The sequence below is a fragment of the Vipera ursinii genome (assembly GCF_947247035.1).
Source record: "Vipera ursinii genome assembly, chromosome: Z".
Classification (NCBI taxonomy): domain Eukaryota; kingdom Metazoa; phylum Chordata; class Lepidosauria; order Squamata; family Viperidae; genus Vipera; species Vipera ursinii.
This window is the reverse complement of record NC_139517.1, coordinates 43,589,593-43,661,681: the sequence shown is the minus strand read 5'-3', so window position 1 is coordinate 43,661,681 and position 72,089 is coordinate 43,589,593. Positions and strand designations below refer to the sequence as shown.

General features: G+C 41.3%; 1 protein-coding gene across 1 annotated transcript; it reads left to right on the top strand.

Annotated features, from left to right (window-relative positions):
- Window positions 1–26,075: 26,075 nt before the first annotated feature.
- Window positions 26,076–55,234, top strand: LOC310649274 (uncharacterized protein; the record flags this gene model as incomplete). Its single annotated transcript, XM_083377575.1, has 8 exons — window positions 26,076–26,106; window positions 26,734–26,803; window positions 27,521–27,559; window positions 33,745–33,897; window positions 34,663–34,707; window positions 34,848–34,892; window positions 51,794–51,844; window positions 55,186–55,234. Exons 4-8 carry the CDS (start codon window positions 33,752–33,754, stop codon window positions 55,232–55,234), a joined length of 336 nt encoding a protein of 111 aa, XP_083233701.1. The 5' UTR covers window positions 26,076–26,106; window positions 26,734–26,803; window positions 27,521–27,559; window positions 33,745–33,751.
- Window positions 55,235–72,089: the final 16,855 nt, after the last annotated feature.

Genomic DNA, 72,089 nt, shown 5'->3' with positions numbered 1-72,089 from the left:
TCTCAGAAGTGAGCCTTCACCTGTGGCTGTGCCTACCTTATGGAATACTCTAGTGGTGGGATTCAGCTGATTTGTACCCATTCGGCAGAACCGGTAGCTACTTTTTTGTTGCCCAGGCCCAGAATGGACTTCTAGAAGCAGCATCCACACAGAGAAACGGTTGTTCACACATTTGAATCCCACCACTGGAATACTCACCCCCCAAATGATTCAGCAAGCACTCACTCTTTTAACCTTTTGAAGGCTGTCAATACCTGGGCTTTTACCTACCGTATTTTTTGGCGTATAAGATGACTTTTTAACCCATGAAAATCTTCTCAAAAGTCAGAGGTCATCTTATACGCCGGGTGCTGAAACTTTAGGGACAGGGCTGGCTGGAAAACCTGGAGCAGATCTCCCATTTGCTCTGCACAGGGAAAGCGGGACCAATTGGAGAAGAAGCTGCAGTCTGTGATTTTTTACAGGCTGGGGTCTGGGCGTCTTTCCTTCTAAAGTTGAAGAGCAGCTGCAGTCTATCCCAACTTGAAAGGCAGGTGGGGAATGCAGCAGCCAGAGCAGCTGCTTAGCTCTAAGGACACATTTGACTCAGGAACTGGGCGGGCTGGCTGGAAAACCTGGAGCGGATCTCCCATTTGGTCTGCGCAGGGAAAGCTTTAGAGTGAATTAGGAAAAGTTTAATCCACTTGCACTGTTTTATGTTTACATGTTTGATGACAAACAGCCTTATGTTTATAAATGACAGTTTTCCTACTAAGTACCTGCATGTCATAAGCATTTGAATTAAAATTACCATATTAAAATCAAATCTGATGTTTTTAAATTTTTATTTGGTGTGTGTTGGAAGAGGGGTAGTCTTATACAGCGAGTATAGCCCAAATCCTATAATTTAACAGGAAATGTAGGGGGTCGTCTTATACGCCCAGTCATCTTATACCCTAAAAAATATGGTAAACTCTGAAATAATACAATGGGGGGAAAGATAAGTTTGTGTACAACAAAAGGCAAATTTCCATGGGCTTATTTTAACTGAACATTTAAAACAATTTTAAAAATGTAAATCAGGACACTTACTTGTTGAAAGCAGTAATCTTGAAGTTAACTCATGGAAAACTTTTTGTTCCACTAAGCTCCCTTCCCAATTATATTTATCAGTGCTTTTTTCTCAAAAAAGGTGCTGGAACTCTCATCTTGGAGGCAGGGGTGGGTGGGGTGGGGTGACGCTGCTGTGGTCACGGGTGTGAGGGGTGTTGGTGGCAGGATCACCCCCGGGGACAGAGCTGACACAGTTTTTGCTGTGGGAGCAACAGGGCCCGCTCTGTTATCAGTTTTGGGAAGTGGGGGAGGGGGGCCTAAGGGGCCGTTGGGGATGGGATAATATTGTAACCTTTTATAAAACTTTTCAATAAAAAAACAAGAGACTGGACAGCCATTTGTCTGAAATGGTATAGGGTTTCCCCCCTGAGCAGGGGGTTGGACTAGATGACCTCCAAGGTCCCTTTCAACTTATTATTATTAAACCTCACGATGTGGATTGCATACAAATATTATATAATTGGTAAATAAAGGTAGAACATATGTTAAATATACATCAAATGATAATATGCTTCCCTACAAAGTCAATTCTTGCTCAATGACAGACCAAGGAGTTAACTCGCAAAGGCAAGAGGAAAATCTAGAACAGATCTGTGCAACTTGTAGAAGGGAAAGGCCCAGACTGATAAATTAAAAAATCTTTGTGGTCTGCAAAGGAATGCTGCTGGGCTAATCAATGATTTGGTGACTAGAGGAGCATCTACAGTGTTGGAGCTTGTGGCCATGGTAAGCCATGGAGGCACTAGGCAACATGACTTTCAGGGCAGTGGTGGTGATTTTATTATTATTTTTTAAAGTCTGTGCTCTGTCCATGGGTGCTTGGTAGGCTGCATGTACCAGCCTGGTCTAGAATTTGGAGCATTCAACTATCAAGAACAGGCACGTCAAACCCATTTTGTTTGAGGCAACTTCTTATAAAAGAATTGCCGTTAATTTGTTTTAATAAAATAATTTAAATTAATTTTTCACTTGATTTCAAATTAAATGAATTATATTGGTTGACAATGAGAATTTTTCAGTACAATTGCCAAATGCAATAAACTGGTTTTAGGTATATGTTACTGGAAGGAAAAAGCAATCCCTGCTGCATTACTGATCCCAGAGAAGCATTTGCACGTATGCAGGTATCCTTAGGGTGCCATAGTTTTGGATGAGAAATATTGGTTGCAAAGTTGGCATTTCTGGATGTAATACAGATATTTTGGACTTATTTTTGTTTCTTTGCAAGGACTTCAACTCCCAGAATTCCTAAGCCAGCATGGCTCAGCTTGGAAACCTCTCCCTTTCCCCTCAGCGTAGCTGGCTCAGGATTTCTGGGAGTTGAAGTCCATGAGTCATAAAAAAGAGCCAAGATTGCTAGCCCTGCAATAGGCTTAGGAAAGCCAATAATAGAACTGCGGGGGGGGGGTTCCTGCAAAAAAGGGGGCGGAATGCTGTTCTGAGTGTTCTATGAGAATAAAAGCCCTATCCATATCTATGGCACCCTAAGGATACCTGCATACATGCAAATGCTTCTCTGGGATCAGTAATGCAGCAGGGATTGCTTTTTCCTTCCAATAACAGATTGCTGGGAAATGCCAAACATGGCCTTAAGAATTCCAATGTTTGTTACAAATTTTTCTGGATGTGGTTGGAAAGAGGCCTAGAAATGCTAGCACAAATACATCACGCTTGTTGAACATGTACATGCAACTAATTACAATCTTCAATTATATGTGATATATGAGATGTCTCAACTGCAACTTGCAAACTGTTAAGTTTTGTGGCAAAACAATCCAGGACAAGCTGATCAGCAGAGCTAAGAGATGACTCATTAACACAATTTCTGGGAAGGAAAGAAACAGAAGGACAGTTTAATATCTTCCAGTTGATTTTATGTTATGTAACATCTTCTGGGAGTTGAAGTCTACGAGTCATAAAAGAGCCAAGGTTGCCTACGCCTGGCCTACTGGCTTGCTGCTGAGTGTGCCAAAAGACCTGGCCAACAAACGTTGCACAGGCAAGTTGTCTGCAGCGAAGGCAGAAACATTGCATGCCTCCCTGCTGCCCAACTACACCATCTTAACTAGGTAAGTAAGAGAGGACAAGGAGTGGGAATTTACTCCATAGTACTTCTCTATTTACCATATCAAATGCTGCTGTAAGGTCTATGAAAGCAGCAAACAGTGGTCTCCTCTTATAGGCATATTTGGCAATTAGACAAAGCAGTTATCAATAGTAGATCTGTTTTGTCTAAAACCTGCTTGTTCTTCTGTGAGGATGTTGTTTTCCTCTACCCAGATTCAAATTCTGTTCAAAAGGTACCTAGCATATATTTTTGCTACAATGTCAATCAGGCTGATGGGCCTGTAATTACTAGGATCTTTTTATTCCCTTTTTATATATATGGGGACAACTATTGCCATCTTCCACCCATCTGGTATATGACAGGTGTTATTTATGTGTGTAAAAAGACCTGCTAATACAGGGCCCCACCAATTGGTTAATTTCTTAAATAATTCTGCTGGTAAAAAATCCTCACCTGGGGCTTTATTGCTCTTTAAGCTTTTAATGATGGACTGTATCTTCTTTTCTGAGACTGGTGGCCAGGGGGGGGAGTTCTAGGGTTTGCTAAATCACTATTTAAAAATAGTTTCTTTACTGGTTTGGTGGGAGCAAACAAGCACTGATAATAATTCTCCCAGTCCGCAGCAGAGATTGGTATGTTGAATGCAAATCTCCGTTCCTTCAGGATACCTGCTACAGAGTGCCAAAATAATACTGAGTTATGACTTCTGGCAGCCAATTCGAGTTCTGACCAGATTGAAATGGCAAAACTTTTTTTCTTTAATGTTATAGGGGTTTTTTATTTTCCCTTGTGTGCAGCATTTTAGCTTGTATATGGGCAGTAGGATTCCTCTGGGCAAGGCTCATGGCTGCCCTCAATTTCTTTTTCAGTTGCTGGCAATCAGGCTCAAACCAGACAGGTCTACCCACTCAGGCTCTTTTTGTAGCAGGTTTAGCTGTTAGGTGTTTCTTCAGTATGTTACAAAGATTGGAGAATGAATTGAAGGCTGACATCCAGACAGTAGTAGATGACTGGATTGTTCTAGCCCACTTAGTAGCATTCTCTTTTTTAAGGCATTCTAATATTGCCTTAGTATCAACTTTGGCCCAAATTAACCTTTTATTTTGGGTCTCCTCTACCTTTTTGGTGAGCCATCTGTCAGCCATGTTATATGGTCTTAAATCTGAGTGGCCTCGCAATGTCACACTTACAGGCTGATGGTCGCTATTGTCATTAAGGTGTACTGTGACCTCCGAAAAGAGAACAGCCTTATCTCTAGACACACACTACTTGAATTGGCTGAGTGGTATGTATAAGGGTATGTGTAATTCCTATCCTTACCTCCCAAAATTTGGAGATTACCCTTAAAAATTAAGGAAACTAGGAGCAGTCCAGCGGCATTACTTTCACAGTCTCTCGAGAGCCACTGAGGATGAGTATCAAAGAACTCCCCTGGGATTCCCTTCTTCTCGGCAAGCTCATACAGAGAGGAACCCAGCCTAGCATTCAGATCTCCTAGTAATACCATTATGGACTGAGGGTACAGTACAGATATATCTTCTAGGATAACTTCCAAGCCCATCCAGTATTCGGAATTATAGTGCTGGGATATGCTTGGAGGAATATACACATTTACCAATATTAACTCAAGCTGGTCATATTCAAATTTGATAGCTAGGAAGTACGGATACTTATCTTCGTTATATAATTTCTCCCCCTGCCATTGCAACTCTTGCTTTATAAGAATGCATAGCCCACTAGAGGGTCTCCATTTGTTCTTTGTTTTTTGGGCCTGGGAGGCCCATCCCTGAAAGCCTGGCAGTTGTACTGGTTCATCCACTTTGGTTAGCCAGGTCTCTTGAAAGGCTATTACATCAAATCTAGAGAGAAAGCTCATTAGTCCACTATCAAACATTCATTTCCAACCAGCTATGTTCCAGGTCATCAACTGTATGGGGTTCTCAGTAGCAAGGTGGTCTAGCTTGGTTGATTGGTTAGATCAGGCATGTCAAACTCATGATGTCACATGACATTGCGTTATGTATCGGAGCTTTTTCCCCATTGCCAGCAATGGGGTGGGTGCGGTTTCATTGTGACGCATCCGGCCCATGGGCCGGCAGTTTGACACCCCTGGGTTAGATGGTGAAAATGCCAGATGTCAACTTCACATTGGAGCCGGGTTGATATCATCTATGCTTCCCATATAAACAAAGTTGTTGTGAGGTTCGATATTTCTCCTTGTGGGTTGCAGAACTTGTTGTTGCTCCTCTATATCTTGGTTGCCAGTGTGCTCCTGCTCTTGCTCCAAGAATGATTTTTTTTCCAATGGGCAGGTACTCCAGCTTAAGTCTACAAATGTAGATTTCTGTCCATTTTTGGAGGGGCATAGCTGAGGATTCATCTTGTGAAAAGATGTTGTGGCAACTTCTAAATCAAATGAGGATGGAAGCTGGATTATATCCTTAGTGTTTGTCAGCTTAGGGGGCACTGTATGATGAAGCCCTTTCTCTTTCAGTTGTTTGCCCTCTAGTTGGGTTTGTAAGTCCCATTCCAACAAGTCACATAAATTAAATTTATCTGATAAGGTACCTGCGAATAAGTTACTTACTGGAACAGACTGTCTGTTTGCAATATAATCTTCCATTTTCTGCTGCTTCAATGGCTTGGATAAACTCTCTGCTGCAGAGTGCTGTCTCTTCCTCCTTTTCCCCATTCAGGTTTGTTAAAACAGGTTTAAAAATAAGTTTAAAACTAGATTTAAATAGGTTAAAATGGGTTAAAAATGAGTTTTAAAAGGTTTTAAAAGGTTAAAATAAATTTAAAAGGGTAGGTTAAAAATACAATATTAAAAGAGGTTAAAAAGTTAAAATAAAAATAAAGTAAAATAAAATAAAGCTTTTGCTTTTGGAGGAGCTCTTTACATCCTTTGCTGCCTGTCCACCATCTTGGCTCCTCCCCCCTCTATATAGTAGAACACACATCTATTTGCCATGGAAAAACGGACTTCCCAAGATGCTTTGAAGGAAGTCATGGCAGATGAGGCTGACAGAGGAGCAATGAAGGTTCTCTGGCCACCAAAAACACACACCAGTCCCACGACGATCCATCACAAGACCACAGATGGACCGGGGAAGACTGATGAAGTTGATGAGATTGATCGGTTGCAAAGAGAGCCACTCAGACGGCAGTGCTCAACAGAGCAAACGACATCTCCACAAAACTGCACTAGCTGCAGGAGACAGCATAAAAGATCAAAGGGCAGATTTCATACAGCTGTTTGCTGCACCTGTGGGAAGCAAGGCCACATTGCCAGAGTCTGTAGAGGTCGCCAACAAAAAACGTGAAGTGCAGCTCCACAGCAGAAAGGTAAATAGGCCCCAGGGCAGAACAGGGTTGGATACTGCTCAGGGAGGTGAAGTATCTAATGAACAAGAGCCCAACGCCCGCTCAAGGAGAAGTTAAAACTCGAAATTAGACTTCAAGGGGTCCTATGCTCCATGAAGCTAGACACTGGTCAGCTCTATCAATTATCTCATACAAGACTTTTCATTACATTTGCAGACAAGGCAAAGGGTGAGTTCTGCTCAAGCCATCAAGCCTCATACTAATGAACTTGGTGGTGTTTCCATAGGAGGGGAAGCCACCATTAGGTTTAGGTTCAAGGAGTTTGAGGGTCCCCTCAGCGTTCTGGTTGTAGATGGACAGCACACCAGCCTCATTGGACTGGACTGGATTGAAGCCCTGGACATCAATGTGATGGGCATCCATCACACACAAACAGCTGATCTGACAGCAGTATGCCAACAATATGCTGATGTCTTCAGCACAGAGTTGGGACAATACAGAGGGGTGCCCATTTTGCTCAATCTTGATTCAGCAGTCACTCCAGTCAGAATGAAACCGCGCAGAGTGCTCTTCACACTAAAGCCAAAGATTGACTCGGAACCTGACAAACCGGTGTAGCAGGGAGTGCTCCAACCTGTGGACAGTAGCCTGTGGGAGACTCCCATAATGACCCTGTGAAGCCAAATGGGGATGTTCGCATCTGTGCAGACTATAAGTGCACAATAAACAAGGCACTATAGAGCTTCCGGTGGCGGCGCGGCGCCGGAGACAGCGTTTTCGGGCTGCCCGCTGCTCAGCTGTGTTGTTTTCACCCGAAACAGCGCCGATCAGCTGTTCGGGTGAATTTGAAGCCCCCTCCTCGGGAGAAGAGGAGGGGGAGAGGCCCCAGGTAGGGGTTGAGTTCTCTGGGGCCGCCTGAGCTTAAAGCTTGGGCGGCTGAAGGATTGAACTCCCCCGTAGCCTGGGTTGCTCCCAGCTGTTCAGCGTCTCTGCTCCGGAATTTTTGGAGCAGAACCAGGCGTTTGCGACCACCCCTGCCAGAAGGAAAGACCCTGGAATAAAAAGGAGCAGGCAGAGCGGTACAGGAGGACAAGGTGAAGAGGACTTTTATTTTTACTCTCTAGCTTAATGGACTTTTTAAACTTAAAGTGAAAGTGTGCAACAAGTGAAAGTAAAAAGATGGCGGCTAAACCTCCCTCAAAAACTCTTCGGAGTGCTGGAACTTCCCCGGTGCAACAGACATCGTTGCAAGCTTTGCTTCCTCCTGCTGCATTGACATCAAAGGATTTACAAGATGCTCTTGAAAAACAAGCCCAGGTAATCTTAGAAACACTGGGTGATAAGTTGGCAAAGGTGGAGGAGAAATTGGAGAAACTGGAGGAGAGGATAGAAGAGAGGATGGAAGAGAAATTCAGTGCGATGAGGGTAGACATTTTGTCTACAGTGGAAAGTGTGGCTGAATGTGTGCAAGGTTTGGATGAAAAAGTGGAAGATCTGACTCAAAAGAATGCTATATTAGAAGTAAAGGTATTGGAGAATGAAGATTTAAGAGACAAAATGGACAGAGAATTGAGTCTTGTTCAGTATCATCAGATGCAGTATGCTGTTAGAATCAGAGGCTTAAAAGAAAATATTAAAGAAGACCTAAAGCAGCTGATTTCTGAGGCTCTGGAAGCAGTATTGGGTCAGCCAGCATCTGAAATAAAGGGATGCATGGATAAAGTCTTTCGTGTAAATTCATGGATTGCTAGACAGAGAAAGCTACCTAGAGATGTGGTGGTTTATTTTGCAAAGAGAGAAACTAGAGATGAAGTTATTCAAGCCGTCTATGATACTAAAGTAGTGGTTGCTGACCAAGAAGTTTTGGTTTTAAAGGAAATTCCTCCAAAGATTTTAAGGAGAAGGAAGGACTTTGCATTTCTTGTGCAGGAACTTAAGCAACGTGATATAAGGTTCAGATGGGAGATTCCAGTTGGATTGGTGGCGATGCATGAAGGTAAAAGATACCGTCTGGTTACTGTGACACAGGCGCGTGATTTCTACAATAATGTTTTAAAAGCAACCCCACTATCACTTCTGGAAGCTGCAAAGGGATCTGGAGAAGGAAAACCTCAAGAGGCCGAAGATGGACAGACAGAGGAGAATGGTGCTGGAGGGGATCAAACTATAACTTCGTTGGCTGATGCTGGAGAGCAGAGGGTGACGCGTGCTGCTTTAAAAAGAGCAAAACAAATAAAAGAACAAGACCAGCAGAAGTTTATGGAACTTTCAAAGCGTACTTACAGCGAGGCAGTGGGAGGAGCGTGGCCCAAAGGAGACAGAGGGGCTATTAAAGATGTGCTCCAACAACTTCGGGATGACAAGCATGGCGACTAAATTTCTAACCTGGAACGTTAATGGACTAAATTCGCCTCAGAAGAGAAAGTTTTTCAATATTTAAAACAATTTAAGATTGATGTTATATGCTTGCAAGAAATGCATATTAGGGCTATGGACCAAAAGTTTTTATTGAACTCAAGGTTGGGCACGCAATTTGTCGCCTCTGCAATGAATAAGAAAAACGGAGTGGTTGTCTATGTTAAAAGTGCTTTAACAGCGGACTTAATTGAAGCAGATAAGCATGGAAGATACGTTATGATAGATTTGTTGCTAGAAGGCAAAAAAACGCTTTTAGTTGGACTGTATGCTCCTAATCAACAACAACAACAAGCTGACTTTTTTAGTTTACTTCATACAAAGCTTACTCAGTTGGATTACAAATCGTTTATTTTTATGGGGGACTGGAATGGTGTTTTGGATGTACAGATGGATAAGGCTGGTTTTTTTAAGTGTGTTCCGTGTCATGCCAGATTGCCTAAATCTTTTTTTGAAATGAAGGATGATTTGGAACTGCGAGACATTTGGCGTGACACACACCCGCAGGAAAAGGATTATACTTTTTTTTCTGATAGACATCAATCTTTTTCCAGGATTGACTTCATTTTGTTGACTAACGATTTTTTTTCTAGGATTAAGAAGGTAAAGATCTGTGCAAGAGCTATTTCTGACCATAGTCCAGTATGGTTAGAGATCAATAAGGACAATAGAGATAGGCGCTCGTGGCGCGTAAATGAGAACTTGTTTAGGAATGAGAAAAATGTGGAAGAATGTAAACAGCGGATGAAGGATTTTTTTGAAATTAACATGAATAAGGATACTTCTATGGACATGGTTTGGGATGCTAGCAAGGCCTATATGAGAGGGGTGTTGATATATATGAATAATAAACACAGACGTACTTTGGAAGCTAGAAGGAAAGAATTGGAGAATGAAATTAAGGAAAAAGAGAAGGCCTTGATTCTGAATCCATTGGATGTGAAGACTAAGGAGGTTATTAAGCTATTAAGAGGACAATTTGATAAATTAATGGCTGACCAGGTGGCAACCAATTTGCGGTTTGCCAGGCATAATACTTTTTGCAATGCTAATAAGCCAGGTAGATGGCTAGCTTACAGACTAAGGAAAAAGCAAAGGGCTTCTAATATAGACAAAATTGAACATAAGGGAAAGGTTGTGTTTCAACAGGATCTTATTAAGGAAGCTTTTGTGGATTTTTATTCTAAATTATATGCTAAGGAGAAGATAAATGAAAAAGACATTGATGTATATTTGGAGAATGCTAGCATCCCGGTTCTTACGCAAGTACAAAAAGAGGAGATTAATCAATTGATTACAGAAGAAGAAATTCTTATAGCAATTAAGGAGTTGAAGGTGGATAAAGCGCCAGGTACGGATGGTCTGACTGCGGCTTACTACAAAAATTTACAATTAGAGTTGATAAAACCGTTAAAGGAACTGTTCCAGATAATCCAGAGAGGGGGAAAGGTGCCTCCGTCTTGGAGAACTGCTTTTATTTCTTTGATTCCGAAGGAAGACCAAGATGTTACTCAAGTAAAAAACTACAGACCGATATCACTTTTAAATACAGATTACAAGATATTTGCTAAGGTGTTAGCTAATAGATTGATGAGGGTTCTGCAACAGGTGATTCATGGGGATCAAACTGGGTTTATTAGTGGTAGGCAAATGAAAAATAACGTGAGGCATATAGTTGATGTGTTGGAATTTTTGGAAAGGAACAACCAGATCCCTGCGGCGCTAATTTTTTTAGATGCTGAGAAAGCCTTTGATCAATTGAACTGGCAATTTTTGATGAAAGTTTTAGATAAAATGAATTTTGGGGATAAATTTTTGCAACCAATTAGGACATTATATCAAAAACAAACAGCCCAAATAATAGTTAATAATAGTTTGACAGAAGCATGTAATATTGAGAAGGGTACAAGGCAAGGGTGCCCGTTATCGCCTTTGTTATTTGTGTTAACATTGGAGATATTATTGGTTAAAATACGGAACTTGGAAAGAATTAAGGGTATACAAATTAGAGATCAGGATTATAGATTGAGAGCGTTCACAGACGATCTGGTTGTTACAGTGACCCAGCCGGAGAGCTCTGTTGTGGACCTGATGGAGATAATAATGCAATATGGGAAGGTTTCTGGATTTAAAGTTAATGTACAAAAAACTAAAATTTTGGCTAAAAACATGACAGCATCGCAAAAGGCCCTTTTAGAAGGGTTAACTGGATTTGAGATTGTTAAAAGGGTCAAATATTTGGGGGTGCTTTTGTCGCCCTCTAATACAAAATTATATAAAAATAATTATGAAAAATTATGGGGAAAAATTCAAAAAGAAATGGAGAGTTGGGAAAAACTGCAATTGTCTTTGTTGGGGCGAATCGCAGCAGTGAAAATGAATGTCCTGCCTAAATTTTTATTTTTATTTCAAATGATACCGGTTCTTAAAAAAGATTCTAATTTGGAGGAATGGCAGCGAGGTATCAATAAATTTGTCTGGGCAGGGAAAAGGCCACGAGTTAAACTTAAGATTATGCAGGATACTCGTGAAAGAGGTGGTCTTAAAATGCCTAATCTTAAATTATATTATGAAGCTGCTGCGTTAGCAGGTATAAGTGATTGGATTAATTTGACACAAGAGAGATTATTAAATCTTGAGGGCCACGATTTGCTGTTTGGCTGGCATGCATATTTGTTGTATGATAAGAAGGTAGATAATGTGTTTAGAGTGCATATTTTAAGACAGGCATTGCTGAGAGTTTGGAGGAAGTATAGACATAAGTTGGACTGTAAGATACCTTTATGGGCAATTCCAAAACATGCAATAGAAAATATAAATGTTGGTTTTAAACATGATGTGACTACGTATAAGGAGATTTTAAGCTTGGAAAGAAATGTCTGGTGTCTGAAACCATACAGCCTCTTGCGAGATGAGAAGATTGTTCAAACTTGGTTTCAATATATTCAGCTACGGGCCAGGTGGAAAGAAGACCAGAAAACTGGTTTTACACTGACTGATGAAAATCTGATAAAGCAAATTAGAAATCAGGGACCAGCACATATTAAACGGATATATCTTGCATTGATAGAGATTGATTCAGAAACAGAACTTGTTAAGGACTGTATGATAAAATGGGCCCAAAACATCCAAGAAGTTATTACAATGGACACGTGGGAAAAGATTTGGGTGAGGAAAGTAAAATTTACACAAGCTCAAAATCTAAGAGAGAACTTTTATAAAATGTTTTATAGATGGCATTTAGATCCTAAAAAGCTTGCAAGTATGTACCCGAATTATCAGCCAAAATGCTGGAGGTGTGGCGATGAAGATTCAACATATTTTCACATATGGTGGACTTGCAAAAAGGTTAAGGCCTTTTGGATAAAAATTTGGTGGAATATGCAGAAGATTTTCAAGCAAAGGATAAAGTTTTGTCCGCAACTTTTTTTGTTGGGAATAATTACAGATGTTACGGTTGTGGACACTAAGCTGATGTTGAATTTAATTACGGCAGCAAGACTCTTAATAGGTCAGTATTGGAAGAAGGAGGAACTGCCGACCTTAGAAGAATGGACTTTAAAGGTTTCTGACCTGGCAGAGATGGCAAAGATTTCGGCTTATTTGAAAGATCACTCGCAAGAACGTTATATTATGGAATGGAGAAAATGGATTGAGTATATACAGAACAAATATAGGACTAAAAAGTTTCATGTAGCATTTGAATAAGTCTTCCTTTTCTTTTCTTTTTTTCCCCTTTTTTATATATATATTTAATATTAATAGTGTTTGTATTATCCTATATGAGCCAGAGAGTGATAGATTTTAGAGTTTATGGTTGTTAGCATATGGATGTTTATGATTGTTTTTTTTTTGTTTTTATACCTTGTACTTAGCTCTGGGAAGTCGGGGGGGGAGGGGGAGAGGGCTAGGGAGGGAGGGAGAAGGGAGGGGGAGGGGGGACTGTTAAAGATAAAATGTATATTAAAACTTTTCAATAAAAAAAAAATAAACAAGGCATGCTTTCCCAGTTCCAGCGGTAAGCCACATACTCGCCTCGCTTCAAGGAGGCCGAATCTTTGCTAAATTAGACCTTGCCCAGGTATACGGACAGCTGCCAGTCAATGACTCAACTGCCGAGGCACAAACCATCATCACACACAGAGGGGCATTCTGAGTGTGCCGCCTGCAGTTTGGGGTAAGCGTAGTCCCAGGTTGTTCCAAAGCATCATGGAACAGACACGTAAAAACATACCCAGCGTCTGTCCATACCTTGATGATGTCCTGATTGCAGGGGAATTGGTGGCAGTCCTGGCCATTCCTGGAAAATGCCTCACCCCACATCTTAGTTCCCAGGTATACCTTTTTACCCCTTCATGGTTTACTGTCTTGTGGTTAAGGGGCTTGTGTAATTCAATGAAGCTATGAGCTATGCTGTGCAGGGCCACCCAAGACGGAAAGGTCATAGCACAGAGTTCTGACAAAACGTGATCCACTGGAGAAGGAAATGGCAACCCACTCCAGTATCTTTGCCATGAAAACCCTATGGACAGTACCAAAAGGCAAAACGATATGACGCTGGAAGATGAGCCCCTCAGGTCAGAAGGTGTCCAACATGCTACTGGGGAAGAGCAGAGGGCTAGTACTAGTCATGCCAGAAAGAATGAAGCGACTGGGCCAAAGCCAATAGGACGCTCAGCTGTGGATGTGTCTGGTGGTGAAAGGAAAGTCCGATGCTGTAAAGATTTTTTCTCCATAGGAACCTGGAATGTAAGATCCATGAATCAAGGCAAGCTGGACGTGGTCAAACAAGAGATGACAAGACTGAACATTGACATCTTAGGTATCAGCGAACTAAAATGGACAGGAATGGGTGAATTTAATTCAGATGACCATCAGGTATCCTACTGTGGGCAAGAATCCCTCAGAAGAAATGGAGTAGCCTTCATAGTCAATAAAAGAGTAAAAAAAGCAATACTGGGATACAATCCTCAAAATGACAGAATGATCTCAGTTCGAATCCAAGACAAACTATTCAATATCACAGTAGTCCAAGTCTATGCCCCAACCACCAGTGCTGAAGAGGATGAAATTGACTGGTTCTATAAAGCCAAAGAGGCAGAGGAACTAGAGATCAAATTGCGAACATATGCTGGATCATGGAGAAAGCTAGAGAGTTCCAGAAAAACATCTACTTCTGCTTCATTGGCTATGCTAAAGCCTTTGCTTGTGTGGATCATAACAAACTGTGGCCAGTCCTTAAAGAGATGGGTGTACCAGACCATCTTATTTGTCTCTTGAGAAACCTATATGCAGGCCAAGAAGCAACAGTGAGAACTGGACACAGAACCACTGATTGGTTCAAAATTGGGAAAGGAGTCCGGCAAGGCTGTATACTGTCACCCTGCCTATTTAACTTATATGCAGAGCACATCATGAGAAAGGCAGGGCTAGATGAATCAAAAGTTGGAATTAAGATTGCCAGGAGAAATATCAAACACCTAGGATACTGTATGCAGATGATACCACTCTAATGGCAGAAAGTAAAGAGGAACTAAAGAGCCTCTTGTTGTGAGTGAAGAAGGAGATGCAAAACATGGGTTGAAATTAAACATTAAGAAAACCAAGATCATGGCATCTGGCCCTCTCAATTCCTGGCAAATAGATGGGGAAGAAATGGAGGTAGTGACAGATTTTATTTTCCTGGGCTCCAAGATCACTGCAGATGGGGACTGTAGACAAGAAATTAAAAGACGCTTGCTCCTCGGGAGGAAAGTCATGGCAAATCTAGACAGCACACTAAAAAGCAGAGACATCACCCTGTCAACAAAAGTGCATATAGTTAAGGCTATGGTCTTCCCAGTTGCAATATATGGCAGTGAAAGCTGGACCATAAAAAAGGCTGAGTGCCAAAGAATTGAGGCCTTTGAATTATGTTGCTGGAGAACACTCCTGTGATTCCCTTGGACTGCAAGGCGATCAAACCATTCAGTCCTAGAGGAGATCAACCTTGACTGCTCTGTAGAAGACCACATCCTGAAGCTAAAACTCAAAAACTTTGGCCACCTAACGAGAAGGAAGGACTCACTGGAGAAGAGCATAATGCTTGGAAAGATTGAGGGCAATAGAAGAAGGGGATGACAGAGAATGAGGTGGCTGGATGGAGTCACTGAAGCAGTAGGCACGAACCTAAATGGACTCCAGAAGATGGTAGAGGACAGGAAGGCCTGGAGGAATGTTGTCCATAGGGTTGCGATGGGTCAGACATGACTTCACAACTAACAACAACAATGCATTGTTAAGTGGAGCGGGATGCTCTCCTCCCGAGCAATTGAGCCTGCCTCTGTTGTTCTTTAATTCTCTCTGCTCTCCTTGGTCTAGGATTGGGGGGGCTTGCTCCTCACCTGCACTATGACTTTCCTGTTCCGAACCTGAAGGGCCCTGGCCTGCCTCAGCCTGTTCTTCCGTACAGTCCTCCAAAACCACAGAAACCCCCTCCTGGGCCTCAACGAAGCACTCCATATCTTCCTCAGAGTCAGGCTCAGATGGAGGCATGACAGCCAAATTCCAATCTTTCCTAAACACCAACATCATATGGCCGCAACCTCTGCTCCCTCCCATCCCGCTCCCAACCATTAGGCCAAGTGAATGGTGAGGTCCACCAAGGAATCACTCAAGTGGATGACAATGGGAGATTGGAATCACCACCTTGCAAATTTTCTCCTGTGCCAGCACACGACTCCTAGCACTGCAATGGGTCGCATCCCTACAGAACTAAGGTGGGGCCGCAGGCTCACAATGAAGCTTGAACAATTCTACCCAAACAGGACAGCAGCAGAAACAGCTCAACCAAAGCTTCCCAGGAACCTAGGACCTAGAGTGACTAAAGTAACGGGGCCATTGTCTTACGAGGTAGCTCTGGAAAATGGTCACGTGGTCAGATGCCACATTGACCAGTTATGGCATCATCAGGCTGGGCCAATCCTGGGAGGGAGGAATTCAGACACACTGAGTGACTATGTTTTTCTGAATCTGCCCACATTTGCCAGGGCCGGCTCCGCAGAAACAGAGGCACCACAGGTTGGAGAACCACCTCTTCTATCAGATGACCAAAATGGCTATCACATCATGGGTCAATTAGAGACGGATGATCATACAGTAGAACAGGACTCCCAAATGACATTACAGCAGTCCGTCCAAATCCGCAGTCCCCCTGTCTACCTTAAGGACGATGTGCACTTATCGTTTTTTTAAAATAAATCTTTATTTACATTTCGTGTTGAAAACACACCATACACCAACAAAGACCAAAATAACCCCATTTACAATATACAGAAAACGAAGAAATCAAAAAATTGAAAACCATTTCAAAAATTTCAAATTAAATCTACTTCTAAACTGACAATTGTATTCCACTCATTAAATCTCTTATAACTATCCAACTCCAAAGCTTATTCATTAACAAAAACTATATCATTTCATTTTGGACCAACCTCCAAGCCACCCTCATTTCTTTAATCTTTTATCCATCCAAATATACCATTCATTCCGTGATAGAAATGCTGGTGTCTCTTCTTTACCCTTCAACTTCTTGGTCAATGTATCTGCTTCTGCACAATCAAGTATTCTCTTAAGTATAGCTTCATCCGGCGGAGTATGATTTGCCTTCCAAAATTGAGCATACCCCATCCTCGCTGCCATTAAGATATGTAAAACTAAATACCATATTCCCCTCTTAATATTTCCAAGTCTGAAGCCAAGCAGATATGTCTCTGGTTTAAGATCAACTAAACACCCTGTAATTTCCTCTATCCGTTTTTGAATCCTCATCCAATATCTAACCACTTAGATGGGAGATGCCATCTATAAAGCATTTTGTATATGTTCTCCTTATATGATGTGGAAACCACCAGCCTCATATTAATTCACCAAATCTCTTCCCATTTCTCAAGTGGAAGTGCATAACCAAAATTCTTCCCCCAGGCAATCATCGCGTCTTTTACCACCTCCTCCCCTACTACCCTGGTTAGCAAAAATGTATAGCACTTAGATATCATCCCTTTCTCCGGACCCAGCAGAATCTTATCTAATTCCTGCAGGTTCAGATAAATACCCCTTCCTTCCTTATCCTTCTTATACCTTGACTGAATCTGCAAGTAGGCCCACCACTCCAGTTGAAACCCTTGCTGAGCCAGATCTTGTCGCATTTTGAGTTCTCCCCCGCTATCTAAAAGTTCTTTGTAAGTTGGTCTTCTTCCCTTCTTGAGTATGGTCGGATGGGTAAAAGCTTCCAAGGTTGATAACCATCACGGAATTTGCACATAGTACTTGGCCCTTATCTTATCCCAATTCCGAATCAGTATATCCCTTATGTAATGACGAGTAAACTGTTTGCTTGGAGGAGTACCTTCCCGCCAGAGGGCAGCATGCCATCCCTGCAACAAATCGAATCCTTCCAAACTCAACAATCGATTATTCCTTAAACTTATCCATTCCTTGCCCCAAACTAAAAGGGCAGCCTGATAGTAAAGTTCCCAATTCGGCAGGCCAAGACCCCCTCTTTCCTTAATTTCTTGCATCATTCTTTTTCCAATCCTGGGCCGTGTCCCCTGCCATATGAATCTAGAAACTACCCCCTCTAACTCTTTAAAAAATGTCATCGAAAGTTTAACTGGTGCTGTCTGGAAAAGAAAATTCCATTTCGGCAAAATATAAGATTTCACCGTGGCTACCCTTCCTAATAATGACAACTGTATCCTACCCCATTTTCCCAAGTCCATTTTTGTTTGTATCAGCAATTTAAACTGTAATTTGTTTAAATCAGTAATTTATTACGATTTTAAACCCTGTAATGTCCTCTAACATCTGTTTACTTCTATTCGAAAGATTTTTCGTTAATATATTCGTCTTATGTTTATTTACTTGTAGACCAGCCACATTTCCAAATTCCTCAATCCTTTTTAGTAACTCCGTGCTGGATTCCAGAGGGTTTTCCAAAACAAAGACCATATTACCTGCAAACGCCTGCAGTTTATAAATTTGGTCTCTTATCTGAAGCCCAGTAATGTCCTCATCTTTCCTTATTATTCTCAATAGGGGTTCTAAAGTTAAAATAAATAAAAGTGGGGAGAGTGGACAACCCTGCCTAGTGCCCTTACAGATATCAAATTTGTCAGTTAAATTCCCATTTATCAACAATCTCGCAACGAAGCTTGACCAATTCCACCCAAACAGGACAGCAGTAGAAATAGCTCAACCTAGGACCTAGAGTGACTAAAGTAATGGGGCCATTGTCTTACGAGGTGGCTCTGGAAAATGGTCACGTGCTCAGATGCCACATTGACCAGTTATGGCACCGTCAGGGTGGGCCAATCCTGGGAGAGGAGTTAGGGGGGAATTCAGACACACTGAGTGACTATGTTTTTCTGAATCTGCCCACATTTGCCATGGCCGGCTCCGCAGAAACAGAGGCACCAGAGGTTGGAAAACCACCTCTTCCATCAGATGACCTAAATGGCCATCACGTCATGGGTCAATTAGAGACGGATGATCGTACAGTAGAACAGGACTCCCAAATGACATTATGGCACTCCGCCCAAATCCGCAGTCCCCCTGTCTACCTTAAGGACTATGCATTTATCAAGCAAAGGATAACAACTATCCTTTGGGGGCGGGGTGTTATATATTAAGTACTAATGTTAATGTGTTGTGAAGTAACATATCTCCAACTGCTTTGGAGGGAAACTTCAAGAATTTAAGTTTCGGTGGGAGCGAAATAACTTTGCGATTGGCTGATGCCCTAGAGGTGGAAAGTATAAACTGCTGGCATTTGCCAGTTTTAACTCAGTTCTGTTCTTACTTAATAAACACCGTTGTACCATACTGGTCTGGTCATTGCCTACGAAACCTACTACACAATAGGAATCATGGTAAAATGACATCACAATCAGAAAGAACTCTCAGCTTGCAGTGGCCTTCTCCTGCAGCCTCCATATAGAATGACATGTGGTTGCTTGGTAACCGCACAGAATCACCTCCACTGTGGGATGCCATATTGAAAGGCATCCTTTACTGACAAAGAGAGGATGTCCAGAATGAGATGGACTGCCATATCTATTACCCAACTATTTTTAGTTGGGATCCTTCTGCTATATTTTAAAAGGCTGGGAGGAGAAAAAGATCATGATCTTGGAAAAAATCCAAAGGGAGAAGATTTATTTCTTAGATTCCTAATAAAGAGGCGACAATTTAAAGAAAATGTTGGAAAAGGTACAGGAGAGCAAGTAAAACCGGTTCCATATAGAATGGTGGAACAATGGTGGAAGCCTGTAGGACGGAAAGGGCCTATGGAGTTTAACAGGCAGCCAGAAGTATCTGCTAAAGGAAAAATAAGAGACAATATAGAGAAAAATTATGAGATCCAAAAGAAAGTGGCTACGGAAATTTTTGTGGCTTCTGATGACACCAGCCAGAGGAATGAAAGCCCTCTGGAAAAATTAAGGAGCCATCACAAAACTGGAGCAAAAGATCGTGAGCTTGGAAAAAATCCAAAGGGAGAAGATTTATTTCTTAGATTCCTAATAAAGAGGCGACAATTTAAAGAAAATGTTGGAAAAGGTACAGGAGAGCAAGTAAAACCGGTTCCATATAGAATGGTGGAACAATGGTGGAAGCCTGTAGGACGGAAAGGGCCTATGGAGTTTAACAGGCAGCCAGAAGTATCTGCTAAAGGAAAAATAAGAGACAATATAGAGAAAAATTATGAGATCCAAAAGAAAGTGGCAACGGAAATTTTTGTGGCTTCTGATGACACCAGCCAGAGGAATGAAAGCCCTCTGGAAAAATTAAGGAGCCATCACAAAACTGGAACAAAAGATCGTGATCTTGGAAAAAATCCAAAGGGAGAAGATTTATTTCTTAGATTCCTAACAAAAAGGCAACAGTTGAAAAAAAATGTTGGAAAAGGTACAGAAGAGCAAGTAAAACCGGTCCCATATACAATGGGACTTGCTCAAGCCTCAGTTCACTCATTACAGAAGCGCTCCATTTTACATCTTCCTACTGAGTTGTCTCCTTTGACGTCATCTACTGTAGCGGATGATGGTGGTGAAGAAGAGGCTGGTAAAGTCATCTTTATTTTGAAATCTGGCAACATATCAGCACGGCCCAGACATGGAAACCATCATGTAATCCAGAAGACAATAGAGCAAATTGTGAAGAAGGAACTTGAATCTCATGATTCAAGAATGGAAAATCTTCTCAGAAATTTGATGATTGGAGGAAGCAACTCCAGAAGGCCTACTGATAAGTTGAAAAGTTTGGATGAGAAAACGTTATCTAATGAAGCGCCTTTGGAACATCAGGAAGAAACCACGTCTGCTCCCCTATTATATGATTTTTTCTCAACTACCAATAACCCTTTGCTTCAGGGAGATCTCCTTGAAGCTGCATTGCAAAAAGTCTTGGCACAGCTGATCCTCAATGAACGCATCAGGAATTTAATTTCTCACTTGATACGTTTAATTCAAGTGGAGTGCAGAGAACTGAGTACGAGGAGCTCTTGTGGTTTTCTCATCGCTAAGATAGGTCTATTAATTAAATTATATAGTAGGAGAAAATACATTCAGGAGGCATCTGCTATCTTCCAACCCTCCTTGTTGAAGGGTAAAAATGTAAAGAATATAACTACAGCAAGCTCTAGAAAATTGGAGAAACCTTCTGATGAGGTAAAAGCAACCTAGATAAATAGTCCTAAGAACCGCCCAAATAGGAGTATTACAAGATTTGGTTACCTAGATGTGTCCCTTTTTTCCCCAGGAGACCAAATTGATGTAAACGAATTGCCTTTCATTTATGAAAGACAATTATGGTTTTTTGAGTAAAATCCAGCTTTCCTAACAGCCTTGTTAGACTGTTTATAATAATGTGCAGGTGCAAAGACTCCGTTTCTACCTAATTCCCATATCTGTATACTAGGATACGTTTCATGTGTATTGATGTAAGGTTCTTACAAATTGTGATCAGCATCTCTGGGAGAGTGATGTTTAGCACAAAGCTAAAGTAATTGAAGCATGAAAGCAAATAAAAACAGAATGAGGTTCATCAGAATTAAAAGAGAAATTTCAGATATGATAATTTTAGGAAAGCTGGATTTTACTGTTTTTAAAGGGTAGATAGACACAAAAATACTTTTTTCTGGAGAAAAGAGCTTTTATATAGATTAGAAGAACTGCAAGAGTCTGCAGGATTTGTTTCATAAAGTAGATAACTGGTCATTAAAGAAAATGATACACTGAAAAATGATATAATCAAACGTTTCCTGTATTAAGCTGATGACGATGATGATGATTGCAATGATATATCATTGTCTCTGGTCTGATTTATCAACTTAATTTCTCCTTTTAAATTTTGGCATGCCATTCTAAAGGAGCAAAATATATATTATAAGAAATATCTAAATATTTTAATGCTAAATTTTGAAATTTCCTAAACAGCAAATGAAAATGAATTTGGATAATAGTATATAGTACATATTATTTATTTTCACATAATACTAAATAAGATTTGCTGTAATATTTCTAATACATCTAATACATTTATAGATCTATACATCGTATTGCACATAAAGAGAGTAATCGTCACTTGTTTACTTAATTACTTTTTTAAAAAATTTTTAACTTTAGACATATTGTATCTTCCATGTCCTAGCAGCAATAATATTTTCCCCATTTATATTTATAGAAGTACTATATTGAACATTTGTCAGTGATTTATGAGGATTTTTATTAATGTTTTATAAATTTATTTTTATATATGTTTCCCATTTTTACTGGAATCTTATAATTCCAAAGTGGTTTATTATGAGCATGCATTTATAAGACTGTGCCTATGGGTTTTCCTTCTGATATAATTACATTTTTTAAAAAATCCAATGGGTATTTTTAGGTTTTCAGGGGCTAATACAGTAGATGATTTGGCACACAGACTTCAGATATTCCATTTGTCTGGTATTCAGCAGACAAGATGGATGGTGAAAAGGTTGTCAGGGAAAGTTACAAGACTGCATGGAGGGGAACAAGATTTCGGAAACTTGCCTTTGTCTTGCCTTGATTTCACCATGAAATGGTAAGGGCCTCCAGTATGGCAAAGTATAAACCAATAATAAACCAGGATTCTTAGCTCAAGATAATAATAATAATAATTAAACATGGTATGGCTTAGTAAACTAACTTCAAGATATGGGTTTAGATTATAGTTGTTCAAATCTTATTAGATATGAGCTAAGACATTCAAATTAAGCAAATTCTAGTTTAGCATTATATGAGAATGAAATTGTTCTAAAACGGTCTGATACATACCGATGAGTACAAGCTGCCCTTTATGTCATTAATTGGGATGGAGTAGATGTTGAAATATTAGAAGGTCCATCTTCCACTTTATTTCTCTTGGTTTATCTTTGCAGATACCAAAGGAGGGAATTTCTCAATATGGGCATGGCATCAATTGGCCGTTGGTTGTCTCAGTGACAACAGTGATGGTGGTCATTATTGCAGTAATTTGTTTGATTGAGGTAAGATAAAGTATTTTTCTAGAGATCCTTATATTAATTTATGTACCCACTATATCTCAAAGTCCAGTAATAAAAAGATAAACATCCCCAAAGTCTCAATATACTGCTTTAGTGAAGAGCTAGTGTGGGACTGATTTTTGTAAAATTATTGATGGGGGGCAAATAGGGTAACTAAACAGGTGTATTAAGCTTGGATTCATTCCACCTCCAATTCTGATAGGGAACATCTGGCTGGTGGGCTTGATGTGGTCTATAAGACCTTCTTTTGAGGCTTACCAAGATCATGTTGGAGGCTTTAGTCCTTTTTACAGATGAAGAAAAGGAAGAGTTTCTTATTGGGAAGCAGAGGAAAAAATCCATAGTTCCCTGTGTCAGTCATTGTTTCTTTTTCCTCACTGTGAAAAATCTTGTACATTTATCCCTCACAACCACACCTCTCTTTTTGGATTAAACAGATCTGTTCTCATCGCTCTGCAAAAAGAATGGAAGGAACCCCTCAGGAAAACCGGTAACTCTTCCCTGGAGATACTTAGTTATTTGCAACTCTCTACTCTGAAAATCCTCTTCATGAGGACCAGTCTCAAGATTAGGTGCCAATGCACCTAAGTTTCACTCTTAAAAAGCGAATTTTATTTTACAAGATGCTGCATTTAAAAGTTGAAAACACTGAACACATCACTAAAAAAATCTTTTTTTTTTTGCTGGCTGAATTTGTATGTTTAGCATTGGCTTCCTGCTACATTCCTCAACTGGACCCATATCCTTTGTTCCCTAAAACACTCCTCTTGGAAACTTCAAATTATTTTCAGTACTGAACAAACATTAAACGTGAAATTGCCTGGAGGATATCCATGCTAACGAAGCCAAAAATAAGTAAAACTCTAAAGAGATACGTGGTTACCTGCAACATGTGCTCTTATAATTCTAGAGACAATCGCACGTGTGTGTTGAAGCAAAAAAGCGTCCTATGGCTTGCACATTGGTTGTACATGCACAGAAGAGTCTTGTGAATGAAAAGGCCTTTTGAGTCCATTTTGAGAAACAGCAATATATATAATAAGAGTTTGTATACTCCTCCAATACAGAAATGTATGCCATATTTGGTTTGAACTTTGTTAAAAGGGTTTTATCTAGCCTTAGAACTCACTATTTTACTCTTTAATTGTTTCTTTAAGGACATTTCTGGGTAGAAACAAGAAATCTACACCTGAAAACAAGGTATGTAAATGCAGAAGCAACCACTGGTGGTCTGGCTATTCAATTTTCTTATTGGATCTGAAAAACATGGCTCCATATACCCATAAATATTACAAATGTGGCTTAGGCAAGCTTCAATTACCAAGTCTTAATAATAAAAATACAAATTAAAGTGTAACTGGATGGTGGATTTTTTAAAAATTTTGTAATCTTCCTAGAATCACTTATCAGTGAGTTGGACAGTTACATAAACTTATATATATATATATATATATATATATATATATATATATATATATATATATATATATATATATATATATATATATATATATAATCCTATCATTTTTGAAGTATATTAAACTCAGTGAGACTTACATTTGAGTAAATATGCTTTTTTTGCCTTTTGGTACTGTCCATGGGGAAGAAATGGAGGTAGTGACAGATTTTATTTTCCTGGGCTCCAAGATCACCGCAGACAGGGACTGCAGCCAAGAAATTAAAAGACGTTTGCTCCTGGGGTGGAAAGCCATGGCAAATCTAGCCAGCACACTAAAAAGCAGAGACATCACCCTGTCAACAAAAGTGCATATAGTTAAGGCTATGGTCTTCCCAGTTGCAATGTATGGCTGTGAAAGTTGGACCATAAGAAAGGCTGAGCACCAAAGAATTGAAGCCTTTGAACTATGGTGCTGGAGAAGATTCCTGCAAGTCCCTTGGACTGAAAGGCATTCAGACCGGTCAGTCTTAGAGGAGATCAACCCTGACTGCTCTTTAGAAGGCCAGATCCTGAAGCTAAAACTCAAATACTTTGGCCACCTAATGAGAAGGAAGGACTCACTGGAGAAGAGCCTAATGCTGGGAAAGATTGAGGGCAATAGAAGAAGGGGACGACAGAGAATGAGGTGGCTGGATGGAGTCACTGAAGCAGTAGGCGTGAGCTTAAATGGACTCTGAAGATGGTACAGAACAGGAAGGCCTGGAGGAACGCTGTCCATGGGATTGCGATGGGTCAGACATGACTTCACAACTAACAACACCAACAACAAAGCATTCTTAAGCAAGGGTAATGTTCTGCCAAGAGTAAGGCCATAAAAGCGAATCAAAAAGATGGCACTGAAATGTGCAGATTGAATAGGTAATTTGCAGGTCTAAATGGCTTCCGAGAAGGAAAGCTGGCTAAAAAGACTGCAATAATTCAGTTAGCTACAATTTTTACTTTCCATTTTGACATAAAATCAAGGAGAAGCTTGAGCCGTATTTATATCCATGAAGAAATGTCTCCAATTGTTCTGTTACACATTGTATATTAATTTGTACCAAATCCTCGCATAATAGTTTCCTTCTCTAAGATGTTATTGTATCTTTTCTTCTTGAAGTGTCTTGAGCCCAGCCTGTCCTACACCTGTGATTTCTAGATGACTGACAGTTTGAAACGCCCAAATATATACTCTGGTATTTAGAAAAAAGCAGTGTTTTGAACCATTTTTGGTAGACATTTTTATGACATAGTTCAAATGACCAGAAAATTATTTATGGAATAAATCACAATGGCTGGATTCAAAAAACATGAAGGGAAAATCTGACTTAAATTGAGCCAAATATGTAAACCAGATCTTACAGTTTTTTGTATTTTGTGTATTTGTCATTATTCCTATGGGATCTTTTCAGAAAAAAAGTTTTGCTACAATCATTTGTGACATTAAATATACCAAAATTAACAGATTATGGTTTGTGGAGGTTTTGTGCATTGCAACTAACTTTTCCAGCTTTTTCAAACCAGTAATTTGGGAGACAGCTTGCATGAAGCAAGAATGGTCTTTTGTAAGGATCCCATAGAAATAGTGGTGATGCACACAAATCACTTGTTGTATCGACCATATGAATTGATAAAAGCCTTGTTCCCATACAATATTAAGCCATACATTTATTTCATAGATTATAATTAAACCCAAATTAAATAACATTATTAAGTATAAAAACACTTGGAAAGTTTAGGATTCTTAGTACTGGAGAAATTTTTTTAACTGCTGCTACTAACTACTAATGTTATTGGCTACTAACACTAATTAGCAGAAGTACAAAATATATTCCAGGATTCTCTATCATAGATAAAGAGGGACCTAAAACAGGTGATGTAATTAAGAGTTCACAGTTAAGTTTGCTCTAATTTGTTAACCACACATTCCATCAGGAAGAACCTTCACTCCATGATCTGTAATTTGAATTTGTGATATAAATACAATGATAATGCAACACGAAAATTAAAATGTCAGATTGAAGTTTTATGATCATTTTTCACATCCTTTCCTCATGCTTAGACTTTAGCATCTTCTTTGGAGAATGATCTTTGGCTTCAGGAAACTGATCAATCTGCTGATAAACTGTGGAAAAAATACAGCAAGGATAACTTAGATAGTGAAGAATCTTCAGAAGAGATATTTAATCGTACTAGCTTCAGGTAGTTTTCTTTCATTTTTTCCTCTTTGGCACGTATTAAAAGAAAGAAACTGACAAAGCTTGATGATGATGATGATGATGATGATGATGATGATGATGATGCATTCACTCATGTCCAACTCTAGACAATTCTATGGACTAAGCCTAACCACATGTTCCTATCTTGCACTACTTGAGTTTCTGTCTGCCCTGTTTGATGTCAGCTTTGATAGAGTACGGCCACCATGTTCTTTGACAGCCTGGCTTCCTTTTACTGCTAACTCTTCGAAATGTAATTGCATTCTCCAGTGAATTCCCCTCCTGACATGATCAAAATAAGACTAGAGAGGGAATAGTCCCATTCTGCAACTTAGAGAATGTCTTTATATTTTTCACTACTAAATGCTTGAGACAAATTTGGATTTGTCCAAAGTTAGATCACTGCAATGAGCTCCTTGAAGATCACTTCAAGTGCCCGTGAAGGCAACTCAAAAGCTACAACTGGTCCAAAAAGCACTGGCACATGCAGTATTGGATGTTCTAGGTTTGCCCATGTTACACCTCTGTTGTATGAACTGTGCTGGCTGCCAGCTTCCTTCTGGGTGTAATTCAAGGTGCTGTTCATTACCCTTAAATCCCTACACGGCAGGGACCAGGATATTTGTGGGATCGCTTCTCCCTGACAGTATCTGCCCATCCTACCAGATCAGATAGGGCAGGTATGCTCCATGTCCCTTCCCTGAAGTCTTGCAGTCTCTCTAGAGGGAGCTCGGAAATGTGCCTTCGCCTGTGGCTGTGCCTGCCTTACAGAATACTCCCCCCCCCAAATGATTCAGCAAGCCTTCACTCATTTAACCCTTTGGAAGGCTGTCAATACCTGGGGTTTTACCCGGATGCAGGGATGGAGAAAAGAATGTCTGAAACCAGTGGTGGAATATCTCAAGGGGATGACTGAGAATCCTGTTGTTTGTTCTCATTTTATGGTTTTATAGTTATTGGATTTATTGTTATGAACCTATGAACGACCCAGAATTTTGTTTAAGTTAGGCAGCAGCACAAATATATTTTGGAGAAGAAAACATGTGGCATTCTACAGGAATGGTTACTTTCTTCTTGCACTGAAAAAAACCTGCAATATTTCTGCAAGAATGAATAATGAGTGAAACTATAGATGTTGCCCTTGCTGACTGCAAAATCTGGATGTTCTATTCATATACTGCTTCTAAATTATGAATTAGCTTCTCTGGCTGAGGCTGTCTTCTCTGAACATGGGCATACAGCAATGTAATATTGTCTTGAAAATAGGTTTGTTTATAACCTTCATATACAAGAGCTGTACATGAAGAACAAACCATGCAAGTTGCAAAAATAAAAGAATTTTAAACCTTATTGTTGTACAACAAACTCTGTAATTTCTGCTCTTCTTTATTTATCAGATCTCAAGAAATCCCTGAGCCTCCTCCTGTGGAAATAACGTGAGTTACTACATGTACTACCGAACTATTACTAATGTTGTTTTCCTGTTTAAAAGTTCGAGCACCACAGCAAGCCTTCTGAATATTTGTTGATAAAAAAATATTAGAAATCGTTAGAGTGCTGTTTCCAACAGAACTGATTAATGGAGCAGAGTTCAAAACTTTGAAAGAATACTTATGGTATTTCATTAATTTTTTTAATTTTAAATATATTAGGTATTTTTAGACTACATATTAAAGGGCTTACCCTCTGCAATTATGTATTTTATTTTTCAAATGTAGCTACCTTTTCCTCATATTTTAGCAATCCAAAGGTGAGGATAAAATTAAATTAACATTTTAGAAACAGCTGCAATTGATAGAGATCCAGTTTCTAGCACCAGGCAAGAAACCAGGAGGTACTGAGTTCTAGTTTCACGCTGGGCATTAAGCCAGGAGGGTGATCTTGGCTCAATCACTCTCTCAGCCCTAGGAAGGAGGCAATGGCAAACGACTTCTGATATCTTCCCAAGAAAACCGCAGGGACAAGTCCAAGCGGTTGCCAGGAATCAATACTGATAGGAAGGGATGTAAACAAGCAATGATTGTTGAACAAGCAAATCCACCAAAAATCTTTATGTAAATCCCTCAAAACTGGTTAACTTAAAGCAGGAATGTCATCTGGGTGCAGAACAAATTAAACAGAACTGACTTCTGGGTGGCTGTCCAGCGTCGCAGACGGTTGGAATCGACCGCCGCCCCTTCGTTTCTGTTTAAACCGTTGAGCAGCCGACTTTCAGCCCCGTCCGACAAATCACCAGAAAGAATGAGTCCGGAACGAGAGCTGGTTCTCCTGAGCCACGTTTATTACCTTCACAAACAGTCACTCGAAGACAGACGAAGTCAGCGTTGATTCCACAGCACAATCAACGCTGCTAAATAGCCGGCAGAGCCGACACCCACCACCACACCCTTAATTGCTTAACCACGCCCTCACCCTACTTAACTACCACCCCCCTTGGCTCCTGCCCTTTGGCACCCGCCCCCAGGTACGTATCCTCCCCGTCCCCGTCCCACCACCATTGCAGCCGATAAGCCACCCCCCAGCCCAAACCGCCCTCCTTTTCCCCAGAGCTCCGCACAACCTCACCTCCCCCCTCAGGTCCCCAGACCGCCGTGAGTTGCGCCGCTCGGACCATCCGCCGCTGGTGCCTGTCACGCAGTCCCCTGGCAGGCAAGGAGGCAGGCAGAGCGTTGGAACGTGTCATCTGCGCAAACGGGTTCCCAGGGGGATGCAGTGCCAGTGCATGTCCTGGGCCCCTCCCCGTTCCACCGGTAGGCCCTGCCGCCTCCTGGTCCGCCCTGGCGCCCGTCCTCGGTCTGCTGCTCGGGCGCTGGGCAACTGCCGGCTGTGCCACCGTACGGCTGCTCCCCGGCCTTCTGGACGGCCCCGGAGGCTGCTGGGCCACGTCGGCGGCCACGCTCTTCCCCGGCTTGTCGGTGGGATGCGGGCACCGGCGGCTGTTCCCAGGGCCCGGTAAGATGCCCTGTGGCCTTTCCAGGTGCCGGGCGGGTGGCCGCTGAGCCGACTCGGCGGCCGCACTCCTCCCCGGCTCGTCGGCCTCTCCAGGTGATGGGCGGGTGGCTGCTGAGCCGTCTCGTCGGCTGTGCTCTTCTCTGGCTCGTCGGGGGAACGCGGGCGCCTGTGGCTGTTCCCGGGGGCCGGTAAGTTGCTCCGTGGCCTCCCCAGGTGTCGGGCAGGTGGCTGCTGAGCTGTCACGGCAGCTGCGCACTTCCCCGGCTCTTCGGGAGACCGCGGGTGCCGGCAGCTGGTCTCAGGGGCCGGTGGGTCGCTCCGCGGCCTCTCTGAATGTCGGGCGTGCCGGGCCCGACATGCCGCCCCCCTACCAAGGGTCCTCCTGCAGATGTAGAGGGCAAAGGCACACAATCACTCACCCCGCATACACCACCATTTCCCCGACCCCCCGGCCTGTTAGGGTGAGCACGGTCGAACGCCCGAACTAAGCGTGGAGCGTGGACGTCTTTCCCTGACACCCACGTTGCCTCCTCCACCGGGTACCCCTTCCACCGAAGAAGCTGCTTTGCAGTGTGAAAACCCTACTCCTCGGGGGAAGAGGGGAGGGGGAGTTCCCAGGTAGGGGTAGAGCCTCCTTAGAGCCCCAGAGCGTTTGTTCTGGGGCTTGAAGGGTGAGGGCCCCCCAAAGCCTGGGAGTCTCCGGAGCGGAGGACTCTTCTGCTGTTAGCAGAACAAGACGCTGAATCCACTCCTGCCAGTTTGATTGACATCTAGAAACATTGTTGCAGCAGAGCGGAGACCGGAGTCCTATAAACAGCAAGTACAAGGCTTTAACCCTCGAAAAACAATTCTTTTTTCGCCCTGCTTACTATTTGGAAAAGAAAGGGAAAATGGCATCTGAGTGAATAGGGAGGAGAGAGGGGAAGAACTTTTTTCCCTTTTTTATAAGAGGTGAAGGGGTTTTTCTTTTTTCCCCCTCTCTCCCCCCCCCTTTTTTATAGTGAAAGTGTTTGCTGGGAGATTGAGGAGGAATTGGACTTTAAATTTGCTCTGCCTGAACTTACGAGATGTGGTTTTAGTTCTTAAAGGAGAAGAGAAGTGAAAGTGTGAACGGAGAGTTAAGTGCCTTTAAAATGGCTTCTAAGGCTCCTAGAATCCCTGTTACTAAAGTGCAGGGACATCGCCTGTTCAGCAATCTGGACTGCAGTCTTTGACATCATCCCCTGCAGCTTCTCCACCTGTAACGTTAAAGGACCTGCAAGATGCCTTAAAAGTGTCTTTAGCCACTCAGTCTGAAAAAATAACTGAAAAAATAACTGAACAGGTGACTGAGGTTATTGAGGAGAAGAACAAGGAAATGCGGGAGGACATTCTCTTAGCAATTCAGGGGCTGGCAGGATGTATTGAGACTTTGAATGAACAGGTGGAAGAAGTGAAACAAAATAATTTGTTGTTGGAGGCTAAAATGGGTGAAGCTGAATTTAAAATGTATAAAACGAAGAGGTTCTGATGTTACAGTATAGAGATATGGAGTTTGCCCTAAGGATCAGAGGTTTGAAAGAGAATTCTCAGGAGAACTTGCAAGAGATTCTGGTGGATGCTTTGGCACCTATTTTGGGGTTTAAACCCAAAGAATTCTTTAGGGAGATAGATAAAGTCTTCAGAGTTAACTCTTGGATTGCCAGGCAGAGGAAATTGCCAAGAGATGTGATGGTGTATTTTACGAAGAGGAGGATAAGAAATGAGATTATCCAAAATTTTTATAATAAGAGATTTACAATTGCTGGTCAAGAGGTGTTGATTCTGAAAGAAATTCCCCCAAAAGTTTTGAGAAAAAGGAAAGAATTTGCTTTTTTGGCAGAAGAATTGAAAAAACAACAGCTTCAGTTCAGATGGGAGATTCCAATGGGGATTGTGGTGAATTTTGCTGGAATAAGATATCGTCTTAATACAGTTTTGAAGACACAAGATTTTTATACTAATGTATTGAAAGCAGGTTCATCGCCCTCTACAGAAGATAAAGAAGGAAAAGATGAAGGAGTGCAACAGTTATAAGAAAAACAGCAATCTTCAGAAATTGTGCAAACCTTGGCTTTAGCAGAAGAAACTTCGACTCAAGGAATAACACGGGCTGCATCTAGACGTAAGGCACAACAACAATAACAGCAACAGAATCAATGTTTGATGATTACAACTCAAGAATCAAGTGAAGCAGTGGGAGAAGCGCGGCCGAAGAGGCAGATTTCTGAATATCTTCAGGTGGCGCTCCGGAGGCTTCAAGTCGCAAAGGATGGTGACAAAATTCCTGACCTGGAATGTTAATGGCTTGAATTCACCACAAAAGAGGAAGAAAATAGTTCAGTATTTGAAACATTTTAAAAATGATGTTGTATGTTTGCAAGAGACGCATATTCACGTATCTGATCAGAAATATTTGATAAATCTGAGACTGGGTACACAATTTATTGCATCCGCTCCAGAGAAGAAAAATGGTATAGTAATATATGTGAAGAAGGGTTTGATAGCCAAATTAATAGAAGCAGATATACAAGGAAGATATATTATTTGGTTGTGATGATGCAACGTATTATCACGTATGGTGGACTTGTAAAAAAGTTAAAGCTTTTTGGATTAAAATTTGGTGGAATATGCAGAAGATTTTTAAGAAAAAGATAAGATTTTTACCCCAATTGTTTTTGTTGGGTATTATCACTGATTGTACTGCTATAGAAACCAAATTGATGCTGAATTTAATAACAGCTGCAAGACTTTTGGTAGCGCAATACTGGAAGAAGGAGGACCTGCCTACTATTGAAGAATGGACTTTGAAAGTTTCGAACTTGGCAGAAATGGCTAAAATCTCAGCATATGTGAAAGATCACTCTCAACAGAGTGGAATGGAAAAGATGGATTGATTTTATTCAGAACAAATATGGGACTACAAAGTATCATTTAGCATTTGAATAGTTATTAGTTATTGTAATTAGAGGCTATATTATTTTTCTTTTCTATGGTTAAAAGGTAAAGGTAAAGGTACCCCCGCACATGCGTGCTAGTCGTTTCCGACTCTAGGGGCTGGTGCTCATCTCCATTTCAAAGCCGAAGAGCCAGCGCTTGTCCGAGGACGTCTCCGTGGTCATGCGGCCGGCATGACTAGACGCCAAAGGCGCAAAGTGTGATAGGGTTTAAAGAGTAATTATAGTAATTAGAATATTTTAGAGTAAGATTGTATGATGTAATACCCTGTATTCGGCTCTGTGAAGTTGGGGGTGGTGGTGTTGGGATGGGAGGGATGGGGAGAGGAGTGGGGTAGATGGGGTATATGTTTTAAAAATGTATTTTAAAACTTTTCAATAAAAAAAGACTCTAAAGGAACTGCAACAGAAGTTCTTTATGATGGGATCAGACCCTATTTTGTTCAATGACAAATACAAATTTTATATGGTTATATGTGTTTGTTATTCTATTGCATCCTGTCCTATAGGATTGTTTACAGTCTCTTGAAATATAGAAGAGAGGTGAACCATTGGTTTTTCCAGAAAACTAATCCGTTCTGGTATCAAAACTAGACAAAAAATTGTTTATGTTTTTATTTTTTGGATATATGTTTTACCGTATTTTTCCCTGTGGACGTACGACAGCATATAGGAGAGACCTCACTCATTTTAGCCCAAGAGCAACAATCCTGTGAGGTAGGTTTATCCCAGGAAGCGACTGGCGCCAAATCATTCAGAGACTCCATGAGATTTCTGGACATTTGAACTTGGGACTCCCCACATCTGTTTCAACAGTTTGACTTGGTTATCCCTTTAATTCACGCTCTCAGCTATGAATTAACAAGCTAAAGCAGAATGACAATACATTTATTTATTTATTTATTAAATTTTTATACCGCCCTTCTCCCGAAGGACTCAGGGCGGTGTACAGGGCAATAAATATCAAAATGTAAATACAAAAGTTAAAAAAGAGATTAAAAAGAATTAAATAATTATGCCCAAGAATACAGTACTAAAAATGTGATTAAAACTTATTTAAATCCAACCCCAAACCCATCAGACAAGGCCCGATTGTTCAAATAGATAGGTTTTTAAATGACGCCGGAAGGAGCGCAGGTCGGGGGCCATCTGGAGCTCAACCAGAAGGCGGTTCCACAGGTCTGGCGCACCCACAGAGAACGCCCTCCCCCTGGGGGCCACCAATCGACATTCTTTGATCGGAGGCACCCTGAGGAGGCCCTCTCTGTTGGAGCGCACTGGATGGAGGGAAGTTGATGCCGGCAGCAGGTGCTGCCGTAGGTAATCCAGACCCATGCCATGTAGGGCTTTGTAGGTCATAACCAGCACCTTGAATAAAAGAAATAAATGGATGTAGGTATCAAAAGCTTAAAAAAAGGAAGAAGAGTCTGCCTAGGCATTCTGGAAAAGCTAGACTTGAGTTACAATGAAGGTAAGAGCCTGGGTACACACATGCATTCTCTGTCATGCCCACAACACCTAGGTTTTGCAGCAAAGCCATCTTAGGATGCTCATGAGCAACTACGTGATAGTTGCTCCCTTTAGAGAAAATGTAAAATCCTGAGTTCACAAAAGGAAACAAAAGAACACAACTTGGATCTTTATTAACCCACTTTAAATGGGTATTAATCTCTGTTTCTGTTTTGTCTTCCTAGGGAACTAATGCCACCACCGCCACCAGCAGAAGCAGATGCTGAAGCTCCGGTTTCAGCTCCGGCTCCGGCTCCAGTTCCAGCTCCACCTCCGGCTCCGGCTCCACCTCCACCTCCAGCTGCAGAGCCTGTGAAAAAGGCCAGTTCGAAGAAACTGTGAGTACCTATAGAGTTATACATGCGGCATATTATTTCTTTTCTTGAAGGTAGATCCACCCATAGATTCTAATTCATTCAATTTATGAAAGAGTTGTGGTAGCTCAGTGGTTAGAATGCAGTATTGCAGCCTAACTCACTGCTCACTGCCAGGAGTTCGATCCTGATCAGCTCAAGGTTGACTCAGCCTTCCATCCTTCCCATGTCAGGAATATGAGGACCCAGATTGTTCGGGGCAATACACTGATTCTGCTAACCCCTTAGAGAAGGCTGTAGTGCACTATGAAGCAGTATATAAGTCCTAGTGCTACTGCTATTGGATGCCTGAATCACATTTATTTAAATGATGTGCTACATAATTTCCATACTAAGAGGCTTCTCACAATTCCTAGCCTTAACCATAAGCAAGCAAATTGAGATGCAGCGATATTTGGTTTAATTTGTCAAGGAGAAAAAAAAATCTCCGATTGATTTCAGCTCATGGTAGCCGTTTTCCAGAGGGCAATTTATCTACAACAATGTTCCTCAATCACAAAGCCTTTAAGCTGTGTGGGTGTCAACTTCCAGAATTGCCTAGCCAGCCATGCTTATTATTAACACCTTAAGGTTGCTGAGGATGAGGAAAACCAGTCTAAAACTTATTTCCATTTTAAGAAGTTTGAAAACAAATAAGCCATCATCCTTCCTATCCTGGGAAGGAGAGAAGCTTAGATGCAGAAGAGTTCTTTTTAACGTCTATTAAAATGTCTTTCTGTTCTTTCTCAGGTCTGAAAAAGAGACCGCAAGTAGTGAAGCTTCTCCACAGACGGAGTGAGTAGTACAGTCTTTCAAGGATTGTTCTTTAACTTAGAACTTTTTTTCCTCTCAGATATTTCCTGGGAAGGAGAAAATCTTAACTACAGCACAGCTCTTTTTAACTTCTATTAAAACATATTTCTGTTCTTTCCCAGGTCTGAAAAAGAGAGCCCAGCTAGTGAAACCTCTCCAAATACAGAGTGAGTAGAACAGTTTGTCAAGAACTTAATTAAATGCTTAATTAAAAAGGGATAAATTTTAGATGGTTAATACCAGAAGGAGTAATGATAAATTGGCAAGAACAGAGATGTAGACTGGACACAATAGAGAAAGCAGAACTTTTCTATGATCAATACTTTGGGCAGCAAGAAGAAGAAAGGCTGATAGGGGAAAGAGTAGTCAGACAGCAAGGAGACGAGACAGAGAAGCAACGCAGTAAGTATAGAACAGGAGGAAAGGGTGTTGAGAGAAGGGACAAGAGCAAAAGAGGTAAAAGAGCAAAGAGAGATGAGAATAACGAGAATAACGAGAGCAACTAAAACTTCAAATAAGTAAACATGGAAGAAGAGATGAAAGCAATTTCAATAAATGTAAATGGACTAAATTCGGCTATAAAAAGACAAAGAACATTAAATAAATTGGGGAAATAAAAAATGGACATGATTTGCTTACAAGACGTTCATATTAAGAAACAACATAAAAATATACTAGAATATCCAAAATTGGGAGAATTATATACCTGACTTGCAGATCAAAGAGGTGTGGTACTATATATTCAAAAATCAATATAAACTACATTGTTATATTCAGATGAAGAAGGGCGAATTTTAATGGTGGAAGTAACTATGAATTGTAAAAAAAAATATTGGTAGCAATTGATGCTCCAAATGAAAACCAACAAAATTTCTATTCAAAATTACACCAGAAAACAATAGAATTGGAATTCGAAAACATATGTATGATTGGAGATTTCAATGCTATCGTAAAGGCCGGGCTGGATTATAATACAACAACAACAACAACAAAATAAGACCGTAAGGAGAACACTTCCAGAATCTTTGCATAATATGGTGGACGAATTAAATATACTAGATGTTTGGAGAGCAAAATATCCGGAAAAGAAGCAATATACATTCTATTCTAACAGACACCTGTCCTGGTTGAGAATAGATATGATATGGACATCAATAGACTTATTTACAAGTACACAAAATATAAACATAGAAACAAGCGCATGGGCAGACCACAACCCAGTCACAATTATATGGAAAGGACAAAAAAAAGAACAAGATGGACATTAAATCAAACTGTATTGAATGAAAAAGACTTCCAGCAATATATGGAAAAAGAAATGACTTTCTTCTTTAAGGAAAACAAAACAGAAGATACCTCACTTCAAAATGTCTGGGATACGGTGAAAGCGTACATGAGAGGACTTGCTATATCTTATATGGGGAAAAAGAATAAACAGAAAAGACAAATTAGGAAAAAACTGGAGGAAGAATATAAGACTCTTGAGAAAGAATTAGAAAAAGATACACAAAACAAAAAGATAAAAAAATTAATGGAGTTGAACAAGCATAAAATGAACTTAATAGAAAATGAAGAGGTGGCAAGGAAAATAAAGGCAGCTAAACAAACCTTTTTTGAACATGCAAACAAACCTGGGAGATGGTTGACATATAAAATTAAAAAGGAGAAAGAGAAGAGATGGATTAAACAACTGGAAGATGCTGAGGGGACTTTACAACACCGGAATGAAGAAAAGAAAAAAAATAGCTTGGGAATATTATGAGAATTTATATAAGCAACAAGTAGTTTCAGATGAAGGGATAAAACAATTCTTGGAAAAAACAGAAATACCTAAAGTACCAGAGAAGTTTAAAAAGCTAGTAGAAGAAAAAATAACAATGATGGAATTAACAGAAGCAATGAAAAAACAAAAGAATGGCAAAACACCAGGACCAGATGGGTTACCAGCAGAACTATATAGAACATTGCAGGAACTGTTAGGCAATGTAATGCTGGAACTCTATAACGAACTCCTCTCTGAAGCTAAGATACCAGATTCGTGGTCGGAAGCACTTATTACCCTGATACCAAAGGAAGAAACAGAAATACAGGAAATAAAGAACTATAAACTGATTTCCTTGCTGAACGTGGACTATAAAATATTTGCATCAGTCATGGCTGAAAGACTTAAAAAGTTCCTAAACGAATTTATACATTTGGATCAAAATGGGTTCCTGCCCAAAAGACAGATTAGAGACAATATGCAAATTACCGTATATACTTGAGTATAAGCCGAATTTTTCAGCCCACTTTTTGGGCTGAAAAACTCCACTTCGGCTTATACTCCAGTCAACAAAAAATTTTTACCGAGGACTTGCGCGCGGCCGAGGCTTCGGTGCTTCCCTCCAGAGGAAGAAGGCGCTGGATGCGGCCGGCTCTGCGGGGAAGGGGGAGCGGCGGCGGGGGCGACGGAAAAGCCGCAAAAACGGTAGGAGAGATGCTGACTGGCAGCGGCCTTGGAGGAGGCGGAGGGGGAGGAGGGAGGGAAGGGTGACCGGGCGGGGGAGGGGGGGGGTGAGCCAGAAGGAAAAGGGAAAGTCATCCCGCAGAGCGGTTGCGAAAAGAGGGAGGAGATAAGCCAGCCCGGTACCTGGATCCGCTTCCTGTGTCTCCTCTGCTCTGCCATGATGTCCCCGTTTTGGTCTCCTGGTGACGTGGGGCTGAGCCGGAAAAGGGGGAGGGGGAGACCGAGGGAGGGAGGAAAGAAGAGAGAGAGAGAGACGAGCTAGCGTCAGCCAGCGGTGTCACGCGGGGCAGCAAGCCATTAGGAGCCCTTGGGGAGGCAGCGCAGTCTGGCCGCTGGGCTTGTGTGTGTGTGTGTGTCCCATCTGCAAAGCTGCCAAGGAAGGAGAAGTGGGATACTGGTTGGGTGGGGGAGCGGCAAAAGCGGGGGGGGGGAAGAGAAACGGCTCCGCCTTTGGTTCCCCCTCCTAAAGCACAGGGGCGCTAGAGAAAGTTTGGAGTTGGGTAAGGAAGCGCAAAATTCAGGAAGAAAAGCGGGGCGGCGGGAGAACGGGAGACCTGTACAAGGGGGAAGGGGAACTCTCTGCTTTTGTGCGTGCGTGCGTGTGTGTGTGTGTGTGTCCCATCTGCAAAGCTGCCGAGGAAGGAGAAGTGGGATACTGGTTGGGTGGGGGAGCGGCAAAAGCGGGGGGGGGGAAAGAGAAACGGCTCCGCCTTTGGTTCCCCCTCCTAAAGCACAGGGGCGCTAGAGAAAGTTTGGAGTTGGGTAAGGAAGCGCAAAATTCAGGAAGAAAAGCGGGCCGGCGGGCGAACGGGAGACCTGTACAAGGGGGAAGGGGAACTCTCTGCTTTGTGTGTGTGTGTGTGTGTGTGTGCGTGTGTGGCCCATCTGCAAAGCTGCCGAGGAAGGAGAAGTGGGATACTGGTTGGGTGGGGGAGCGGCAAAAGCGGGGGGGGGGAAAGAGAAACGGCTCCGCCTTTGGTTCCCCCTCCTAAAGCACAGGGGCGCTAGAGAAAGTTTGGAGTTGGGTAAGGAAGCGCAAAATTCAGGAAGAAAAGCGGGCCGGCGGGCGAACGGGAGACCTGTACAAGGGGGAAGGGGAACTCTCTGCTTTGTGTGTGTGTGTGTGTGTGTGTGTGTGGCCCATCTGCAAAGCTGCCGAGGAAGGAGAAGTGGAGGAGGCAGTGGCGGCGGAGGCGGCCGCAGCACCGGCAGCCTTCCGCTTTTGCCGCTTTTGTGTGTGCGTGTGTGTGTGTCCCATCTGCAAAGCTGCCGAGGAAGGAGACACACAAAGACACACAAAAGCGGCAAAAGCGGAAGGCTGCCGGTGCTGCGGCCGCCTCCGCCGCCGCCACTGCCTCCTCCATTTCTCCTTCCTCGGCAGCTTTGCAGATGGGCCACACACAGACACGCACACACAAAAGCGGCAAAAGCGGAAGACTGCTGGTGCTGCGGCCGCCTCCGCCGCCGCCACTGCCTCCTCCACCCAACCAGTATCCCGCTTCTCCTTCCTCGGCAGCTTTGCAGATGGGCCACACACACACACACACACACATACACAAAGCAGAGAGTTCCCCTTCCCCCTTGTACAGGTCTCCCGTTCGCCCGCCGCCCCGCTTTTCTTCCTGAATTTTGCCCTTCCTTACCCAACTCCAAACTTTCTCTAGCGCCCCTGTGCTTTAGGAGGGGGAACCAAAGGCGGAGCCGTTTCTCTCTCCCCCCCCCCGCTTTTGCCGCTCCCCCCCAACCAGTATCCTGCTTCTCCTTCCTCGGAAGCTTTGCAGATGGGACACACACACACACACACGCACACACAAAAGCGGCAAAAGCGGGGGGGGGGGAGAAAGAAACACCTTGTTCTCTCGTCTCAGTGGAGACTTGTTTCGGGGGATCCAGCCTCTGTCACCCCCTTCTCTCAGCTGGGCAGCTGACAGAAAGGGGCGGCAGAAGCTGCATCCCCCGAAAGAAGTCTTCGCCGAGAAAATGGGCGCTGAGATTTTCTCGGCGAAGACTCACCTTCTCCCGTTCATCACATTCTTCGGTAAAGAGATTCACTCGATCCATGGTTTCAAGGTTGGGGTAGAGAAATCCCGGTTTGTTTCAAGAAACCGGGGTGGTTTATGAGCCTATAGATTTTAGACTTTGCATCTTGTTTTGCTTCCTCGGTTCCCACGAAGCCCGAAATTCTTTTTCCCCCCTCTGGTTTCTGCCCAACTGTCAACTCGTGGTAAAACAAACAAACAGAAAGCCCCCCCTCTCTCTCTCTCTTTCTCTCTCTCTCTCTAACGAATTGAACAGGCACCCAAGCTATCAGGTGATGGCGTTCACGCTTGGGTGTTTGCGCGGATCAGAAACGGAAGGAGAAATTCATTTCTGCTTGCAATTCACTATCTCGGGCATCCCTGAGAAGAGAGCTTTTAAAGAAGCAGCTGCAAAATTCGTTCATCCTCATCCTCTTCCTCATCCTCATCCTCATCCCCTCTCTCTCTCTCTCTCTCTCTCTGTGTGTGTGTGTGTGTGTGTGTGTGGTGTGTTATCTCGAACCAGATGGGATGGCAAAGTCAAATGCAAATGGGGATCTTGCAGATCTTGCCCTGCCTTTCACCCAACGGTTACCTTCTGTTCTTGATGAGCTCACGAGTGCTCAAGGACAAAATAGGGCAGGGCAGAGCCGGCAGTTAAAAATAGGATGCAGATAAAAGGAAAGGTAAGGAGGGGTTCAGGTTGAGAGGAGAGGCTGCATAGCCTTAGTGTAACTCCTGTTTGGGCTGACTGGGTTGCCTCCGATGGGCTCTGACAGTGGAACAGAATGGAATAGAAAATATGGAATGGAATGGAACAGAACGTAGAACAGAACAGAACAGAACAGAACAGAACAGAACAGAACAGAATAGAATAGAATAGAAAAGAAAAGAAATATAGAAAGTGAATGGAATAGAATAGAATAGAATAGAAAAATAGAAAGTGAATAGAATAGAATAGAATAGAATAGAATAGAATAGAATAGAATAGAATAGAATAGAATAGAATAGAATAGAATAGAATAGAATAGAATAGAATAGAAATATAGAAAGTGAATGGAATAGAATAGAATAGAAATATAGAAAGTGAATGGAATAGAATAGAATAGAATAGAATAGAATAGAATAGAATAGAATAGAATAGAATAGAATAGAATAGAATAGAATAGAATAGAATAGAAATATAGAAAGTGAATGGAATAGAATGGAATAGAAATATAGAAAGTGAATAGAATAGAATAGAATAGAATAGAATAGAATAGAATAGAATAGAATAGAATAGAAATATAGAAAGTGAATAGAATAGAATAGAATAGAATAGAAATATAGAAAGTGAATGGAATAGAATAGAATAGAATAGAAATATAGAAAGAATAGAATAGAATAGAATAGAATAGAATAGAATAGAATAGAATAGAATAGAATAGAATAGAATAGAATAGAATAGAATAGAAATATAGAAAGTGAATAGAATAGAATAGAATAGAATAGAAATATAGAAAGTGAATAGAATAGAATAGAATAGAATAGAATAGAATAGAATAGAATAGAATAGAATAGAATAGAATAGAATAGAATAGAATAGAGCTGGAAGGGACCTTGGAGGTCTTCTAGTCTAGCCCCTTGCTCAAGCAGGAGGACCTATACCAGTGGTGGTGAACCTATGGCACGCCTGCCAGAGGTGGCACTCAGAGCCCTCTCTGTTGGCACGTGCGCCACCACCGCTGCCAGCAGCAGGTCCTTGTCGGTTGGTGGACTGGAAGAAAAGGGAGGGGGAAGCATTTTACATGCGTGCATGCGTGCACGGGGCCACGAGCAGGCACATGCTGCAAAGGGGGCGGGGCTAGTGCCTGCGTGATACTCACTAGCCCAGCCCCGTTCTCACGTGGTGCGGTGCCTTGTATCTGCACCCTGCGGCGCGGCGGTTGGCATTTTTGTGCCTTGCGGTACGGTGGCCCATTTTTTGCTCCCCCTTTTTTTCGTGCCAGAGGCGGCACTCAGAGGCGCCTCCCTGTCCCCTCCCCCGAGGGCACCAGAATGCCGATGCTGCCTTGGCACTTTGTGATAAACAAGTGGGTTTTGGCTTGCGGTTTGGGCACTCGGTCTCTAAAGGTTTCGCCGCCACTGACCGATACCATCTCAGACAGGTGAATGTCCAGTCTCTTCTTAAAAACCTCCAGTGATGGAGCACTCTTGATTTCTGGTGGCAAGCTGTTCCACTGGGCAGCTGAGAGAAAGGGGCGGCAGAAGCTGCATCCCCCGAAAGAAGTCTTCGCCGAGAAAATGGGCGCTGAGACGCCTCATTCTCTCGCTCAGCGGAGACTTCTTTCGCGAGATCCAGCCTCTGCCGTGCTGCACCGAGAGAACAGCAAGCCGCCCCATTCTCTCGGCAGAGCACTCCACCGCCCCATTCTCTCGGTGGCTTGCCACCCCGTTCTCTCATCTCAGCAGAGACATCTTTCGGGGGATCCAGCCTCCAGCTGCTGCATTTCCCAGCCTCGGCTTATACTCGAGTCAATAACTTTTACCAGTTTTTTGGGGTAAAATTGGGGGTCTCGGCTTATACTCGAGTCGGCTTATACTCAAGTATATACGGTATATTAAACACATTAGAATATTATGAAACACATCCCAAAAAACTGATGGCATTGATGTTTTTGGATGCGCAGAAAACATTCGACAATGTGAATTGGCAATTCATGATAAGACAACTACAGATTATGGATTTTGGGGAGAAATTTATAAATGTAATTAAAGCAATTTACAATAAGCAAATAGCCAAAATAATGATTAATGGAGATATGACTGAAAAGATTAACAATATGAAGGGAACAAGGCAGGGATGCCCTTTATCCCCATTATTGTTTGTATTGACACTAGAGATACTAAAAAGAACTATAAGACAGAATAAGGATATAAAAGGTAAGAAAGTTAAGAGAGAAGAATATAAGCTACAAGCTTTCGCAGATGATTTAGTATTTATCTTGGAGGAGCCACTAGAGACAGGACCTGTATTAATAGAAGAAATAGAAAAATATGGTGAGGTAGCAGGTTTGAAGATTAATAAAGCTAAAACAAAAATGTTAGTGAAAAATATTACTGGGAAAAAACAGAATTGATGGGAGAGTTAGAGATACAGATTGTAAAGAAGGTAAAATATCTGGGGATTCACCTGACAGCAAGGTGTACAACAATTAAAGAAGATAACTATTATAAATTGAAAAGACAAATCGAAGTAGATCTGGATAAATGGAAAAAGGTACAACTATCATTAATGGGTAGGATTGCAATAATCAAAATGAATATATTACGATTGTTGTTTTTGTTTTCAACAATAGCAATAAGATTGGAAAAGAAATATTTTGAGGGGCTAAATAAAATAATTTTGAAATATATTTGGCAGGGGGAAAAGGCAAGGATTAATTTAAAAATGTTACAGGATGCAAGACTCAGAGGTGGGTTTAGCTTACCTAATTGGGAATTATATTACCAGGCTGCAGCGATGTCATGGATGAGAAAATGGATTTTACTGAGGAATACTAGATTATTGACATTAGAGGGACATGATTTACAGTTGGGATGGCATGCGTTCATGTGGTATGGCAAAAATAGAATACACAGCTATTTCCAGAGACATCATATCAGGAATTCTTTATTGATGATTTGGGAGAAAATAAAGAGGAAGCATTACTTGAGGATCCCAGATTGGCTCTCAACTATGGAAGCATTAATACACCCCAATATGTTTAACATGGGAAACATTATAAGATATAAAGATCTACTAACAGACACGTGGAACCTGAAAACCAAACAGCAATTAGAGGAACAAGGAATAAAGATGGATTGGTACATGAGAATGCAAATACAATCTAGATATGAAAAAGATGCTAAAATAGATGGTTTTAATTTGGGGAGAAGAGAGTTAGATGAAATACTTATGGGAACTGAAGAAAAATGGATTTAAAAATGTATAGCTACTTATTATATAGGGAATTAGAGGAGGAGCAAGTTAGGGAGTCAATGATAAAATGGTAAAAAAATTGGATATACGATTGAATTGGCAGCAATTGTGGGAAAGAAACTGTAAACTGACAATGGCGACAGCGTACAAAGAAAATATGTACAAGATGTTCTACAAATGGCATATGTCTCCAGAAAGACTAGCTAAAATGTTTAAGGACAGATCTATGAAATGTTGGAAATGCCATCAAATACCAGGCTCTTTCTATCATATGTGGTGGACGTGTGCAGAAGCTAAAACCTATTGGAACATAATCAAATCATGGATAGAAAAGATGATACAACAACATATAGAATTAAGACCAGAAATATTCCAGTTGGGTATTTTACCAGAGAAATATAGCAAAGAGAACACATATTTGATTATTCATATAACCACTGCAGCTAGGATTGTGATTGCACAAAACTGGAAGGCACTGAAAGCTCCTCCAGAAGAAGAGGTGATCAGGAAAATAATGGAATGTGCGGAAATGAATAGATTAACAATGATAATTAAAGATAGTACAGAGTCAGAGTATTATGAAATTTGGGGAAAATTTTACAAGTGGGTGAAAAAGAGAATATGCTTAAAAGACGGCTAACACCAATTTAGATGGAAGAAAAATGAGGAGATTAGGAGAGAGACCCAGGTGACACAGTATTGCATAACCGGAGGTAGTATGAAAATTTATAGGAAGTATATACCGAGAAGGTCATATTTATAGAAATATTGATGTAATAGAAAATTAATGTTATCATACCTAAAATAGACATTGAAAATCTAAGGAGAGGAGCTGCTCAGACATTACCCCTGAATTGTATCGGAAGAGGAATGGGAGGCAAGAAAGGAGATGAGAGAGTGGAGAGAGTAGAGGAGGGGGAAGGAAGTAGGAAGTAGGAAAAGAGGGGGAGAAGTGGGGAGAAACGGGAGGGGAGTGGAGAGGGAAAGAGGAGAGGAGAGGAAGAAGAGGGAAGTAGGAAAGAAAGGAGAAAGAGAGAAAGAAAGTAGAGAAGAGGGAAGAGAGAGAAGGAGGGTGGATACAGTGAAAGGGGAAATGGACGAGCAGCACCAAAACTTACGTGTATGTATCTATGTATTGCGATATATTTGTTGACTTGTTTGTGGAAGAAATGGAAAAATAAAAATGAATATATATATATATATATATATATATATATATATATATATATATATATATATATGTAGGTCTAGAGTCTCGGGTTTCTTCCCGCGTTCCTTTCATCTTCAGAAAGTTGTGGCGACGTTTCGACGAAATCCCATCCGTCATCATCAGGGCGGAGTGTTCCTCCTGCTGCTTTCAGGAGCAATGCGTGGTCTGTCTGTTCCTTTCCTTCCAACTGCCGGTGGGGCTGTGTTCCGACTGGGTGGAGGTGTGGCTGCTTTCTGATTGGGTGGGGGTGTCCTCCGACAGGGTGGAGGCGTGGTTGTCTTCTGATTGAGTGGAGGCGTGGCTGTCTTCTGATTGAGTGGATGTGTGGTTGTCTTCCGATTGGTTGGAGGCGTGGCTGTCTTCTGATTGGGTGGGGTGTGTTCTGAATGGGTGGGGTTTTTTGTTGTGTCGTAATATCCTGAGTGTTGTGATTTGGTGTCCTGAGGAGTGGGCTGTGTGGTGGCCTTCAGAGCTTTGGCTTGGCTCCGAGTTCGAGGACCCGCCATGCATCTCTGGTATGGGTCAGTCAGGTTCGTGTGTGCGTTCTTCTGCTTGGGTGATAGCACTTTTGCTTGACTTGTTCTGTCTTCTGTGTGGGAGAGTTTTTGTTCTGGGTGTGGATGAGTCTTGCTGGGGTTGGTGGCATTTGGGGTTGTTTGTTGGTTTTTTAAATCCTTTTTTGCTGAAATTCGTTTGTCTATCAATGCTGGTTTCCAAATGGCATGTAGGCGGGAGGTGTCGTCTCGCTTGTTCATACTGTCTGGGTGTTTTTCTATTTCAATGGCTTCTCTGATTATTCTGCTATTGAGATGTTCTATTTTGGCGATTGTTTTTGTACCTTCAAAATTGATGTTGTGTCCCGTAGTGTTTATGTGTTGTACTAGTGAAGATGTGTGATCTTTCTTCTGTACTGAGTTCTTATGTTCTTCTACACGTACCTCTATTCTTCTGTTAGTCTGTCCGATGTATGTTGCTGGACAGGAGGCGCATGGGATTTGGTATATGCCCTGGTTTTCCAGTTCTATTTTGTCTTTGGGATTTCTCAGGATGGTTGATATCTTTCTGTCAGTGTTAAATGCGGTTTTGATGTTATGTTTGCGTAGTACTTTACTGATTTTGTCGGTTGTTCCTTTTATGTAGGGCAAGATGTGTATGTGTATATGTATATGTATATGTATATGTATATATTTGTGTAAATTACTAACAAAGAATTAAAGGGAAACTGGGATGCATTTCTGACTCTTTAGTCGTCCTCAGCCAGCCATACCCTTCTGAGATTCGAACCAGGGCTGATTGCATATGAGGCAGTGTTATTTGCCTCTAAGCCACAAGGTCTCTCTCGCTCTGTTAGCTTTTTTTCTGCAAGGGAAGATATGTTTCAAATGTTAACTATTTAGATTACCTTGCTAGGCCCCAAACATGGGGCAAATCTTTATTTCCTGTTTTCAGCCTATCTTGAAGGCTATCGAACAGGCAGTAGTCACACCGGACAATTCATATATTTGTGTAAATTACTAACAAAGAATTAAAGGGAAACTGGGATGCATTTCTGACTCTTTAGTCGTCCTCAGCCAGCCATACCCTTCTGAGATTCGAACCAGGGCTGATTGCATATGAGGCAGTGTTATTTGCCTCTAAGCCACAAGGTCTCTCTCGCTCTGTTAGCTTTTTTTCTGCAAGGGAAGATATGTTTCAAATGTTAACTATTTAGATTACCTTGCTAGGCCCCAAACATGGGGCAAATCTTTATTTCCTGTTTTCAGCCTATCTTGAAGGCTATCGAACAGGCAGTAGTCACACCGGACAATTCATATATTTGTGTAAATTACTAACAAAGAATTAAAGGGAAACTGGGATGCATTTCTGACTCTTTAGTCGTCCTCAGCCAGCCATACCCTTCTGAGATTCGAACCAGGGCTGATTGCATATGAGGCAGTGTTATTTGCCTCTAAGCCACAAGGTCTCTCTCGCTCTGTTAGCTTTTTTTCTGCAAGGGAAGATATGTTTCAAATGTTAACTATTTAGATTACCTTGCTAGGCCCCAAACATGGGGCAAATCTTTATTTCCTGTTTTCAGCCTATCTTGAAGGCTATCGAACAGGCAGTAGTCACACCGGACAATTCATATATTTGTGTAAATTACTAACAAAGAATTAAAGGGAAACTGGGATGCATTTCTGACTCTTTAGTCGTCCTCAGCCAGCCATACCCTTCTGAGATTCGAACCAGGGCTGATTGCATATGAGGCAGTGTTATTTGCCTCTAAGCCACAAGGTCTCTCTCGCTCTGTTAGCTTTTTTTCTGCAAGGGAAGATATGTTTCAAATGTTAACTATTTAGATTACCTTGCTAGGCCCCAAACATGGGGCAAATCTTTATTTCCTGTTTTCAGCCTATCTTGAAGGCTATCGAACAGGCAGTAGTCACACCGGACAATTCATATATTTGTGTAAATTACTAACAAAGAATTAAAGGGAAACTGGGATGCATTTCTGACTCTTTAGTCGTCCTCAGCCAGCCATACCCTTCTGAGATTCGAACCAGGGCTGATTGCATATGAGGCAGTGTTATTTGCCTCTAAGCCACAAGGTCTCTCTCGCTCTGTTAGCTTTTTTTCTGCAAGGGAAGATATGTTTCAAATGTTAACTATTTAGATTACCTTGCTAGGCCCCAAACATGGGGCAAATCTTTATTTCCTGTTTTCAGCCTATCTTGAAGGCTATCGAACAGGCAGTAGTCACACCGGACAATTCATATATTTGTGTAAATTACTAACAAAGAATTAAAGGGAAACTGGGATGCATTTCTGACTCTTTAGTCGTCCTCAGCCAGCCATACCCTTCTGAGATTCGAACCAGGGCTGATTGCATATGAGGCAGTGTTATTTGCCTCTAAGCCACAAGGTCTCTCTCGCTCTGTTAGCTTTTTTTCTGCAAGGGAAGATATGTTTCAAATGTTAACTATTTAGATTACCTTGCTAGGCCCCAAACATGGGGCAAATCTTTATTTCCTGTTTTCAGCCTATCTTGAAGGCTATCGAACAGGCAGTAGTCACACCGGACAATTCATATATTTGTGTAAATTACTAACAAAGAATTAAAGGGAAACTGGGATGCATTTCTGACTCTTTAGTCGTCCTCAGCCAGCCATACCCTTCTGAGATTCGAACCAGGGCTGATTGCATATGAGGCAGTGTTATTTGCCTCTAAGCCACAAGGTCTCTCTCGCTCTGTTAGCTTTTTTTCTGCAAGGGAAGATATGTTTCAAATGTTAACTATTTAGATTACCTTGCTAGGCCCCAAACATGGGGCAAATCTTTATTTCCTGTTTTCAGCCTATCTTGAAGGCTATCGAACAGGCAGTAGTCACACCGGACAATTCATATATTTGTGTAAATTACTAACAAAGAATTAAAGGGAAACTGGGATGCATTTCTGACTCTTTAGTCGTCCTCAGCCAGCCATACCCTTCTGAGATTCGAACCAGGGCTGATTGCATATGAGGCAGTGTTATTTGCCTCTAAGCCACAAGGTCTCTCTCGCTCTGTTAGCTTTTTTTCTGCAAGGGAAGATATGTTTCAAATGTTAACTATTTAGATTACCTTGCTAGGCCCCAAACATGGGGCAAATCTTTATTTCCTGTTTTCAGCCTATCTTGAAGGCTATCGAACAGGCAGTAGTCACACCGGACAATTCATATATTTGTGTAAATTACTAACAAAGAATTAAAGGGAAACTGGGATGCATTTCTGACTCTTTAGTCGTCCTCAGCCAGCCATACCCTTCTGAGATTCGAACCAGGGCTGATTGCATATGAGGCAGTGTTATTTGCCTCTAAGCCACAAGGTCTCTCTCGCTCTGTTAGCTTTTTTTCTGCAAGGGAAGATATGTTTCAAATGTTAACTATTTAGATTACCTTGCTAGGCCCCAAACATGGGGCAAATCTTTATTTCCTGTTTTCAGCCTATCTTGAAGGCTATCGAACAGGCAGTAGTCACACCGGACAATTCATATATTTGTGTAAATTACTAACAAAGAATTAAAGGGAAACTGGGATGCATTTCTGACTCTTTAGTCGTCCTCAGCCAGCCATACCCTTCTGAGATTCGAACCAGGGCTGATTGCATATGAGGCAGTGTTATTTGCCTCTAAGCCACAAGGTCTCTCTCGCTTAGCCGTCTCCCTTGCAGAAAAAAAAAAAAAAAAAAAAGCTAACAGAGCGAGAGAGACCTTGTGGCTTAGAGGCAAATAACACTGCCTCATATGCAATCAGCCCTGGTTCGAATCTCAGAAGGGTATGGCTGGCTGAGGACGACTAAAGAGTCAGAAATGCATCCCAGTTTCCCTTTAATTCTTTGTTAGTAATTTACACAAATATATGAATTGTCCGGTGTGACTACTGCCTGTTCGATAGCCTTCAAGATAGGCTGAAAACAGGAAATAAAGATTTGCCCCATGTTTGGGGCCTAGCAAGGTAATCTAAATAGTTAACATTTGAAACATATCTTCCCTTGCAGAAAAAAAGCTAACAGAGCGAGAGAGACCTTGTGGCTTAGAGGCAAATAACACTGCCTCATATGCAATCAGCCCTGGTTCGAATCTCAGAAGGGTATGGCTGGCTGAGGACGACTAAAGAGTCAGAAATGCATCCCAGTTTCCCTTTAATTCTTTGTTAGTAATTTACACAAATATATGAATTGTCCGGTGTGACTACTGCCTGTTCGATAGCCTTCAAGATAGGCTGAAAACAGGAAATAAAGATTTGCCCCATGTTTGGGGCCTAGCAAGGTAATCTAAATAGTTAACATTTGAAACATATCTTCCCTTGCAGAAAAAAAGCTAACAGAGCGAGAGAGACCTTGTGGCTTAGAGGCAAATAACACTGCCTCATATGCAATCAGCCCTGGTTCGAATCTCAGAAGGGTATGGCTGGCTGAGGACGACTAAAGAGTCAGAAATGCATCCCAGTTTCCCTTTAATTCTTTGTTAGTAATTTACACAAATATATGAATTGTCCGGTGTGACTACTGCCTGTTCGATAGCCTTCAAGATAGGCTGAAAACAGGAAATAAAGATTTGCCCCATGTTTGGGGCCTAGCAAGGTAATCTAAATAGTTAACATTTGAAACATATGTATATATATATATATATATATATATATATATATATATATATATATATATATATATGTATATGTATATGTATATGTATATGTATATGTATATGTATATGTATATGTATATGTATATGTATATGTATATGTATATGTATATATATATATATATATATACATATACACATACACATACACACATACACACACACACACACACACACACACACACACACACACACACACACACACATATATATATATATATATATATATATATATATATATATATATATATAAAGAACATTTTGTCAAGAACTGTTCTTTAACTCAGACCTCTTCCCCCCATGTCATCTACATGATGCATTTATTTAAAACATCTAGTTTATACTGTTACTATTCCACTTTCATTATTATTAAAATTAACAATTCTATACACCCAAAAAACTTTACATATATAAATTAAATATAAAATAGACTGCATGCAGAATTGTAATACCCTAATTCCTCCTGGTCTAGAAAAATAGAAGATCCATTTTTAGTAGCTGAAGACATTTCAGATTCTAAGATCATTCTGAATTAAAAATTCAGATCAGGGGAAGCAGAACTAGCAATCACAGGATGCCTCCTAGTTCTAGCACTCGCTAACCTGGTTGAAAAATACAAGGCAAAAAGCACCATTCTTTCCAGACTGCTCCACTCCCCAAACCCAAATGAGAGTTTCTAGCTGGGTGCTAGAAACTGGCCAAAATTATTTGCTGCTCAAATTTGAGCAGCAGAGAGTGCCTTCCTCCCATGGAGGCATAATTTATTTTTGGTGCCCCTATTAAGGAAGATTTTATGAAGTCCTCTCACTCTCTCTACTTGCAAGTGAACTGAGTTAATGATGCTACAAAATTGATTTTCTTGCTGGCACAATAGGAATGGAGAAGTGCCAGTAGGAATGCGATGGGAATTAATTAGACATAACAATTCTCTTATGTCAATTCTGGGGCTTTTGAAATAAGAGATGATAAAGAATGGCGGGTTGGAAACAGGAGGGAAAGCTTGCATTTTAAACTAATTGGAGAATGTGATTTATGACTGCAAATTAAAGGTGGGAATTGTGCTTTGATACTATGTGTTTAGGGGAGGGGAATTCAGATTTCAGCTTCAACCATGTATGTGCCGAAGCTATGCTATTCTATTAAAGGTTCTTTAGGTAAACAATGCCTTGAAGTTCTTTGAAGAGTTTCATTTGTCAAAACCATGACAGTTAATTTACCTGCAAACTATGTTCCAACTTGACTGGGGCTTGAATAAGAAGGATTAAATATGAGGTTGATTGTCCTCTAGCCCGACAGAAGAGACCGCAATGTGAGATGAAAGAGCACCTTCTTACTGATGTCCTGTTCATAAAATTCTCGTAACTGAATTTGGAAAGACAAGAAAAGCAACTTTAAGGCAACAGTATTTGGAAGAAAAGGACTAAAATGATAGCTCAAATGCATGAGGGACCCGTAAAAAAAGCAAGCTTACATACAAGCAATAACTGGTGCAGGAAGATCTTGTGGTCCCTAGAATGGCCCATGTTACACCACTGTTCTGAGAGCTCCACTGGTTGCTGGTTTGCTTCTGGGTGCAGTTCCAAGAGTTGGCCATTATCCTTATAGGCCTGCATGGCATAAGTCAAGGTTACTTGAGGAGCAGTCGCACCCACTGAGGCTGGCCCACTCCACCACGCCAGCAGAGGAGGCAAGCTGCAGGTCCTGTCAGTCAAGGAATTTTGGCTGGTGGGGTCCAGTAGAAGGACTCTTCTCTGTTGTGGCTCCTCCCCCTTGGAAGATCTTAGCTCCTGAGATCAGCTCCCACTCTTCCGGCCTTCCACAAGGGAAAGAAGACCTGGCTCTGCCAGATGGCTGGGCCCCCCAAGAGGGGAGCATCACCCAGGAGGTGGTGGATGAATTAGGAGACAATCCCATCTCCCCCCACCTGAGCATCCTGCTCCCTGCCCATCTTATATCTTTTAGTTATCTTTTATTTATTAACTTTGTCTTTATTATAATTTCATTTTTATCATCTTAGAAATATTTATCTTTCATGGTTTTAATGCTTTCAGTGCTGTAAGCCTCCCAGGGTTGCTTTGGAACAAGATGGGTGGAATTAAATTGAATAAATAAACAAATAAATCACTAGGCCAAGCTGACCAGGTGATGATAAAATATTCAACTGCTGCCAGAGCAATACTTAAATTCTGCTTTAAATTATTATTTTTTTAATCAGGGCTTCAGGAACAGAAGAAGAAGAAGGAACTGAAGGCACTTCAAAGAAGGCGTAAGTAGCTACAGTGTGCAAGTCGGGATTATTTCTCTTTAAGAATTTTTGAAGTGGTTCAGAATGCATTTGCAGATCCACATTTATAGGATACTGAATGCATAAAACATCTAATAGCTTGCTTATTTCATTGTTCATCAGTAGAAAGAAGAAGTTATAGTAGGAAATAGGAAAAGGAAGGAGAAAAACTAGAAAAGAGCAAAACCTTTTTTACCTTTTCCAGTTCCGGAATATCAAACACCTATTACAAAACGGAGCAGATACTCCTTTATTGTCCGTTCATTGTATGTTTGTGTTGTATACATGTGGATGCAGTTTCCCATCATTTTTCTATCTATCTGATTCTAACAGTTTGGAGGCTTTTTCAGTTTTGCTTTTCAATTTAATTTAAATTGGATCCTATATTTACTCTTTGAAGAATAGTCAGAAAAGTTGCAATAAGGTATTAACAAATGGCTCTTTTTAGAAATGGAAATGGTAAATTAATAAAGTTCTCAGCTGGAGCACTATATAATTAAAACAGCATGAAATCTAAAATGAAAGATAAAACAATAAAACTATTATTCCTTTCTAACTCTAACTCCAAATGGATAAAAATATAAAAAAGGGATGGAGATTTTTTCCTTAGAAGATTTTCTTTTGTGTGGCTTCTTTGTTAGAATGCAGGACATACAAAGCAAAGATACGCTTAGTGGGTATGAAAAACTAGCTTCGAGCATCCGTTATTTTTAGGTGGTTCTAGAGTTTATTAATAGATTCATTTTGGGGGGATGATATTTTCCAATGTCTGTTAAAATATACAATGATTGCTTTAATAGAATCTGGAATTGCAGATTTAACAAAAGCAATAGCACTTAAACTTGCACGCCACCCCAGAGTGCTTTACAGCAGGACTTTTGAACCAGTGGTACGTGTATCACCTGTGGTGCCATTGGCAGCTGGCAGGTGGTACGCGACCCTGCCTAGCCTACACAAGAGTAGTGGGGGAGCTGCAGGGCTGCTGGGCCAAGACAAAGGCCCCAGGATGGGCACTTCCGGCACACCCGGGAGAGAAAGGAGGGTGGGGGGCGGAGACAGGAGAGGCTATAAAAGGAGGCAGTTTGGGCTGGAGAGGTAGAGAAAAAAAAGACTCCAGAGAAAGAGACAGACGAGAAAAGGCTTTTGTTAGAGAAGCGATGAGGAGAAAGATAGAGGGGGAAATGCTTTCTGGGAGAAGTGTGTGTGAGAGAGAGACAGCGAGGGTGAAGGAAAAAAGGAAAAATGTGAGGGGGAGAAAGGAAAAAGAAAAGGCATAGACTTCCACTTTCTCTGCTGCAGTAGAAGGAAGCATTAATATTGAACCTCAACTTTGTACTTTTCCATATTATAAACTAGCCATTTCTATAACAACAAATGAATCTAAGAATAAAACCCAAAATCCCCCACTTTTTTTAAGTCATCAAGTTTTTGACCCCTTGCTAAGCACTGGTGGTACTCAATTATTTTCGTGCCCTAAAAGTGGTACGATCTCTGAAAAGGTTGAAAAGCCCTCCTTTACAGCCCCCTCTGATATATTTATAGTGTCAGAATAACGCCCCCAACAGTATGGGGGAAAGTATTGTTGGGAGCAATACCAACCTCAGGAAGAGAAACGGATGAGTCAACCTTGCGCTGATCAGGATGTAACTTCTGGCTGTGGGCAGAGTTACCTGCAATACTGCATACTAGTAATTAGCTGTACTGCTCAGGACAGAAAGTAATGCAAGGTAGGGGGTGAACTACAGTTGGCAAACTAGAGAAAAGGATTTGAGGATTGTTGAGAAAGGGTAGGAAGTGGGGAAAACAAACAAACGGAAACTCAAAGGATTCATTAAATTATCTCAATTGGCAAGATAGCATTGTGTTCTGCCTGTTAAAATTCTGATTTTGATGTAAGAATATGCATCCTGACCTATATAACCAATTCAAGATGAACCACAGAGAATATAGTGTGTTTTACTCCTAAGTACATTTACACTGGGATGCCATAGTAAGAATCCTTCCAAAGAGTGGTTTACTAGGGATAAACGGTACTTTGGTTTTTAACTGCATCCATTTTATTCCAAATTATATTGAAATAACTTTCATTGAGCACAGACGTTGGTTTATAGGGACAGAGAAATTTTCATTTATTTATTAAACAAATGCGTATAAGTCCCCAACTCCCATAAGGCAATTCAAGGCAGCTTAACACATTTATTAATGTTGTAAAAACTAATTTAATTCAAACATGTCAAAAAAGGGAAGCCAGAGCACAGTAGTTCTCTCCTCAGTCTTCTTGGAAGGCTTCTGGAAGCTTGTTTTACTGCTCACCTTAGGGCTTCACTTCTCTCTTTCCCTGTCCCCATCCTAGATAGAAAGTGATGCTGCCAGACCCAAAGTAGCTGTTGTGAGAAGATTCTACAGATGGTTACCGAGCCCTCTTCCCTTAAGGCGCCTGGCTACCAGAGCATTGTTGAAATTGCTTCTCATCCTGCGTTCTGCATTAGAATCCTCTTAGAGCAGCTCCTACAATGGTTAATAATCTCAGGACCTGAGCTGTCTTCTTAGCAACCGTATTTAGGCTGGGTTCACTTGAGATACTAAATACGGTTGCTTAGTTTATATCTCCAGGTGTTGTGCCAACCCAGGACACTGGGCTAATTCAATCAATGAGTTCATTTTTCATGAGGCAGTGTGTTGTGCATCAATAAAGCTCTTAGCAAGATAGGCACCAGTAGAGAAAGCTGATAGGAAAGCAAACAGTGACAACATTGCTGATTCTCTGCTTCTTAGCAGAGGGCTAACAATGTGTCCATTCTACTTTTTGTTGGAAATATGGATGAAAACACCGCTTGCGCTCTGAACACCTGCCATCCTGCCTAGTTATTCATAATCTCTCACTATTCTTTTCAAGCCCTTTCTGGCAGTGTCATTGGCTCTGACATGAAACTGAAAAATGGGTATTGAATTTCTATTATCTTCCTACCTTTAATGGCTTGAACAGTTGGAAAAGGCAAGTAGGAGCAATCAAGAGGCAGAACTTTGACAAGCCAGTCTTTGGACTCCCTTGATCTTTGCTACGTATAGTTGCTCTCTTCTGCTCTTTTCTGCATGGTAACTACTCAGCATGGCAGAAATTCAACAGGTCTGAAATACTGAAAACCTTGCTCTTCTCAGAAAAGAATAAGGATTCTCGATCGATAATAATAATAATAATAATAATAATAATAATAATAATAATAATAATAATAATAATAATAGCAGCTTGACAAAAGTTGAAGAGACCTATTAGAAGTTTTATAAGCACATTGTAATATCTTTTATTCCTTTTCTATCTACAGAAGTTCAGAAGAGGGAGAGGAGGAGGAAGATGAAGATGAAGAAGACTAAGAAGCACTGTTTATTGTTAAATATTTTATAATTAAATACATTATTTTTCATTCATCTTTGTTATTGTTACCCTTATCCTGAGGCTTAAAAATATTTCATAATAGCCATTCTCCCATCTGGAACCACTACAACTGTGTTGGGCTAAAGGTCTTATTACTCATGGCCCTAGTGGCTAGCAATGATAAAATCTATAGGTTTCGTGGTGCCAGAAGGATGTTTTACAAATGTGTAGAACATCCACATGATGTTTGTATAGTGGCAGGATTACCCCATATGTATGTATTATTTATTTATTGCATCTCTATAAAATCTTCAATAATATTTTCGGGTTCCCAAATGCAGAATACGGTATCAGATCTTTGTATATCTGTAACTAAAACTATGACTATAAACTGTGACATAAAAAATTAGCAGGGAATGAAAGAAGACTCACAGTATGACTAAAAATCCACACTTACAGTACACAATGAAAACATTAATAGGTATTAAAAAGACGGGGGGAAAACAAAATTCACTCGATGGTAAAATAAAAAATAAATAGGTGTATAAGACTATTCTCCTTTTTCAGTCAAAGCATTCCATTTTCTTCACTTCACTTGTCAGGAGCAAAAATAAATAAATAAAACAACCTTTGGAAAAGTTTTCATGGTACAAACTGAAAGATGTGAGAGGACATGCTCCTTCTAAAAATTTAGTCCCAAGTCAAAATAGCATTAGATGTTGAGTCCACAAACATCCTGGGCAGCTAATAAACCACTGGAGTGGCATAGCAAATTGCTCCGTCTCCAAAAATCTTGCAGCATTATTTGGCCTACTGAAATTTTAAGACTCTTTGAAAACAACACACTCGGGAAGATGATCGCAAGAGGGTGAAGGTGGGCAGGTTGTCAGTTGCAGGAAAAACGACAACTAGCTTATCAGCCAAAGCTGATGAAGAATGCTTATTTCTCATCACGGAGACTGCTCAGGTTTTTAGGGGCAACTCTGGTTCAGGAATAAATCTTAAGTGCTATTGCTATTTTTCAAGACTCAGACGTCAGCAAAGACATTAAGAGTATTTTCTAAGTTTTACCCAGGTAAGGTTGGACTTATATTGAATCCTTTGGTCAGGTCAGGTCATCTAATGTCATCTGATCTCTTTTGTCCAAATCATTTCTTAAAGTGGTTCTTAGTAAACTTCCAATGGTCTGTATGTGCCCAGAAACATCTTTCATGGTTTCTTATTAAATACCTTTCTCAGACAAGACACATGTCGAGATAGATCTTTTCTCACTTCCAGTGAAGACTTGACCAGCAGTTGAAACACCCAAGGAATCTTCTCTCTCTGACTGTTGTTTTTCATGGATATAAATAAGGCTGAGAATTTCTTGAAGAAAAGAGACTTGAAAGACGCTCCTGAGAAGAAAGAGGTTTCATTCCATGAAGTCAAACTAGAGGGAGTGACTTAAATTTAATGATTTAAGTAGTTAGCATGGATTTTTATAAGTTTGATATATCTATTGAAAGAAAGCTTTAGGGTAGCTTTGTATGTATAATATGAGTTTGTAAATGAATGTCTACTGTAATGCTGAATAATTCCCAAAGTTTGTAAAATACTATTGATTAAATTTCCCCTTCATGGATTACTGCCTTGCTGTGGCGAAGGGCCTTGCGTATTCAATGAAGCTATGAGCTATGTTGTGCAGGTCTACCCAAGACGGAGACGGTGTAAAAAAGATGTCGAGACTCTAGAAAGAGTACAGAGAAGAGCAACAAAGATGATTGGGGGACTGGAGGCTAAAACATATAGGGAACGGTTGCTGGAATTGGGTATGTGTAGTTTAATGAAGAGAAGGGTGAGGGGTGACATGATAGCAGTGTTCCAATATCTTGGGCCGCCACAAAGAAGAGAGAGTCAAGCTATTCTCCAAAGCACCTGAAAGCAGGACAAGAAGCAACGGATGGAAACTAGTCAAGGAGAGAAGCAACCTAGAACTAAGGAGAAACTTTCTGACAGAACAATTAACCAGTGGAACAACCTGCCTCCAGAAGTGGTGAATGCTCCAACAGTGGAGGTTTTTAAGAAGAGAGTGGCCAGCCTACTCTAGGTTAACAGGTTTTGAGGGATTTGCATAAAGATTTTTGGTGGATTTATTTATTTAGCTATCATTGTTTAAGTGTGTTGCTTCATATCTATGTTGACTCCTGGCAACCACCTAGATTAGTCCCTGCAGTTTTCTTGGAAAGATTTAAGATGCATAAGGTGTGACTAGAACTCGCTACCTCCTGATTTCTAGCCTGATATCTAAACCACTGCACCTAACTAGGTCTAGTCTGATGTCTAAACCCACTGCCCCAAACTGGCAGTGGTGTATGCCCATGTTCAAAGAAGACAGCCTCAGCCAGAAAACCTAATTGGTATCCCCTGCAATCTATAGATGCAGTATATGAATAGATCGTCCAGATTTTGCAGTCAGCAAGAGAAACATCTGCAATTTCACACATTATTCCTTCTTGCAGAAATGTTGTGGGGTTTTTTCAATGGAATAAGAAAGTAAGCATTGTAGAATGCCACATGTTTACCTCTATAAAAAAGATTTGGATGGCTGCGGATGACTACCGATACTCCCATGTAACACCTCTACTCCGCGAGCTGCATTGGCTCCCGGTTGCCCTCCGGGGGAGATTCAAGGTGCTAGTGATGACCTATAAAGCCCTAAATGGCTTGGGTCCAGGATATCTGAGGGAACACCTGCTGCCGGCATCAAGCTCCCTTCGTCCAGTGCGCTTCCACAGGGAGGGTCTTCTCAGGGTGCCACCGGTAAGAGATTGCTGGCAGACGACACCCAGGTATAGGGCCTTCTCAGTGGGTGCGCCTGCCCTTTGGAACCAGCTGCCAGTGGAGCTTAGGACAGCCCCCGACCTCCATTCATTCCGCCGGGACCTGAAGACCTGGCTCTTCGAGCTCTCTGGCCCAGGCTGAGAATTTTAACTTTAATTTTAATTTTAATTTTAACTGGGGTTTTATTTATTCAGGGACGGATATAATTTTTTTAAAATTTGTTTTTAACTTTTGTATTTTTGTTTTTAATCACCCTGTAAACCGCCCTGAGTCCTTCGGGAAAGGGCGGTATATAAATGTAATAAAATAAATAAATAAAATAAATAAATAAATAAAACCCATAACTATAAAACCATAAAATGAGAACAAACACCAGGCTTCTCAGTCATCCCCTTGGGATGTACTGCTATTGGCTTTAGACATTCTTTTCTCCATCCCTGCATCCAGGTAAAAGCCCAGGTATTGACAGCCTTCAAAAGGCTAAAAGAGTGAGTGCTTGCTGAATCATTTGGGGGTGAGTATTCCAGTGGTGGGATTCAAATATGTGAACAACCAGTTCTCTGTGTGGATGCCGCTTCCATTCTGGGCCTGGGCAACAAAAAATTAGCTACCAGTTCTGCCGAATGGGTACAAATCAGATGAATCCCACCACTAGAGTATTCCATAAGGTAGGCACAGCCACAGGCAAAGGCTCACTTCTGAGATCCCTCTAGAAAGAGTGAAAGACTCCAAGGAGGCAGATACTGTCAGGGAGAAGCGATCCCACAAATATCCTGGTCCCTGCCATGTAGGGATTTAAGGGTAATCACCAGCACCTTGAATTACACCCAGAAGGAAGCTGGCAGCCAGCACAGTTCATACAACAGAGGTGTAACATGGGCAAACCTAGAACACCCAATACTGTATGTGCCAGTGCTTTTTGGACCAGTTGAAGATTCTGAGGTGCCTTCACAGGCACTTGAAGTGATCTCCAAGAATTTAGTAATGAAAAATATAAAGATGTTTTCTAAGTTGCAGAATGGGACTATTCCCCCTCTAGTCTTACTTTGATCATGTCAGGTGGGGAATTCACTGGAGAATGTAATTACATTTGGAAGAGTTAGCAGTAAAAGGAAGCCAGGCTGTCAAACAACATGGTGGCCGTAATCCATCAAAGCTGACATCAAACAGGGCAGACAGAAACTCAAGTACTGCAAGATAAGAAGATGTGGCGAGACTTAGTCCATAGAATCGTCAAGAGTTGGACATGAGTGAATGCATCATCATCACCATCATCAAGCTTTGTCAGTTTCTTTCTTGTAATATGTTCCAAAGAGGAAAAAATGAAGAAAAATACCTGATTTTAGCACAATTAAATATCTCTTCCTCTTCTGAGGATTCTTCATTGTATAATTCTGATCCAATGTTGGATCCTGACTTCAAGAAGAAAAGTGACTTAAACTTTAATCTAGACTATTTGAGGCCTGAAATTGCAGTTGTTACTGTTGCAATATATGCATGTTCCTCTTTTATGTCTTTCAGGTCTTCAAGACAACAAGCAAATCACAAACATTTATTTGTATTTGCATAACTACCGTTATAGCATACAGTATATAGTGATATTTACAATACCAGACGGGGAGTGTGCTGTTACATCAGCTATAGAGTATTTGAACAGTCAGAATATGGAGAGGGGGTGGGCCATTCTGAAGCCTTTGTCTTTTTGCACACACCATGAGCAACCTGGCCAAGGAGAGCAAGCCAAGCAGCAGAAGCCTTGAGGAGGTAAGCACAGCCAGGCACCCCCTTGGGGAAGGCTGGGCACTTGCCTTCCACTGCCCAGAGCTCCCTGTACTGCTAGGGATCCTCTGTGGGGCCTGAGAGGGATGACAAGGCTCCTCTGGTGGACAAGGATATGGTGCTCGCCATGGTCTCACCTTTCTCTGTTGGAGACAATGGATCCCCTTCAGCCCCACCTGCTCTTTGATACCCCTGCTCTTATTCCTTCTAATTAACATTTACTATATATGAAGCTCCTGTGTGAGGTTATCCGTTGTATGGGTCAGGTGTAATTGGCATGCTGATTATATAGCTCAGTATCATGTGCATCTTGAGTGTGGACAACCAACTCATACCATAAAGTACTTGAATCAGTGCTCGAAGATTGTAGGGCAATGCATTTAAGCTCAACCCTAGCAAGACAAAGTAAATACTGATGTGGGTATGAACTTCCAGTTCTGGGAAGTTTGTATCTCTAATTCTAAATAAGGTTACACTCCCCACATGGAACTGATGTACAATTTGAAGTTCTTCTTGCACTCCTGCTCAAAATTCCTAGTCAAAGAACATGTGATAGCTGTAGCCAGGAAGGCCTTCTCACAAATTTGTCTTCTACACCAATTGCATCTCTTCCTGGATTGGGAAGCTCTTCTCATAGTCCCTTATGCTTTGATTAGCCCAGTTGCAAGCCTGCTTTTCTTTAAATACGGCTTAACTATTTCACCAAGTTTGGGGTTAGGGCAGCTTATGATCTCCCTTTGTGAGATGTTCTTATGTCTGCTGCATTTGAATAAACCTTCCCATTGCCTGATAATTGTTCTTTCTGCGGTTTTCAGCTTGTATATTGTCTATCTCTGAGAAACTGGACAGCTTTAGAATTATAAATGATAAGAACAAGCATTATAAATACATTTTCAATAGAGATGCAAAATATGGGTGTATGTAAGGCTGTGTCTTTAAAGGAAAGTTTATTCTCAAAGTAGTTTAACACTTTTAAGTATAGTTTATAAAATAAAAAGGTCCCTTATTTTAAAAAAGAAAACATTTGTAATAATTGCAGGATATTTGCTAAAATGTTTGCTGTTGGCATTTAGAATATGTAACTTCTTAATTCCTTTGAATTTTGAAAGGTGTTTTTAAAAGATGATTTGGGATTTCTAAGTAGCCCCGTAGCTACTTAGGTATTGTGATTTGTTTTCTGCTACAAGGTAATATGCTTCCTTCAAGAAAAAACACTTTTCATTGTCCAGTATAGAAAGAGGTAATCATCAATATTCATAAGCTCTATCAGAACATGTTAAAAATTAACATTTAATGCTTCTTTTCCTGGGATTTGTCTTTTAGTAACATATCAAAAATAAGAGATGGCAGTAATGGAAATAGCTTGCCAGGACCAAACAGAGCCAACTACCGGATCCCCAAAGGATCTCCTAATGGGCAAAGGGCCAGAAGAAGTAGTGAGTGAAAAGAAAAGCAATGTTTGCAAAATAGAGGAGCCAGATAAAAAGATGTTTCATGGATCATGGAAGATCCTTAATGATGTGATTGCTAAAGGAACTGCCAAGGAAGACAGCGGAGAAAGGAGCTTAGCCTCAATCTCCATCATTGCCCAGGCAGAATGTAAGTGGAAAATAATATATTAATGAAAGGAGGAGGAGGAGGAGCTGAAGGTGTGAGTGTGTCATCCTTTACTAGTGTCAGATGACAAAGAGAGGATGTGCAGCATGAGATGTATTGCCACATCTACTACCCAACTTTTTTTTGTTGGGATCCTTTTGGTGTATTTTAAAAGGCTGGATGTATTCAAACTTCTATGCCCAGCCTCAAACATTACTGTAATTGTAGAAGGAATACCGATTCTCCCACTTATGACAATCTGCCTATTCAGGAGGCACTTGGTAATTCCATTGAAATTGACAGTCCATCTATCTTAAAATCAGTGAGTAAATTAAATAAAGTATTTGGATGAAAAAGGATCTCATAAAAATCTGCTGAAAAGACTGTACAAATGAACTCAATGCCCTACAAGTGGGACCCAGAGCAAGAACAACTGAAAATGCAGAGGGGACTCAAGAGCTGGATATCCAAAATACATTACATACAGCAATTACCGAAGCTTCTGGTGACATCAGCCTGGGGACTAAAAGCCCTCTGGAAGGACTAAAGAACCACCAGAATGTGGTACAGAGAGATCACGGACTTCAAAAAAATCCAAGAAAAGAAGACTTAGCTCTTAAGTCCTCAAAAAACAGGCAAGGATTATCAGAAACCATTGCAAAACTTGCAGAAGAGAAAAACAAAGCTACTTTAGATACAATAGTTCAAAAATGGTGGAAGCCTGTAGGGGGAAAAAGGCCTATGAAGGCAAAGGGGAAGCCACAGGTGTCTCCTAAAGGGAAAATGACAGAAAATGTACAGAAAAACTATGACTTGGATAACCAAAAGAAAGTGGCTAAAGAAATTTTTATTGCTTCTGATGCCTTCAGCCTGAGGATTAGAAGCCCTCTGGAAAGAATAAGGAGAATGAGAGCCCAACGCCCCCTCAAGGAGAAGTTAAAACACCAAATTAGACTTCATGGGGTCCCATGCTCCATGGAGCTAGACACTGGTCAGCTCTATCAATCATCTCATACAAGACTTTTCATTACATTTGCAGACAATATACATATACATACATACACACATCTTTCATTAAATAATAAGAGATTGCATACTCCTCCAATATAGAAATGTATGCCATATTTGGTTTGAACAGTGTCAAAAATTTTCTAGGCTAAGAACTCACTATTTTACTCTTTGTTTTTTTAAGGACATTTCTGGGTAGAAAGAAGAAATCTACACCTGAAAACCAGTTATGTAAATGCAGAAGCAACCTTCAGTATCTTCTTTGGAGAAGCCTCTTTGGCTTCAGGAAACTTATCAAGCATTTGATAAAATATTGAAAAAATGCAGCAGCGATAAATTATACAATGAAGAATCCTCAGAAGAGGAAGAGATATTTAATCGTGCTAGAATCAGATATTTTTCTGATCACCTATTGGGTGATCAGGCCCTGAATGGTAGTCTCAAATGTTGTGAGAATTAACTCCTTTCACCTTTGAGGAAGGCTCAGGGGCTTTTGAGGATCCTGAAGGGAAAGGCAGAGCCCAGGCTTTGGGGCCATTGGAGATATTCGGCAAAGAGTGACTGGAGCAAATCTATTCCTGCCGCCGCCGTCTTATTTTCCGGTGGTGAATCCGCCCCAGGCCAACCCCAGCTTCTAAGCCTAAGCGTGCTACCCCTAAAGTAAAACGAGGGTTGGAGCAAAGGAAGGACATCATCAAGGCTAAAGGAGGGCATCTGCGACATTTGAGAGAAGGGAACTATATACTCAAAATACTGGAAATAGTTCAGTCTTTGATTAACCAATCTGACCCCATTTTAGGCCAAAGGTGCTGGTTGTGTTTGTCTGCATCCCCATCTGCCTACCATGCAGTCCCAGTTTCACCAGACCTCTGGGTGATGACCAATGTCACCCTAGCTTTTGAAAGAGGTGCCAGGTGTGGAATCAACACAGTAGAGGCAAAATTACATGATGATCTCTAGCACCTTAGAAAAACTGGGAGTTAGCCATCTGCCCATTGTTGGCACTGTGGCTGTAGGTGTGGACCTCCTAGGGCCACCCTCCTTATGTGTCAAAAGGAGTCAGGAACCAGGGGAAGGCACTCCGGTGGGATCAGAGACAGGGAAACACTGGCAAGAGTGTCAAAAAGTGCAATGTCGCGTGGTCGCACTGAGAGACAGACACTGAGCTGGGTAGTGACTTCTTTTTTTTTTATTGAAAAGTTTTAACATACATTTTCTCTTTAACAATCCCCCCTCCCCCTCCCCTCTCCCTCCCTCCCTACCCCTCTCCCCCTCCCCCCCCAGACTTCCCAGAGCTAAGTACAAGGTATAAAAACAAAGGAAAAAACAATCATAAACATCCATGTGCTAACAACCATAAACTCTAAAATCTATCACTCTCTGGCTCATATAGGATAATACAAACACTATTAATATTAAATATATATAGAAAAAACAAGAAAAAAAAGAAAAAGAAAAGGAAGACTTATTCGAATGCTACATGAAACTTTTTAGTCATATATTTGTTCTGTATATACTCAATCCATTTTCTCCATTCCATAATATAACGTTCTTGCGAGTGATCTTTCAAATAAGCCGAAATCTTTGCCATCTCTGCCAGGTCAGAAACCTTTAAAGTCCATTCTTGTATGGTCGGCAGTTCCTCTTTCTTCCAATACTGACCTATTAAGAGTCTTGCTGCCGTAATTAAATTCAACATCAACTTAGTGTCCACAACCGTAGCATCTGTAATTATTCCCAACAAGAAAAGTTGCGGACAAAACTTTATCCTTTGCTTGAAAATCTTCTGCATATTCCACCAAATTTTAATCCAGTAGGCCTTAACCTTTTTGCAAGTCAACCATACGTGAAAATATGTTGCATCTTCATCACCACACCTCCAGCATTTTGGCTGATAATTCGGATACATACTTGCAAGTTTTTTAGGATCTAGATGCCATCTATAAAACATTTTATACAAGTTCTCTCTTAAATTTTGAGCTTGTGTAAATTTTACGTTCCTCACCCAAATCTTTTCCCACGTGTCCATTGTAATAACTTCTTGGATGTTTTGAGCCCATTTTATCATACAGTCCTTAACAAGTTCTGTTTCTGAGTCAATCTCTATCAATGCAAGATATATCCGTTTAATATGTGCTGGTCCCTGATTTCTAATTTGCCTTATCAGATTTTCATCAGTCATTGTAAAGCCAGTTTTCTGGTCTTCTTTCCACCTGGCCCGTAGCTGAATATATTGAAACCAAGTTTGAACAATCTCTTCATCTCGCAAGAGGCTATATGGTTTCAAACACCAGACATTTCTTTCCAAGCTTAAAATCTCTTTATACGTAGTCACATCATATTTAAAACCAACATTTATATTTTCTATTGCGTGTTTTGGAATTGCCCAAAATGGTATCTTACAATCTAACTTATGTCTATACTTCTTCCAAACTCTCAACAATGCCTGTCTTAAAATATGCACTCTAAACACATTATCTACCTTCTTATCATACAACAAATATGCATGCCAGCCAAACAGCAAGTCATGGCCCTCAAGATTTAATAATCTCTCTTGTGTCAAATTAATCCAGTCACTTATACCTGCTAATGGAGCAGCTTCATAATATAATTTAAAATTAGGCATTTTAAGACCACCTCTTTCACGAGTATCCTGCATAATCTTAAATTTAACTCGTGGCCTTTTCCCTGCCCAGACAAATTTATTGATACCTCTCTGCCATTCTTCCAAATTAGAATCTTTCTTTAGAACCGGTATCATTTGAAATAAAAATAAAAATTTAGGCAGGACATTCATTTTCACTGCTGCGATTCGCCCCAACAAAGACAATTGCAGTTTTTCCCAACTCTCCATTTCTTTTTGGATTTTTCCCCATAATTTTTCATAGTTATTTATATATAGTTTTGTATTAGAGGGCGACAAAAGCACCCCCAAATATTTGACCCTTTTAACAATCTCAAATCCAGTTAACCCTTCTAAAAGGGCCTTTTGCGATGCTGTCATGTTTTTAGCCAAAATTTTAGTTTTTTATACATTAACTTTAAATCCAGAAACCTTCCCATATTGCATTATTATCTCCATCAGGTCCACCACAGAGCTCTCCGGCTGGGTCACTGTAACAACCAGATCGTCTGCGAACGCTCTCAATCTGTAATCCTGATCTCTAATTTGTATACCCTTAATTCTTTCCGAGTTCCGTATTTTTACCAGTAATATCTCCAATGTTAACACAAATAACAAAGGTGATAACGGGCACCCTTGCCTTGTACCCTTCTCGATATTACATGCTTCTGACAAACTATTATTAACAATTATTCGGGCTGTTTGTTTTTGATATAATGCCTTAATTGGTTGCAAAAAATTATCCCCAAAATTCATTTTATCTAGAACTTTCATCAAAAGTTGCCAATTCAATTGATCAAAAGCTTTTTCAGCATCTAAAAAAATTAGCGCCACAGGGATCTGGTTGTTCCTTTCCAAAAACTCTAACACATCAACTATATGCCTCACATTATTTTTCATTTGCCTACCACTAATAAACCCAGTTTGATCCCCATGAATCATCTGTTGCAGAACCCTCATCAATCTATTAGCCAACACCTTAGCAAATATCTTATAATCTGTATTTAATAGTGATATCGGTCTGTAGTTTTTTACTTGAGTAACATCTTGGTCTTCCTTCGGAATCAAAGAAATAAAAGCAGTTCTCCAAGACGGAGGCACCTTTCCCCCTCTCTGGATTGTCTGGAACAATTCCTTTAACGGTTTTATCATCTCTAATTGTAAATTTTTGTAGTAGGCCGCAGTCAGACCATCTGTACCTGGCGCTTTATCCACCTTCAACTCCTTAATTGCTGTAAGTATTTCTTCTTCTGTAATCAATTGATTAATCTCCTCTTTTTGTAGTTGCGTAAGAACCAGAATGCTAGCATTCTCCAAATATACATCAATGTCTTTTTCATTAATCTTCTCCTTAGCATATAATTTAGAATAAAAATCCACAAAGGATTCCTTAATAAGATCCTGTTGAAACACTACCTTTCCTTTATATTCAATTTTGTCTATATTAGAAGCCCTCTGCTTTTTCCTTAGTCTATAAGCTAGCCATCTGCCTGGCTTATTAGCATTGCAAAAATGTCTGGCAAACCGCAAATTGGTAGCCACCTGGTCAGCCATTAGTTTATCAAATTGTCCTCTTAATAGCTTAATAACCTCCTTAGTCTTCACATCCAATGGATTCAGAATCAAGGCATTCTCTTTTTCCTTAATTTCATTCTCCAATTCTTTCCTTCTAGTTTCCAAAATACGTCTGTGTTTATTATTCATATATATCAACACCCTTCTCATATAGGCCTTGCTAGCATCCCAAACCATGTCCATAGAAGTATCCTTATTCATATTAATTTCAAAAAAATCCTTCATTCGCTGTTTACACTCTTCCACATTTTTCTGATTTCTAAACAAGTTCTCATTTACGCGCCACGAGCGCCTCTCTCTATTGTCCTTATTAATCTCTAACCATACTGGACTATGGTCAGAAATAGCTCTTGCACAAATCTTTACCTTCTTAATCCTAGAAAAAAAATTGTTAGTCAACAAAATGAAGTCAATCCTGGAAAAAGATTGATGTCTATCAGAAAAAAAAAGTATAATCCTTTTCATGCGGGTGTGTGTCACGCCAAATGTCTCGCAATTCCAGATCATCCTTCATTTCAAAAAAAGATTTAGGCAATCTGGCATGACACGGAACACGCTTAAAAAAACCAGCCTTATCCATCTGTACGTCCAAAACACCATTCCAGTCCCCCATAAGAATAAACGATTTGTAATCCAACTGAGTAAGCTTTGTATGAAGTAAGCTAAAAAAGTCAGCTTGTTGTTGTTGTTGATTAGGAGCATACAGTCCAACTAAAAGCGTTTTTTTGCCTTCTAACAACAAATCTATCATTACGTATCTTCCATGCTTATCTGCTTCAATTAAGTCTGCTGTTAAAGCATTTTTAACATAGACAACCACTCCATTTTTCTTATTCATTGCAGAGGCGACAAATTGCATACCCAACCTTGAGTTCAATAAAAACTTTTGGTCCATAGCCCTAATATGCGTTTGTTGCAGGCATATAACATCAATCTTAAATTGTTTTAGATATTGAAAAACTTTCTTTCTCTTCTGAGGCGAATTTAGTCCATTAACGTTCCAGGTTAGAAATTTAGTCGCCATGCTTGTCATCCCGAAGCTGTTGGAGCACATCTTTAATAGCCCCTCTGTCGCCTTTGGGCCGTGCTCCTCCCACTGCCTCGCTATAAGTACGCTTTGAAATTTCCATAAACTTCTGCTGGTCTTGTTCTTTTATTTGTTTTGCTCTTTTTGAAGCAGCACGCATCACCCTCAGCTCTCCAACATCAGCCAACGAAGTTATAGTTTGATCCCCTCCAGCACCATTCTCCTCTGTCTGTCCATCTTCTTCTCCAGATCCCTTTGCCGCTTCCAAAAGTGATAGTGGAGTTGCTTTTAAAACATTATTGTAGAAATCACGCGCCTGTGCCACAGTGACCAGACGGTATCTTTTACCTTCATGCATCGCCACCAATCCAACTGGGATCTCCCATCTGAACCTTATATCACGTTGCTTAAGTTCCTGCACAAGAAATGCAAAGTCCTTCCTTCTCCTTAAAATCTTTGGAGGAATTTCCTTTAAAACCAAAACTTCTTGGTCAGCAACCACTACTTTAGTATCATAGACGGCTTGAATAACTTCATCTCTAGTTTCTCTCTTTGCAAAATAAACCACCACATCTCTAGGTAGCTTTCTCTGTCTAGCAATCCATGAATTTACATGAAAGACTTTATCCATGCATCCCTTTATTTCAGATGCTGGCTGACCCAATACTGCTTCCAGAGCCTCAGAAATCAGCTGCTTTAGGTCTTCTTTAATATTTTCTTTTAAGCCTCTGATTCTAACAGCATACTGCATCTGATGATACTGAACAAGACTCAATTCTCTGTCCATTTTGTCTCTTAAATCTTCATTCTCCAATACCTTTACTTCTAATATAGCATTCTTTTGAGTCAGATCTTCCACTTTTTCATCCAAACCTTGCACACATTCAGCCACACTTTCCACTGTAGACAAAATGTCTACCCTCATCGCACTGAATTTCTCTTCCATCCTCTCTTCTATCCTCTCCTCCAGTTTCTCCAATTTCTCCTCCACCTTTGCCAACTTATCACCCAGTGTTTCTAAGATTACCTGGGCTTGTTTTTCAAGAGCATCTTGTAAATCCTTTGATGTCAATGCAGCAGGAGGAAGCAAGGCTTGCAACGATGTCTGTTGCACCGGGGAAGTTCCAGCACTCCGAAGAGTTTTTGAGGGAGGTTTAGCCGCCATCTTTTTACTTTTACTTGTTACGCACTTTCACTTTAGGTTTAAAAAGTCCATTAAGCTAGAGAGTAAAAATAAAAGTCCTCTTCACCTTTTCCTCTTGTACCGCTCTGCCTGCTCCTTTTATTCCAGGGTCTTTCCTTCTGGCAGGGGTGGTCGCAAACGCCTGGCTCTGCTCCAAGAATCCCGGAGCAGAGACGCTGAACAGCTGGGAGCAACCCAGGCTACGGGGGAGTTCAATCCTTCAGCCGCCCAAGCTTTAAGCTCAGGCTGCCCCAGAGAACTCAACCCCTCCCTGGGGCCTCTCCCCCTCCTCTTCTCCCGAGGAGGGGGCTTCAAATTCACCCAAACAGCTGATCGGCGCTGTTTCGGGTGAAAACAACACAGCTGAGCAGCGGGCAGCCCGAAACGGCTGTCTCCGGCGCCGCGCCGCCACCGGAAGCCCGTGACTTCTTTATTTGGGTCAGGAACGAGGCTGGAGCAAAAGGGGTTACCTGGTGTCTCTTTATACCTGCCCAGGTGAATCGTAACCAATAGATTCAAACCTGGGCTTCCCGCCAGTGCAGGTGACCAATAGATTTAAACCCTGGCTTCCCGCCAGAGCTGACCATGCCCCGGAGCTGTCAGGCTTGCTCCATTCAGGCTTTCCCGCCAAAAGCGGTTATAGCCTGGAGCTGTCCAGCCCCCTGCTGTGCTGACATCCTGTGTATGCTTAAGACGCATACACTACAAAAAGAAATAACCATGAGCCCTCGACGTAAACTTATGGATGTTAAACTGACTCACAGTATTGCACACCACCTCTTCCAAAAGAAGGTCACTTTCTCGACTCTGCCACAAATATTCTTTACAAAATGGGCAGGAAACATTACTTTCATTAAGTGCCCAAGCCACCCCGATTTCCACTTTGGCTCTACAGCAGGTCCATGCAGGGTTTCTGTATTCCATTCCCCCATGGAAATGAAAGCTCCCGTTATCTTCTTGAAGTTCCCTTCCTCAGGGATGAACAAAGGGATCGTCAAAAACCTCCACTACAGCCATTGACTGGCATGTTTATGGCAGGGACTTTGGGGGTTTGGAGTAATGAGCACAACCATAGATTTCATGCCTTTTCCATGAGCATGGCATGAACTGGGAGAAATTAAAGAAACTCTGCCAAGCGCCTAAAGAGGAGCTTTCTCCCAAACGCACTCTTTTATTAAAGTTTTTCCTCAAATGGAGCACGTGTCCATTCCCACGTGTCCATTGTGATAACTTCTTGGATGTTCTGGGCCCATTTTATCATACAATCTTTAACAAGTTCTGTTTCTGAGTCAATTTCTATCAATGCAAGATATATCCGTTTGATATGTGCTGGACCCTGATTTCTAATTTGCTTTATCAAATTTTCATCAGTCATTGAGAAACAAATTTTCTGGTCTTCTTTCCACCTGGCACGTAATTGACCATATTGAAACCAAGTTTGAACGATCTTCTCATCTCGCAAAAGATTGTACGGCTTCAAACGCCAGACGTTCCTCTCCAAGCTTAAGATCTCCTTGTACGTAGTCACATCATGTTTGAAGCCAACATTTATGTTTTCTATTGCATGTTTCGGGATTGCCCACAACGACATATTGTAGTCTAACTTGTGTCTATACTTCTTCCAAACTCTCAACAATGCCTGTCTTAAAATATGCACTTTAAACACATTATCTACCTTCTTATCATATAGTAAATATGCATGCCAGCCAAATAACAAGTCGTGGCCCTCCAGATTTAATAATCTCCCTTGTGTCAAATTAATCCAATCACTTATACCTGACAACGCAGCAGCTTCATAATAAAATTTAAGATTGGGCATTTTAAGACCACCTCTTTCACGCGTAACCTGCATAATCTTAAGTTTAACTCGTGGCCTTTTCCCTGCCCATACAAATTTATTGATACCCCTTTGCCATTCTTCCAGATTAGAGTCTTTTTTAAGAATCGGTATCATTTGGAATAAAAATAAAAATTTAGGCAAAACATTCATTTTCACTGCTGCGATTCTTCCTAGTAAAGACAATTGCAATTTTTCCCAACTCTCCAATTCTTTTTGAATTTTCCCCATAACTTTTCATAATTATTTTTATACAACTTTGCATTTGAGGGTGACAAATACACCCCCAAGTATTTGACCCTTTTAACAATCTCAAATCCAGTTAATCCTTCTAAAAGGGCCTTTTGCGATACTGTCATTTTCAGACCCCGTCCGACGAGTCACCAAAAGATTGAAACCGGAACGGGAGCTGGTTCTTCTAGCTGTGTTTATTTTCCGCATAAACAGTTGCTCAAAGACAAATGAAGTCAGCGTTGACTTCACAGCACAGTCAACGCTGTTAAATAACCGGCAAGGCTGACTCCCACCACCACACCCTTAATTACACCACCACGCCCCCACCCTACTTAAACACCGCCTCCCAAGATTCCCTCCTTTTGGCTCCCATCCCACCACCAATGCAGCCGGTAAGTTATCCCCCAGCCTAAACCTCCCTCCTTTCCCCCAGAACTCTGCCTAGGCTCTACTTTCCCCTCACCGCCCCAGACCGCCGCAATCTGCGCTCCAAACCCCTCCCTGGCCCACCGGTCATCTCCGTCACCCCCTGGCCCACCCAGGCACCCATTCTTGTCCTGCAGCTCGGGCGCTGGGCAGCCACCACCTAGTCCATCGTACGGCCCCTTCCCGGCCTGTAAGCAGCTTCTGGGAGCTGGCTGGCTGGTCCGCGGCCTCCCCAGCTGACAGGTGGCCCGCCGCTGCGCCGTTCTTCTAGCTGACCCATTCCCCGGCCCGTCGGAGTGGTGTGGGCGTGGCCAGCCGTTTCCGGAACCCGGCAGCATGGCGAAGAGGCGAGGAGGCCGGGGAACGACCCTGCGGCCTGGTAAGTTGCTCCAGGCGGTTACCGGGATGCTGGGGAGGGCCGTATGCTGACCCGGCCCTCCAGGAGTCGACGGGCGCCGGCGGGAGGCTTCGGGGCCTGGTGGGTTGCTCCGGTTACCGGAGCGCTGGGGAGGGCCGTATGCCGTCCTGGCCCTCTGGGAGACGACGGGCGCCGGCGGGAGGCTTTGGGGCCTGACGGGGTGCTCTGCGGGAGCCTGGCGGTCTGGTGAGTCACCCCGCGGCCCGTCCGAATGTCGGGCGTGCCCGGCCCGACATGCCGCCCCCCCTACCAAGGGTCCTCCTGCAGACGTAGAAAACAAGGTTATAGCATCATTCACTGTGCACACACACCCATGACCCCCACCCCC